At 44.5% G+C, this 69592-nt stretch overlaps 2 protein-coding genes across 3 annotated transcripts; both read right to left on the reverse strand.

The window, feature by feature from the left end:
• Positions 1 to 37821: 37821 nt before the first annotated feature.
• On the reverse strand, positions 37822 to 45468 carry LOC123169365 (altered inheritance of mitochondria protein 21). Of its 2 annotated transcripts, none has more exons than XM_044587201.1 (5): positions 45182 to 45468; positions 39808 to 39972; positions 39238 to 39273; positions 38516 to 38825; positions 37822 to 38236 (listed from the first exon to the last, which is right to left on the reverse strand). In XM_044587201.1, the coding sequence occupies exons 1-4, from the start codon at positions 45296 to 45298 to the stop codon at positions 38544 to 38546; spliced, it is 600 nt and encodes a 199-aa protein (XP_044443136.1). In that variant the 5' UTR covers positions 45299 to 45468; the 3' UTR covers positions 37822 to 38236; positions 38516 to 38543. The 2 variants fall into 2 exon arrangements, with proteins under 2 accessions (XP_044443136.1, XP_044443134.1); XM_044587199.1 differs by having other exon boundaries at positions 38516 to 38828; positions 45182 to 45466.
• Positions 45469 to 47559: 2091 nt separating this feature from the next.
• On the reverse strand, positions 47560 to 48434 carry LOC123166770 (chaperone protein dnaJ 8, chloroplastic). The gene has a single exon (XM_044584568.1). The coding sequence runs from the start codon at positions 48237 to 48239 to the stop codon at positions 47760 to 47762; it is 480 nt and encodes a 159-aa protein (XP_044440503.1). The 5' UTR covers positions 48240 to 48434; the 3' UTR covers positions 47560 to 47759.
• Positions 48435 to 69592: the final 21158 nt, after the last annotated feature.

Here is a 69592-nt window from a genome sequence, read left to right on the forward strand (position 1 = left end):
TGGGCCTTGAACTGCAAGTTTTCTGCGAATCTAGGTTCACACAAAGCCTTGACCGATACTAGGCTACCATGGGTCTTCCCCGCGGGTGGAGCTTATGCGTCATACTCCGTGACCTTTCATGAGTTTACTAGAGAGAAACCTACTCTCATAGATTGCGACGTTTGACAATCAGACTCATATAGGTGTGTTCTTCAAAAGATGTTCTGCAGGACGACATCTCTACTTCAATGAGCCACTTAGAACACATTAAGATATACATCAACCTGCCATGCAGATTAGGAGAGTATTGCATCTTCATGGAGTGGTATTGTTGATAGTAAGGATACTCTCCTCTCTGTTGACCAACAGCTTGTCTTCCACATCTAATTCACGGGATCTCTGTTCACAAAGAATAGGTTACCACTGTGAACAACTCATATTGTGGGTCTCATACCCATCTCCCTCGATGCATTATCTATCACATTACGTGATAGTGTTGGGGAACGTAGTAATTTCAAAAAAATTCTACGCACACGCAAGATCATGGTGATGCATAGCAACGAGAGGGGAGAGTGTATCCACGTACCCTAGTAGACCGAAAGCGGAAGCGTTAGCTCAATGCGGTTGATGTAGTCGTACATCTTCACGATCCGACCGATCCGAGTACCGAACGTACAACACCTCCGAGTTCAGCACACGTTCAGCTCGATGACGTCCCTCGAACTCCGATCCAGCCGAGCTTTGAGGGAGAGTTCCGTCAGCATGACGGTGTGGTCACGGTGATGATGATGCTACCGACGCAGGGTTTCGCCTAAGCACCACTATGATATGATCGAGGTGGTATATGGTGGAGGGGGGCACCGCACACGGCTAAGAGATCAAGAGATCAATTGTTGTGTCTAGAGGTGCCCCCCTGCCCCCGTATATAAAGGACCAGGGGGACGGGGCAGCCGGCCAGGAGGAGGGCGCGCTAGGGAGGAGTCCTACTCCCACCGGGAGTGTGGGAGTAGGACTCCCTCTTTTCCTAGTTGGAGTAGGAGGGGGAAAGGAAGGAAAGGAGAGAGGGGGAAGGAAAGGGGGCGCCGCCCCCCTCCTTGTCCAATTCGGACTAGAGGGGGAGGGGGCGCGCGGCCAGCCCTAGCCGCCCCTCTTCTTCTCCACTAAGGCCCATCTTGGCCCATTAAACTCCCCGGCGAATTCCCGTAACTCTCCGGTACTCCGAAAAATAACCGAATCACTCGAAACCTTTCCGATGTCCGAATATAGTCGTCCAATATATCGATCTTTACGTCTCGACCATTTCGAGACTCCTCGTCATGTCCCCGATCTCATCCGGGACTCCGAACTACCTTCGGTAAATCAAAACACGTAAACTCATAATACAAATCGTCACCGAACGTTAAGCGTGCGGACCCTACGGGTTCGAGAACTATGTAGACATGACCGAGACACGTCTCCGGTCAATAACCAATAGCGGAACCTAGATGCTCAATATTGGCTCCTACATATTCTATGAAGATCTTTATCGGTCAAACCGCATAACAACATACGTTGTTCCCTTTGTCATCGGTATGTTACTTGCCCGAGATTCGATCGTCGGTATCTCAATACCTAGTTCAATCTCGTTACCGGCAAGTCTCTTACTCGTTCCATATTACATCATCCCGCAACTAACTCATTAGTTACAATGCTTGCAAGGCTTATAGTGATATGTATTACCGAGTGGGCCCACAGATACCTCTCCGACGATCGGAGTGACAAATCCTAATCTCGAAATACGCCAACTCAACAAGTACCTTCGGAGACACCTGTAGAGCACCTTTATAATCACCCAGTTACGTTGTGACGTTTGGTAGGACACAAAGTGTTCCTCCGGTAAACGGGAGTTGCATAATCTCATAGTCATAGGAACATGTATAAGTCATGAAGAAAGCAATAGCAACATACTAAACGATCAAGTGCTAAGCTAACGGAATGGGTCATGTCAATCACATCATTCTCTAATGATGTGATCTCGTTAATCAAATGACAACTCATGTCTATGGCTAGGAAACTTAACCATCTTTGATTCAACGAGCTAGTCAATTAGAGGCATACTAGTGACACATTGTTTTGTCTACGTATTCACACATGTATCAAGTTTCCGGTTAATACAATTCTAGCATGAATAATAAACATTTATCATGAAATAAGAAAATAAATAATAACTTTATTATTGCCTGTAGAGCATATTTCCTTCAGTCTCCCACTTACAGTAGAGTCAATAATCTAGTTCACATCGCCATGTGATTTAACAGCAATAGTTCACATCTTTATGTGGTTAACACCCATAGTTCACATCGATATGTGACCAACACCCAAAGGGTTTACTAGAGTCAGTAATCTAGTTCACATCGCTATGTGATTAACACCCAAAGAGTACTAAGGTGTGATCATGTTTTGCTTGTGAGATAATTTTAGTCAACGAGTCTGTCACAATCAGATCCGTAAGTATTTTGCAAATTTCTATGTCTACAATGCTCTGCACGGAGCTACTCTAGCTAATAGCTCCCACTTTCAATATGTATCTAGATCGAGACTTAGAGTCATCCAGATCGGTGTCAAAGCTTGCATCGACGTAGCTCTTTACGACGAACTCTTTATCACCTCCATAACCGAGAAATATTTCCTTATTCCACTAAGGATAATTTTGACCGCTGTCCAGTGATCTACACCTAGATCACTATTGTACTCCCTTGCCAAACTCAGTGGTAGGGTATACAATATATCTGGTACACAACATGGCATACTTTATAGAACCTATGGTTGAGGCATAGGGAATGACTTTCATTCTCTTTCTATCTTCTGCCGTGGTCGGGCTTTGAATCTTACTCAATTTCTCACCTTGTAACACAGGCAAGAACTCTTTCTTTGACTGTTCCCTTTTGAACTGTTTCAAAATCTTGTCAAGGTATGTACTCATTGAAAAAAAACTTATCAAGCGTCTTGATCTATTTCTATAGATGTTGATGCTCAATATGTAAGCAGCTTCACCGAGGTCATTCTTTGAAAAACTCCTTTCAAATACTACATTATTTCCGATCAAAAATATGTCATTCACATATACTTATCAGAAATGCTGTAGTGCTTCCACTCACTTTCTTGTAAATACAGGCTTCACCGCAAGTATGTATAAAACTATATGCTTTGATCAACTCATCAAAGCGTATATTCCAACTCTGAGATGCTTGCACCAATCCATATATGGATCGCTGGAGCTTACACATTTTGTTAGCACCTTTAGGATCGACAAAACCTTCTGGTTGTATCATATACAACTCTTCTTTAAGAAATCCATTAAGGAATGTAGTTTTGACATCCATTTGCCAGATTTCATAAAATGTGGCAATTTGCTAACATGATTCGGACAGACTTAAGCATCGCTACGAGTGAGAAAATCTCATCGTAGTCAACACCTTGAACTTTGTCAAAACCTTTTTCGACAAGTCCAGCTTTGTAGATAGTAACACTACTATCAGCGTCCGTCTTCCTCTTGAAGATCCATTTATTTTCTATGGCTTGCCGATCATCGGGCAAGTCAACGAAAGTCCACACTTTGTTTTTATACATGGATCCCATCTCAGATTTCATGGCCTCAAGCCATTTTGCGGAATCTGGGATCATCATCGCTTCCTCATAGTTTGTAGGTTCGTCATGGTCAAGTAACATGACCTCCAGAACAGGATTACCGTACCATTCTGGTGCGGATCTCACTCTGGTTGACCTACGAGGTTCGGTAGTAATTTGATCTGAAGTTATATGATCATCATCAATAGGTTCGTCACTAATTGGTGTGGGAGTCACAGGAACAGATTTCTGTGATGAACTACTTTCCAATAAGGGAGCAGGTACAGTTACCTCATCAAGTTCTACTTTCCTCCCAATCACTTCTTTCGAGAGAAACTTCTTCTCTAGAAAGGATCCATTCTTAGCAACGAATGTCTTGCCTTCAGATCTGTGATAGAAGGTGTACCCAACTGTCTCTTTTGGGTATCCTATGAAGACACATTTCTCCGATTTTGGGTTTGAGCTTATCAGGATGAAACTTTTTCACATAAGCATCGCAACCCTAAACTTTAAGAAACGACAAATTTGGTTTCTTGCCAAACCACAGTTCATATTGTGTCGTCTCAACGGATTTAGATGGTGCCCTATTTAACGTAAATGCAGCTGTCTCTAATGCATAGCCCCAAAACGATAGTGGTAAATCGGTAAGAGACATCATAGATTGCACCATATCTAATATAGTGCGGTTACGATGTTCGAACACACCATTACACTTTGGTGTTCCAGATGGCATGAGTTGCGAAACTATTCCGCATTGTTTCCAATGAAGACCAAACTCGTAACTCAAATATTCTCCTCCACGGTGAGATCGTAGAAACTTTATTTTCTTGTTACGATGATTTTCCACTTCACTCTGAAATTATATGAACTTTTCAAATGTTTCAGACTTATGTTTCATTAAGTAGATATACCCATATCTGCTCAAATCATCTATGAAGGTCAGAAAATAACGATACCCGCCGCGAGCCTCAACACTCATCGGATCGCATACATCAGTATGTATTATTTCCAATAAGTCAGTTGCTCGCTCCATTGTTCCGGAGAACGGAGTCTTTGTCATCTTGCCCATAAGGCATGGTTCGCAGGCATCAAGTGATTCCAAAATCCCATCAGCATGGAGTTTCTTCATGCGCTTTACACCAATATGACCTAAACGGCAGTGCCACAAATAAGTTGCACAATCATTATTAACTTTGCATCTTTTGGCTTCAATATTATGAATATGTGTATCACTACGATCGAGATCCAACAAATCATTTTCATTGGGTGTATGACCATAGAAGGTTTTATTCATGTAAACAGAACAACAATTATTCTCTAACTTAAATGAATAACCGTATTGCAATTAACATGATCAAATCATATTCATGCTCAATGCAAACACCAAATAACACTTATTTAGGTTCAACACTAATCCCGAAAGTATAGGGAGTGTGCGATGATGATCATATCAATCTTGGAACCACTTCCAACACACATCGCCACTTCACCCATAACTAGTCTCTGTTCATTCTGCAACTCCTGTTTCGAGTTACTAATCTTAGCAACTGAACTACTATCAAATACTGAGGGGTTGCTATAAACACTAGTAAAGTACACATCAATAACATGTATATCAAATATACCTTTGTTCACTTTGCCATCCTTCTTATCCGCCAAATACTTGGGGCAGTTCTGCTTCCAATGACCAGTCCCTTTGCAGTAGAAGCACTTAGTCTCAGGCTTAGGTCCAGACTTGGGCTTCTTCACTTGAGCAGCAACTTGCTTGTCGTTCTTCTTGAAGTTCCCCTTCTTCCCTTTGCTCTTTTCTTGAAACTAGTGGTCTTGTCAACCATCAACACTTGATGCTTTTCTTGATTTCTACCTTCGTCGATTTCAGCATCACGAAGAGCTCGGGAATCATTTTCGTCATCCCTTGCATATAATAGTTCATCGCGAAGTTCCAGTAACTTGGTGATAGTGACTAGAGAACTCTGTCAATCACTATTTTATCTAGAAGATTAACTCCCACTTGATTCAAGCAATTGTAGTACCCAGACAATCTGAGCACATGATCACTGGTTGAGCTATTCTCCTCCATCTTGTAGGCAAAGTACTATCAGAGATATCATACCTCTTGACACGGGCATGAGTGTGAAATACCAATTTCAACTCTTGGAACATCTTATATGCTCTGTGGCGTTCAAAACATTTTTGATGTCCCGGTTCTAAGCCATAAAGCATGGTGCACTAAACTATCAAGTATTCATCATGCCGAGCTTTGTCAAACGTTCATAAGTCTGCATATGCTCCTGCAATAGGTCTGTCACCTAGCGGTGCATCAAGGACATAATTCTTCTGTGCGGCAATGAGGATAATCCTTAGATCATGGAGCTAGTCCGCATCTTTGCTACTAACATCTCTCAACTTATTTTTCTCTAGGAACATATCAAACAATAAACGGGGAACTACATCGCGAGCTATTGATCTACAACATAGATATGCAAATACTATCAGGTACTAAGTTCATGATAAATTTAAGTTCAATTAATCATATTACTTAAGAACTCCCACTTAGATAGACATCCCTCTAATCATCTAAGTGATCACGTGATCCAAATCAACTAAACCATGTCCGATCATCATGTGAGATGGAGTAGTTTTCAATGGTGAACATCACTATGTTGATCATATCTACTATATGATTCACGCTCGACCTTTCGGTCTCAGTGTTCCGAGGCCATATCTGCATATGCTAGGCTCGTCAAGTTTAACTCGAGTATTTTGCGTGTGCAAAACTGGCTTGCACCCGTTGTAGATGAACGTAGAGCTTATCACACCCGATCATCACGTGGTGTCTCGGCACGACGAACTTTGGCAATGGTGCATACTCAGGGAGAACATTTTTATCTTGAAATTTAGTGAGAGATCATCTTATAATGTTACCGTCAACCAAAGAAAAATAAGATGCATAAAGGATAAACATCACATGCAATCAATATAAGTGATATGATATGGCCATCATCATCTTGTGCTTGTGATCTCCATCTCCGAAGCACCATCATGATCACCATCGACACCTTGATCTCCATCGTAGCATCGTTGTCGTCTCACCAACTATTGCTTCTACGACTATCGCTACCGCTTAGTGATAAACTAAAGCAATTACAGGGCGATTGCATTGCATACAATAAAGCGACAACCATATGGCTCCTACCAGTTGCCGATAACTCGGTTACAAAGCATGATCATCTCATACAATAAAATATTGCATCATGCTTTGACCATATCACATCACAACATGCCCTGCAAAAACAAGTTAGACGTCCTCTACTTTGTTGTTGCAAGTTTTACGTGGCTGCTACGGGTTGAGCAAGAACCGTTCTTACCTACGCATCAAAACCACAACGATAGTTCGTCAAGTTAGTGTTGTTTTAACCTTCACAAGGACCGGGCGTAGCCACACTCGGTTCAACTAAAGTTGGAGAAACTGACACCCGCCAGCCACCTGTGTGCAAAGCACGTCGGTAGAACCAGTCTCGTGTAAGCGTACGCGTAATGTCGGTCCGGGCCGCTTCATCCAACAATACCGCCAAACCAAAGTATGACATGCTGGTAAGCAGTATGACTTGTATCGCCCACAACTCACTTGTGTTCTACTCGTGCATATAACATCTACGCATAAACCTGGCTCGGATGCCACTGTTGGGGAACGTAGTAATTTCAAAAAAAATCTACGCACACGCAAGATCATGGTGATGCATAGCAACGAGAGGGGAGAGTGTGTCCACGTACCCTCGTACACCGAAAGCGGAAGCGTTAGCACAACGCGGTTGATGTAGTCGTACGTCTTCACGATCCGACCGATCCGAGTACCGAACGTACGTCACCTCCGAGTTCAGCACACGTTCAGCTTTATGACGTCCCTTGAACTCTGATCCAGCCGAGCTTTGAGGGAGAGTTCTGTCAGCACGACGGCGTGGTGATGGTGAGGATGATGCTACCGACGCAGGGCTTCGCCTAAGCACCGCTACGATATGATCGAGGTGGTATATGGTGGAGGGGGGCACCGCACACGGCTAAGAGATCAAGAGATCAACTGTTGTGTCTAGAGATGCCCCCCTGCCCCCGTATATAAAGGACCAGGGGGAGGGCGCGGCCGGCCAGGAGGAGGGCGCGCCAGGGAGGAGTCCTACTCCCACCGAGAGTAGGACTCCCTCTTTTCCTAGTTGGAGTATGATACGTCTCCATCGTATCTACTTTTCCAAACACTTTTGCCCTTGTTTTGCACTCTAACTTGCATGATTTGAATGGAACTAACCCGGACTGACGCTGTTTTCAGCAGAATTGCCATGATGTTATTTATGTGCAGAAACAAAAGTTCTCGAAATGACCTGAAACTCCATGGAACTTATTTTTGGAAAATATTAAAAATATTGGCAAAAGAATCAAGGCCAGGGGGCCCACCACCTGTCCACGAGGGTGGGGGCGCGCCCCCTGCCTCACGGGCCCCCTGGTGCTCCACCAACCTCAACTCTAACTCCATATATTCGTGTTCGGGGAGAAAAAAATCAGAGAGAAGGATTCATCGCGTTTTATGATACGGAGCCGCCGCCAAGCCCTAAAACCTCTCGGGAGGGCTGATCTGGAGTCTGTTCGGGGCTCCGGAGAGGGGAATCCGTCACCGTCGTCTTCATCAACCATCCTCCATCACCAATTTCATGATGCTCACCGCCGTGCGTGAGTAATTCCATCGTAGGCTTGCTGGACGGTGATGGGTTGGATGAGATTTATCATGTAATCGAGTTAGTTTTGTTAGGGTTTGATCCCTAGTATCCACTATGTTCTGAGATTGATGTTGCTATGACTTTTCTATGCTTAATGCTTGTCACTAGGGCCCGAGTGCCATGATTTCAGATCTGAACCTATTATCTTTTCATGAATATATGTGAGTTCTTGATCCTATCTTGCAAGTCTATAGTCACCTACTATGAGTTATGATCCGGCAACCCCGAAGTGACAATAATCGGGACCACTCCCGGTGATGACCATAGTTTGAGGAGTCATGTATTCACTCTATGTTAATGCTTTGGTCCGGTACTCTATTAAAAGGAGGCCTTAATATCCCTTAGTTTCCATTAGGACCCCGCTGCCACGTGAGGGTAGGACAAAAGATCTCATGCAAGTTCTTTTCCATAAGCATGTGTGACTATATTCGGAATACATGCCTACATTACATTGATGAATTGGAGCTAGTTCTGTGTCACCCTATGTTATGACTGTTACATGATGAACCGCATCCGGCATAATTATCCATCACCGATCCAATGCCTACGAGCTTTTCACATATTGTTTTCCGCTTATTTACTTTCCCGTTGCTACTGTTAGAATTACTATAAAACCCAAAAATATTACTTTTGCTACCGTTACCGTTACTTCCATATTACTTTGCTACTAAATACTTTGTTGCAGATATTAAGTTATCCAGGTGTGGTTGAATTGACAACTCAACTGCTAATACTTGAGAATATTCTTTGGCTCCCCTTGTGTCGAATCAATAAATTTGGGTTGAATACTCTACCCTCGAAAACTGTTGCGACCCCCTATACTTGTGGGTTATCAAGACTATTTCCTGGCGCCGTTGCCGGGGAGCATAGCTCTATTCTTTGAGTCACTTGGGATTTATATCTGCTGGTCCCTATGAAGAACTTGAAAGACGCGAAAACAAAAATTTATCCCTCAACTACGAGGGGAGGTAAGGAACTGCCATCTAGCTCTGCACTTGATTCACCTTCTGTTTTGAGTAAGCTTGCGACACCTAAACCTGCTTCTGCTATTAATTCTGATATGTCGCATGTTATTGATGATGCCACTTCTGCTATGCATGATACTTATGATGAAACTACTTCTATGCTTGATACCACTGTGCCACTTGGTGAATTTCTTGATGAACAACTTGCTAGGGCTAGAGAGAATGAAATTATTAAAACTGATAATATTGATGATAGTGATGATGAAGACTCTCCCCCTAATAAATATGAATTGCCTATTGTGCCTGAGGGCTATGTTATGGATGAAGAAACTAAAAGAAACTTTCTTGCTTGCAATGATAGAAGTGATCTTAAAAAATTATTAGCTAAGCTTAAACAAAAAAACTCTGAATGCTAGAATGAAATATGATCCTGCTTATGCCACTTCACCTATCTTCGTTACTGATAAGGATTATGAATTCTCTATTGATCCTGATATAATTACTTTGGTTGAATCTGATCCTTTCTATGGCTATGAATCTGAAACTGTTGTGGCACATCTTACTAAATTAAATGATATAACCACCCTGTTCACTAACGATGAGAGAACCCGCTACTTTTATATTCTTAAAATATTTCCGTTCTCATTAAAGGGTGATGCTAAGATATGGTTTAATTCTCTTGATCCTGGTTGTGTGCCTAATCCCCAGGATATGATTTATTACTTCTCTGCTAAATATTTCCCTGCTCATAAGAAACAATGCAAGCTGCTTTAAGGGAAATATATAATTTTGTGCAAATTGAAGAAGAGAGTCTCCCACAAGCTTGGGGGAGGCTTCTCCAATTACTTAATGCTTTGCCTGATCATCCTCTGAAGAAACATGAAATACTTGATATCTTTTATAATGGACTAACCGATGCTTCCAGAGATTACCTTGATAGTTGTGATGGTTCTGTTTTCAGGGAAAGAACACCGGATGAAGCTGAAATTCTATTGAATAATATGTTGACCAATGAAAATAATTGGACACTTCCTGAGCCAACTCCTGAGCCTATTCCTAAACCAACTCCGAAGAAGAGGGGTGTTCTATTTCTCGGTCCTGAAGATATGATGGAGGCAAAGAAATCTATGAAAGAAAAGGGTATTAAAGCTGAAGATGTTATGAATTTACCTCCTATTGAAGAAATACATGGTCTTAATTTACCGCCTGTTGAAGAAATATATGATCTTAATCCATTACCTATTGAAGAAACTCATGGTCTTGATAACCCGACACAGGTAGTAAAGGTAAATTCTCTCTATAGATATGATAAAGCTGAAATCCCTCCTACTAAGTTTGCTAGCCAATGTTTGGATGAATTTGATAACTTTATGGTTAAGCAAGAAGATTTTAATGCTTATTTTGGTAAACAATTAAAAAAATGCTTATATGATTGAACACTTGGGTGATTACATGTCTAGAGTTAAAGGTGAACTTAAACTCATTAGTAAACATGCTTCTATGGTTACCACTCAAGTAGAAGAAGTACTTAAAGCTCAGAATGATTTGCTCAATGAATTAAATAATAAGAATAATGACTATGCTATTAGAGTGGCTACTAGAACTGGTAAGATGACTCAGGAACCTTTGTATCCTGAAGGCCATCCTAAGAGAATTGAGCAAGATTCTCAGAGAAATAATATAGATGCACCTAGTCCTTCTAAAAAGAAGAAAAAGAAAAATGATAGGACTTTGCATGCTTCTAGTGAACTGATTGCTGAAACACCTGAGAATCCAAATGATATTTCTATTTCTGATGCTGAAACACAATTTGGTAATGAACATGAACCTAGTGATAATATTAATGATGATGTTCATGTTGATGCTCAACCTAGCAATGACAATGATGTAGAAATTAAACCTGCTGTTGATCTTGATAACCCACAATCAAAGAATCAACGTTATGATAAGAGAGACTTTGTTGCTAGGAAACACGGTAAAGAAAGGGAGCCATGGGTTCAGAAACCCATGCCTTTTCCTCCCAAACCATCCAAGAAAAAGGATGATGAGGACTTTGAGCGCTTTGCTGAAATGATTAGACCTATCTTTTTGCGTATGCGTTTGACTGATATGCTCAAAATGAATCCTTATGCTAAGTATATGAAAGAAATTGTTACTAATAAAAGAAAGATACCGGAAGCTGAAATTTCCACCATTCTTGCTAATTATACTTTTAAGGGTGGAATACCTTAGAAACTTGGAGATCCAGGAGTAACAACTATACCATGCTCCATTAAAAGAAATTATGTTAAAACTGCTTTATGTGATCTTGGAGCCGGTGTTAGTGTTATGCCTCTCTCTTTATATCGTAGAGTTGACTTGAATAAGTTGACACCTACTAAAATATCTTTGAAAATGGCTGATAAATCGACTGCTATACCTGTCGGTATTTGTGAGGATGTGCCTGTTGTGGTTCCAAACGTTACTATTTTAACGGACTTTGTCATTCTTGATATTCCCGAGGACGATAGTATGTCTATTATTCTTGGAAGACCTTTTTGAATACTGCAGGGATTGTATTGAATGCAACAAAGGCAATGTCACTTTTCATGTTAATGGTAATGAGCATACGGTACACTTTCCGAGGAAACAACCTCAAGTTCATAGTATCAATTCTGTTGGAAAAATTCCATCAATTATTTTTGGAGGTTTTGAATTTCCTCTACCTACTGTCAAGAAGAAATATGATATTCTTATTATTGGGGATGTGCATATCGCCGTTGAGGTAACATAGTGTTATTCGAAATTTCTCCGGTTCCATGTTATTCGGAATGAGTTTGTTAACAAGACTTGATCAACCTTGTTAGTGGATTCCTTTTGATGAGCATGAGATGGATGAAGTTAGAAATCACAACCTTCTGTAGCCTCTCTCTACTTTCTGTTATTTAGTTGAAATAAAGTAAAAATAGTATTTTTCTGTCTGTTTTCTGAATTATCCATGCAATATAAAAATACCCCGAAAATAAAAGTTCTCCAGATGCCCTGCCAATTTAATATGTTTTTTTCTGGAATATTTGAGAATATCTGGCACTGAGAACACAGCAGGGGGAGCAAGCACCTGGCCACGAGGGTCCAGGGCGCGCCCCCTGCCTCGTGGGCCCACGGTGGCTCCCCTCCACTTATTCCTGCACCCACACACTTCTTCTTCCTCCCAAAAAAATCACCATCCAGCTCAAGCACGAGTTCTAGCTCATTTTGCTGTGATTTTCGATCTCCTTGCTCAAAGCACCTCTCACAAAACTGCTTTGGGGGAGTGTTCCTTGGTATGTGACTCCTCCATTAGTCCAATTAGTTTTTGTTCTAGTGCTTTATTCATTGCAAATTTGTGCTGCCTAGGAGACCATGTTCTTGAACTTGCATGTCAAATTTATATGGTTCCAAGTAGTTCTAATGCATGATATAGGCCCTAGGCACTTGTAGGAGTAGTTGCTATCAATTTTGTTGAGCTTGGTTCAATTTTATTTGAGGTTACTAAAAATTTCAGAAATTTTTCAGAGGCAGAAATATGCTTCGGAAAATGTACCAAGGTGGTTCTTCAAGGAAGCAAGGACCCAGGCTTGCAATGCGTGATGCGGACGATGAACCACCAAGGGACGCTCCAGTGCGGCCTTGTGAATGGCCTTCAGAAGACTTCATGGATCGAGCAAGAATTAAGGAAGAATTTAACGCATATTTGCGTAACACTGATCTTGTGAACTTCGAGGCAGAAAAGTGCCGTCAGTACCACTATCTCACTAGTTCCTTTGTGAGGAGGTTTGAATTTTCATCTTCACGTAATTCTCAAACTGTCATGTTTGATCTTTATGAAAATTCTTATCCTATGGACTTAGAGGATTTTACCACTGCTTGCAAACTTCCACAATGGGGTAGTCCTAGTGAACCTCGCAAATCTGAATTTAGAGATTTTCTTGCGAGTATAACTGTGGGTGAATCTAGAGATATAACACAAGCTACCATAGGGAGTATTCATTTCCCTACTATACATTATTTTGCTCTCTTCATAGGTAGGTGCATAAATGGTAAGGATGAAGCATGTCACATGTGTGTCCCTGACCTCAGTGTTCTCAGGAGTGCTGTGTTAGGAGACAAACGTTATAATTTAGGAGCCATTGTCGCACGTAGTTTGCATAATAATAAAATTAACGGAGATTTCTTTGGAGGAATTTATGCAACCCATCTAGCTAATTTTCTTGAGTACCTATACGTGAGTGTGATGTTGAGCTGCCTAATGTTTATTTAGATTATAATGCCATGGTTCATCATCGTTTTCTTGAGAGGAACGAGCAGTCCCTCCAGTATCGCTTAATCTTTGACAGACGTCGCGCTGTCCATATTACTCTCTCTGCTCCTGCCTTCCTTGATTATCAGGCGAAAGGAAGACATGTTATTACTAGAGAGGAGGCAGATGAGTACGGGAGGAGGGCGGAGGGTGGAGGCAGCTCGCCGTCACGCTGCAGCTCAGGAGGCAATAGCCGCTGGATCTCAGTACGACCCCGGTTATAACTTTGGATATCCGCCAGGCCATCCGTGGCAATAAACCAACTTAGGCCAAAAGCCTAAACTTGGGGGAGTATGTATTTCTCACCGACATTACATTTATGTTCACACACTCATGCTAGTTGTCGGTGCTCATACTCTTTCATTGTAATATCCATGCTAGCTTATTTTCTTTTTCTTGCTTTCTTCTTGTGTGTTTGATAAACCTTAAGAAAAACCGAAAAATTAGTTGTAGCTTTTAGCTAGTTTACTTTCTTGCTGTAGTAATAATAATTAAAAAGAAAACCCCAAAAATATTTCCCGTTCTTCTTTTGCTTGTTAGGAGCTTTCCCGTGTAAATAGTTTTATTTCCTTTCTTTTCTTTGGGGGTCGATAGGAGAAGACCATGATAAAATTGTTGAAGCGGCTCTTATATGCATTATTGTTGAATTACCCAAGAGCCCATATTGCCTTGTCTTCTCCTGTTTATTGAATGCTTGCAGATTCCAGCTTAGTCCAATGCACGTGCACTCTTATTATTATTCACATCGTTCGGTCATGCAAGTGAAAGGCAATTATGACGATATATGATGGACTGATTGAGATGAGAGAAGCTGGTATGAACTCGACCTCTCTTGTTTTTGTAAATATGATTAGTTCATCGTTCCCGATTCAGCCTATTTTGAATAAACATGTTTGCAATGACAATTAGAGATCATAGTTGCTCGTGCCATGCTTGATTAGCTATGAGTTATAATGGTTTACCTTGCGTGCCAACATGCTATTAAAATGGTTGTGATGTGGTATGATGGGGTGGTATCCTCCTTTGAATGATTTAAGTGACTCGACTTGGCACATGTTGACACATGTAGTTGAGACAAATCAACATAGCCTTCACGATATTTATATTCATGGTGGATTATATCCTACTCATGCTTATACTCAATGTTTATTAATTTTAATGCATGTTCATGAATGTTGTCGCTCTCTAGTTGGTCGCTTCCTAGTCTTTTGCTAGCCTTCACTTGTACTAAGCGGGAATACTGCTTGTGCATCCAATCCCTTAAACCCCAAAGTTATTCCATATGAGTCCACCAATACCTTCCTATATGCGGTATCTACCTGCCGTTCCAAGTAAATTTGTATGTGCCAAACTCCAAACCTTCAAATGAAATTCTGTTTTGTATGCTCAAATAGCTCATGTATCAACTAGGGATATCCGTATCTTCCATGTTAGGCGGGTTATTCTCAAGAGGAGTGGACTCCGCTCCTCACTCACGAGAAAATGGCTGGTCACCGGGATGCCCAGTCCCATGCTTTATGCAAATCAAATCAAAATAATTGCAAATAAAACTCCCCCTGGGACTGTTGTTAGTTGGAGCACTCGTTGTTTCGAGCAAGCCATGGATTGATGCTTGTGGTGGAGGGGGAGTATAAACTTTACCATTCTGTTTGGGAACCGCCTATAATGTGTGTAGCATGGAAGATATCACCATCTCTTGGTTGTTATGTTGACAATGAAAGTATGCCGCTCAAAATATTATTTATCTCTGCTTTAAAATCGAGCTCTGGCACCTCTACAAATCCCTACTTCCCTCTGCGAAGGGCCTGTCTATTTACTTTTATGTTGAGTCATCACCCTCTTATTAAAAAGTACCAGCTGGAGAGCACCGCTGTCATTTGCATCCATTACTATTAATTTATATTGGGTATGACTATGATTGGATCTCTTTTACCATGAATTACAATGTTTAGTCAGTCCTTGATCTTTAAAGGTGCTCTGCATTTATGTTTTGCAGTCTCAGAAAGGGCTAGCGAGATACCATCTTGTTATATCGTATCATGATTGTTTTGAGAAAGTGTTGTCATCCAAGATTTATTATTATTGCTCGCTAGTTGATTATGCCATTGATATGAGTAAACATGAGACCTAAGTGTTATTGTGAATGTGGTTAGTTATAATCTTTGCTGAAAACTTGAATGTTGGCTTTACATATTTACAACAACAAGAGCAAACAGAGTTTGTAAAAGTTTTTCTTTATCACTTTCAGTTTATCAACTGAATTGCTTGAGGACAAGCAAAGGTTTAAGCTTGGGGAGTTGATACGTCTCTGTCGTATCTACTTTTCCAAACACTTTTGCCCTTGTTTTGGACTCTAACTTGCATGATTTGAATGGAACTAACCCGGACAGACGCTGTTTTCAGCAGAATTGTCATGATGTTATTTATGTGCAGAAACAAAAGTTCTCGGAATGACCTGAAACTCCACGGAACTTATTTTTGGAAAATATTAAAAATATTGGCAAAAGAATCATGGCCAGGGGGCCCACCACCTGTCCATGAGGGTGGGGGCGCGCCTGCCCCCCTGGGCGCGCCCCCTGCCTCGTGGGCCCCCTAGTGCTCCACCGACCTCAACTCCAACTCCGTATATTCGTGTTCGGGGAGAAAAAAATCAGAGAGAAGGATTCATCACGTTTTACGATACGGAGCTGCCGCCAAGCCCTAAAACCTCTCGGGAGGGCCGATCTGGAGTCCGTTCGAGGCTCCGGAGAGGGGAATCCGTCGCCGTCGTCATCATCAACCATCCTCCATCACCAATTTCCTGATGCTCACCACCGTGCGTGAGTAATTCCATCGTAGGCTTGCTGGACGGTGATGGGTTGGATGAGATTTATCATGTAATCGAGTTAGTTTTGTTAGGGTTTGATCCCTAGTATCCACTATGTTCTGAGATTGATGTTGCTATGACTTTGCTATGCTTAATGCTTGTCACTAGGGCCCGAGTGCCATGATTTCAGATCTGAACTGTAACATCCCAAATTTTCAATTTGGTATGTTATACATAGATCATCATTGCATATCATATTTTATTGCATTTTGACAAATCCTCGATAAATCCTAAGCAACTCAAGGACCTCGGAGAGAGTTGAGGATTTTCTCGAATTTTCATATTTGATTTTCATCAAATAATAAGACGAGGATTTTGGTTTTAATTATTTTCTCTCCGGAAAAATATTTCATTAAACAAAATATATGAGAGGAGAAAATATGACTTCTCCAAAACTATTGAAATACTGGAGGAAAAATGTTAAAATCATTTATTGGAATTTATTCGGATTTTATTTGCAATTTTTATTGCATTAAAAATATTGCATGTTTTAAAATATTGTTTTGTGTTAAAAAAATGTTCACCCTATTCTACATTTTTTAACAAGATGGGGAAAATTTATTTTATATTTTTCTGACTTTTATTTATTTTTCTACGAATTTTTCCGCGGAACGTATTTTAAAAAAAACGCGCGCGCCCGCCGGGCCGAGCCCAGCCGAGGCCCAGCCGCCCGCGGGATCTCCTTCCCCAGCACGCCGTCGCGCCGCCATGTCCGCCATGGACACCGGAGCCGCCCCGCTCGCCCGCCCCCTTCCCCAAGCCACCGGAGCACCCCCCCCCCTTTATATCCCCCCCTCTCTTCTCTCCTCTCACCTCGCCCGCCGCCGCCGCACTCGCCGAGCCGCCGCCGCCGCACGGGAGCCGCCGCCGCCGCCGTTTGCCGCCGCCCTCGCCCTCCCCCGAGCCCCCGCACCCCCGCGCCCCACCGGAGCCCCGCCGGAGCCGCCCCGACGAGGTACTGCCTGCCCCGTTCGTTGCCGGTTTTTGTTAAAAAAACCCTTCGTTTAAAAAAACCCTAGATCGGTTTTTTCGGTTTTGTTATTTTGCAAGCATTCACTGAACCGTTCGTTTTAACGAACGCGTTCGTCGGTTTTTCTCTGTTAACGAACGTCCGTTCTTTAACCGTTCGTCCGTTTTTCTTTTTCGTCGGATTTTTCCGTTATTTTCTCAGATTCGATTTCTGATCGAATCTTCGTTTCTGTTTAACTTCTCGCTCGTTTATCGGAATCAGGCGATTCAAGCGCCTAGAGTTTCATCTCGAAATTCTCTTTCCGTTTAACCTACTCAAACAAGATTTTGCTACAGTAAAATTTGACCTAGATCCAGATTAGTAAACAAAGCTTCTTTCTTTCGCAGTTTGACTTTCGTTGCTTCTTTCGAGTTGATTCTTTTTGCAAACCGGAGTTCTTAAGTTGAACTTTCTGGTTGGATCTTTCGTTCGAGTTTTACCTGTGCATTAGATGAGTACTGATTGTATGCTTGTTTGTTTGCGATAGAGTACCCGGAGTGTGCCGCTTGTTACTTCGAATCGCTAGGTTTTGCGGATCATCAGCAAGGCAAGTAACACTTTGATCATACCTTCCATACCCAGTTTTATTGCATTAGATCTATTCCTCAAACATTGCATGATTAGGATCTAATTAAATTGTGGGTATCGGGAAGTAGTTGAGGTAGTACCTATTACCTGTTTTCTTATCAAACCCTTGGGAGTTACTTCTACGTTTGCTATTATATTGCCATGCTATGCTCGTAGACGTGGATTGGGTTTGAGAGATATTCATGACAGATGTGAGATTGTTAATTAATGGTTTACTTAAGGTGGCAATTAAAACTCACATCTGGGTGGATTGAGGTACCTGGGTATTCCAGGATTGCCTGTTTTTCTTTTGGACCGCCACCCAGGTTCAAAGGGATCATGAGATTATTCATGCTAGAAACTTCCGTGTGCAGCCGCAAGCTATTATGGGCTCTAGCATAGTTGACTAAGTTGTGTGAACTCTTACAGTGGTAGACTAGCAGATGTAGGGGAAAGTAGGTGTAACTGTCTACCCATACGTAAGGTGCAAACACTTCTGAAAGACTGTGTCTCGGTCATCCGTTACTCAAACACCATGTAGTGCGAGTAATCCAACGGAGGAGATCGAGTCTTGTGGGGAAAAGTGCACAAACCTCTGTAGAGTGTACAAACTAATCATGGTTAGCCGTGTCCCCGGTTATGGACAACTTGAGTATCTAGTACTTGGATTATCATGTGAATCTCATCACTATGTTACTTTTAATTAATTTTGTTGGGTTATTGATGACACTTAATTGGGATTGAGATGTTGTCAACCATCTCAATGTTTCACAACCACCATGATAGTTAAATAAAATTTATTCCTTTGAAGTAGGATAAAATTGGCTTTTCGCAAAATTGTAACCATAGAGCTTTCCACTAGCCATACATGCATGTAGTATAGCATTACTATTGTTCATTATTCTCTATGTCTTACATTGCCAGCATATTCTGTGTGCTGACCCGTTTTCGGGCTGCAACATTTCATGTTGTAGACTTTTCAGACGACGAGTAAGGTGCCTTAGGTCGTGGTCTCATACTCAGTGATGCCGCTGGAGTTGATGGACTCACTTATCTTCCAAGTCTTCCGCTGTTATCGTTATTAGATGGCCTTAAGCCATGTTTATCATACTTATTCTCTTTGGAGATATTCGATGTAATAAGTGTGTGATTGCCACTCTGTTATAAATCCTCCATTTGTACTATGCGTGTCAGCATTACTGATCCAGGGATGACACTGGTGCACAGCAGCACAGACCATTTGAGGTCTGGTCGCTACAAAGTTGGTATCAGAGCACACGCTGACTGTAGGACACGAGCACTAAGCTTAAGCCCTAGAAAGTTTCTCTCTTCTCATTTCTGACCCCTCTCCACTTTCTACTCTTTTAGGAATGGCGAATGCAAGGAGCAAGTTCATGCAACCAGATGAAGACACGCCGTTTGGTCGACACTTGAAGGAAGTCACCAAGTACTTGAACATAGGAATACCAAGCATCACCGGAACATACAATGCCACATTACCCGAAGAGGAGAGCTGGAAGATTCAAGTTCTCATTCCAGGAAGGACGTTTGTGCCAGTTACTGAACCCATAAGATTGGATTTTGAAGCACCAACTTGGACTTTAGGGAAGAGCATGGCCGCACACATCGCCATGGGACGCATTGGAGAAGTCTATCACCAGGAGCTTAAGGATACAATTTACCAAATTTGTGGACGCCGAGACGCGCAATGGGAGATGATCAGAACCAAGAAGGATGGATCAATTGCAGCTTTCATCCAGGAGCAAAATCAACATATTCGTCGCCAGGAGAACCAGATGTGCACGGACAAGGAAGAACTGAAGAAGGCATTAACCAAGATCAAGGAGCTCCAAGAAGAACTCAAAGCTACACGCGAAGATTATTTGGAGGAGATCAACGCACTAGTAGCGAAGAATGACGACCTGGAGAAGAAGATTGGAGTATTCATGGGAAATCCAGTGCCAAAAGCAGAAGTCGACGAATGCACTTGTCCGGACAACTACATCATCATCGACGACACCGACACGGAACCAAGTGAAGATGACTGGGTTGATGAAGCCGGAGCAGACATCATGGAGTCTTCAACGGATTAGAATTATTTTATTAGACCACCATATCAGTAGTAGTTTTCCCCCATTAAATAGTATAGTTCAAGCACTTTGTAACGCTAGTTAGATCGATTGTTTTGCCTTGTTTGGATTGATTGAGTGATATTGATTGTATTTGTCCCATGAGCATATGGGTAGTGTTTTCTCTCTAGACCTCATTCTATTCTTAACTCTCATCTTTTCTAAACCTATCAGATGCCTCCGAGACACGATACCGGATTTGTTTTCCCACCAGAGATCACCCAGTTGATTCAGCAACAGAATGCCCTGATGCAAGTGTTAGTGCAGAACCAAGGCAACAACAACAACAACAACCCACCGCCACCACCACATGTTGATCACTTAGCCCGTTTCTTAAGGCTAAACCCGCCGGTGTTTTCCAGTAGCACCGAGCCGATTGTTGCAGATGATTGGCTCCGCAAAGTTGGAAGGGAGTTGACCACTACAGGATGCACAGATGCGGAAAGAGTGCGTTTTGCCGCACATCAGCTAGATGGACCCGCAGCATCATGGTGGGAGAATTATACAGCCACGCACCCCATTGACACTGTCACATGGGACCAGTTTCAGCAAGCTTTCCGTACAGCACATGTTTCAGAAGGAGCTATGGCTATGAAGAAGCGTGAGTTTCGCAACCTACGCCAAGGAGGACGCACCGTAGGCCAGTATGTTGAGGAATTCAGTAAGTTAGCACGTTATGCACCAGATGACGTTGCTACAGATGCAGCCAAGCAGGAGAAGTTTTTGGAAGGACTGAATGATGAGCTGAGTATGCAGTTGATGGTAGCAACTTTCAACAACTACCGGGAGATGGTAGATAGAGCTCTCATGATTGAAGGAAAGCAACAGCAGATTGAAAACCGTAAGAGGAAGTATGGACAAGGGAAGTATAATTCCGGAGCTCAGCAGAAGCCACGATTTACCCCGAAGCCGGGAGGACAGTTTCAGCATACCCATGGAGGAGGTAGTTCGCACAACCATAATGGCTCTAAAAAAATGGTAATGGGAATGGAGGAAGCAACGGACAGAACCGCACCAACCCATCTACCCCAGCCAAGAGGGACCTGAGCCAAGTCACTTGCTTTAAGTGCCAGAAGAATGGACATTATGCCAATGAATGTCCTGAAGCCCAAAATGGAAATGGCAATGGAAGCTCTGGGAAGAAGCCGAACCCGTTCAACAAAGGGCATGTGAACCACGTGAGCGTGGAGGAGGTTGAAGCTCAGCCTGATGCAGTAATAGGTAAGTTTTTGGTTAAGTCATTTACTGCAACCGTTCTTTTCGATATTGGTGCATCGCATTCATACATATCAAGCAGATTTGTGAATAAGTTTAAGATGTCCACCAAAGTTCTCAGAACCCCTATGTTAGTAACCTCGCCAGGAGCAGAGTATATGGCAACCCAAGGATGTTTTCAGTTACCATTGGCCATTGGTAGGCGTGTTTTCCCCTCAGACCTCATTGTTTTGGAATCGCAAGGTTTGGATGTCATTTTGGGAATGGATTGGCTATCGTTGTATGGAGGAAACATCGATTGTGCCAGCAAGACGATTTTGCTTACAACCCCGGAAGGAAAAAGGATCAAGTATGTATCCCGGCATATGCCGAAGAGGACTCAAGTGAATTCCTTATCAGGAGTTGTACAGGAGGAAGTACCAGTAGTGAAGGATTATCCGGATGTATTTCCAGAAGAGTTGCCAGGCATGCCGCCAGACAGAGACATTGAGTTCTTGATTGAACTTTTGCCAGGCACAGGCCCAATATCTAAGAGACCGTACAGGATGCCCGCAAAGGATTTGGAGGAAATTAAGAAGCAGATCAAGGAGTTACTGGATAAAGGCTATATTCGCCCAAGTTCGTCACCTTGGGGATCACCAGTACTTCTAGTGGAGAAGAAAGATGGATCGCTGAGGATGGTTGTTGATTACCGTGGATTGAATGAAGTGACCATCAAAAACAAGTACCCACTGCCGATGATCAATGATTTGTTTGACCGCCTACAAGGAGCTAAAGTATTTTCCAAGATCGATCTATGATCAGGATACCATCAGTTAAAGATTCGAGAGCAGGATATACCCAAGACGGCATTTACCACCAGATATGGATTGTATGAGTATACCGTTATGTCATTTGGTCTGACTAACGCACCTGCCTATTTCATGAACCTGATGAACAAAGTGTTTATGGAGTTTTTGGATAAGTTCGTAGTGTTGTTCATTGATGATATTATAATCTTTTCCAAGGATGAGGAAGAGCATGAGGAGCATTTACGATTGGTACTTGAGAAGCTCAGAGAACATCAGTTATACGCCAAGTTCAGCAAGTGTGAATTTTGGCTGAAGGAAGTTGGATTCCTTGAACATGTTATTTCCGGAGAAGGAATAGCAGTGGACCCTGCCAAGGTTGACACAGTGACAAGTTGGGAATCACCCAAGACAGTTGGAGAAATCCGGAGTTTTCTTGGACTTGCAGGATACTACCGGAGATTCATCGAGAATTTCTCGAAAATTGCTAAGCCCATGACTGAGCTATTGAAGAAGGACACCAAGTTCAATTGGACTAAGGAATGTGAAGCTAGTTTCCAAGAGTTGAAGGAACGATTGGTTACATCACCAGTGTTGATTCTGCCGGATCAACGCAAGGATTATGAAGTTTATTGCGACGCTTCTCGTCGAGGACTTGGAGCAGTGCTTATGCAGGAAGGAAGAGTTGTGTCATATGCTTCACGACAACTTAAACCCCATGAGAAGAATTATGCTACGCATGATTTGGAGTTACCAGCCGTGGTGCATGCATTGAAGACATGGAGACATTTTCTCATCGGAAACTATTGTGAGGTGTATACGGATCACAAGAGTTTGAAGTATATTTTCACGCAGAAGGAGTTAAATCTCGGACAGAGGAGATGGTTGGAGCTCATTAAAGATTATGATATGAGATTGCATTATCACCCTGGAAAGGCTAACGTAGTAGCAGACGCGTTGAGCCGCAAGATTCATGTCAACACCCTCGTGACAGGAGAGTTACCTCAGGAGTTAGCCGAGGACCTTCGCGAGCTATGTTTGGAGATAGTCCCAAGAGGCTATTTAGCAACATTGGAGATTCAGTCTACCTTGATGGAAAGGATCAGAGAAGCTCAGAAGACAGACAAGGAGATTGAAGAGATAAAGGAGAAGATGAGCAAAGGAAAAGCCAAGGGATTTCGTGAGGATGAGCACGATACCTTATGGTTTGAGGACCGCGTATATGTGCCAAATGATCCGGAGATCAGGAAGTTGATTTTGCAAGAAGCCCACGATTCACCGTACTCGATTCACCCAGGGAATACCAAGATGTATTTGGATTTGAAGAATACTTTCTGGTGGACCGGAATGAAGAAGGATATTGCAGAATATGTAGCAGTTTGTGATGTGTGTCAGAGAGTGAAGGCAGAGCATCAGAAGCCAGCAGGATTGCTACAACCATTGCCGATACCCGAATGGAAGTGGGATAAAATAGGCATGGATTTTATCACAGGATTACCCAGGACTCGTTCAGGCTATGACTCAATATGGGTTGTAGTCGACCGTTTGACGAAAGTGGCTCATTTCATTCCAGTAAAGACCACTTACACCAGTGCTAAGTTGGCAAAGATATACATGACCAGGATCGTATGTTTGCATGGAGTTCCGAGGACCATTGTATCAGACAGAGGAACCCAATTTACGTCGAAGTTTTGGAAGCAGTTACATGAAACATTGGGAACCAGGCTGGAATTTAGTACAGCTTTTCACCCACAGACAGATGGACAGACCGAGAGAGTCAACCAGATTTTGGAGGACATGTTGAGAGCTTGTGCACTAGATTATGGATCTAGTTGGGACGACAATTTGCCATATGCGGAGTTTTCATATAACAACAGTTATCAAACCAGTTTGAAGATGGCCCCTTTCGAAGCCTTGTACGGAAGGAGGTGTAGAACACCGTTGTTATGGGACGAAGTTGGAGACCGTCAGCTGTTTGGACCAGATTTGATTAAGGAGTCTGATCAGAAAGTGAGGTTGATTCGCGATAGGCTCAAGGTAGCCCAGTCCAGGCAGAAGAGTTATGCTGATTCAAAACGAAAGGAGATAGTTCACGAAATTGGAGACCGAGTGTATCTTCGAGTATCACCACTTCGAGGAGTGAAGCGCTTTGGAGTTAAGGGAAAGTTAGCGCCCCGTTTTATCGGACCATACAGAGTTTTGGAACGTATGGGAGAGGTTGCCTACAAGCTGGAATTGCCCGAAGGATTGTCTGGAGTTCATGATGTATTTCACGTTTCGCAGTTGAAGAAGTGCCACGCAGAGATGGCTGAGATACCACTGAGAGATACTGTGCCACTGGAAGCGATTCAGCTGGAAAGTGATTTGACCTATGAGGAGAAACCAGTTAAGATTCTTGAGTATGCCAGCCGAGTTACCCGCAGCAAGGTTATCAAGTTTTGCAAAGTCCAGTGGAGTCACCACACGGAAGATGAAGCCACCTGGGAGCGAGAGGAAGATCTACGGAAGGACCACTCTCACCTGTTTTCTAGCCAACCCGAATCTCGAGGGCGAGATTCATCTTAAGGGGGGTAGGTTTGTAACATCCCAAATTTTCAATTTGGTATGTTATACATAGATCATCATTGCATATCATATTTTATTGCATTTTGACAAATCCTCGATAAATCCTAAGCAACTCAAGGACCTCGGAGAGAGTTGGGGATTTTCTCGAATTTTCATATTTGATTTTCATCAAATAATAAGACGAGGATTTTGGTTTTAATTATTTTCTCTCCGGAAAAATATTTCATTAAACAAAATATATGAGAGGAGAAAATATGACTTCTCCAAAACTATTGAAATACTGGAGGAAAAATGTTAAAATCATTTATTGGAATTTATTCGGATTTTATTTGCAATTTTTATTGCATTAAAAATATTGCATGTTTTAAAATATTTTTTTGTGTTACAAACAATGTTCACCCTATTCTAGATTTTCTAACTAGACGGGAAAATTTATTTTATATTTTTCTGACTTTTATTTATTTTTCTACGAATTTTTCCGCGGAACGTATTTAAAAAAAAACGCGCGCGCCCGCCGGGCCGAGCCCAGCCGAGGCCCAGCCGCCCGCGGGATCTCCTTCCCCAGCACGCCGTCGCGCTGCCGTGTCCGCCATGGACACGGGAGCCGCCCCGCTCGCCCGCCCCCTTCCCCAAGCCAGCGGAGCACCCCCCCCCCCCCTCTCTTCTCTCCTCTCACCTCGCCCGCCGCCGCCGCACTCGCCGAGCTGCTGCCGCCGCACTTGCCGAGCCGCCGCCGCACGGGAGCCGCCGCCGCCGCCGTTTGCCGCCGCCCTCGCCCTCCCCCGAGCCCCCGCACCCCCGCGCCCCACCGGAGCCCCGCCGGAGCCGCCCCGACGAGGTACTGCCTGCCCCGTTCGTTGCCGGTTTTTGTTAAAAAAAACCCTTCGTTTTAAAAAAAACCCTAGATCGGTTTTTTTGGTTTTGTTATTTTGCGAGCGTTCACCGAACCGTTCGTTTTAACGAACGCGTTCGTCGGTTTTTCTCTGTTAACGAACGTCCGTTCTTTAACCGTTCGTCCGTTTTTCTTTTTCGTCGGATTTTTCCGTTATTTTCTCAGATTCGATTTTTGATCGAATCTTCGTTTCTGTTTAACTTCTCGCTCGTTTATCGGAATCAGGCGATTCAATAGCCTAGAGTTTCATCTCGAAATTCTCTTTCCGTTTAACCTACTCAAACAAGATTTTGCTACAGTAAAATTTGACCTAGATCCATATTAGTAAACAAAGCTTCTTTCTTTCGCAGTTTGACTTTCGTTGCTTCTTTCGAGTTGATTCTTTTTGCAAACCGGAGTTCTTAAGTTGAACTTTCTGGTTGGATCTTTCGTTCGAGTTTTACCTGTGCATTAGATGAGTACTGATTGTATGCTTGTTTGTTTGCGATAGAGTACCCGGAGTGTGCCGCTTGTTACTTCGAATCGCTAGGTTTTGCGGATCATCAGCAAGGCAAGTAACACTTTGATCATACCTTCCATACCCAGTTTTATTGCATTAGATCTATTCCTCAAACATTGCATGATTAGGATCTAATTAAATTGTGGGTATCGGGAAGTAGTTGAGGTAGTACCTATTACCTGTTTTCTTATCAAACCCTTGGGAGTTACTTCTACGTTTGCTATTATATTGCCATGCTATGCTCGTAGACGTGGATTGGGTTTGAGAGATATTCATGACAGATGTGAGATTGTTAATTAATGGTTTACTTAAGGTGGCAACTAAAACTCACATCTGGGTGGATTGAGGTACCTGGGTATTCCAGGATTGCCTGTTTTTCTTTTGGACCGCCACCCAGGTTCAAAGGGATCATGAGATTATTCATGCTAGAAACTTCCGTGTGCAGCCGCAAGCTATTATGGGCTCTAGCATAGTTGACTAAGTTGTGTGAACTCTTACAGTGGTAGACTAGCAGATGTAGGGGAAAGTAGGTGTAACTGTCTACCCATACGTAAGGTGCAAACACTTCTGAAAGACTGTGTCTCGGTCATCCGTTACTCAAACACCATGTAGTGCGAGTAATCCAACGGAGGAGATCGAGTCTTGTGGGGAAAAGTGCACAAACCTCTGTAGAGTGTACAAACTAATCATGGTTAGCCGTGTCCCCGGTTATGGACAACTTGAGTATCTAGTACTTGGATTATCATGTGAATCTCATCACTATGTTACTTTTAATTAATTTTGTTGGGTTATTGATGACATTTAATTGGGATTGAGATGCTGTCAACCATCTCAATGTTTCACAACCACCATGATAGTTAAATAAAATTTATTCCTTTGAAGTAGGATAAAATTGGCTTTTCGCAAAATTGTAACCATAGAGCTTTCCACCAGCCATACATGCATGTAGTATAGCATTACTATTGTTCATTATTCTCTATGTGTTACATTGCCAGCATATTCTATGTGCTGACCCGTTTTTGGGCTGCAACGTTTCATGTTGCAGACTTTTCAGACGACGAGTAAGGTGCCTTAGGTCGTGGTCTTATACTCAGTGATGCCGCTGGAGTTGATGGACTCACTTATCTTCCAAGTCTTCCGCTGTTATCGTTATTAGATGGCCTTAAGCCATGTTTATCATACTTATTCTCTTTGGAGATATTCGATGTAATAAGTGTGTGATTGCTACTCTGTTATAAATCCTCCATTTGTACTGTGCGTGTCAACATTACTGATCCAGGGATGACACTGGTGCACAGCAGCACAGACCATTTGAGGTCTGGTCGCTACATGAACCTATTATGTTTTCATGAATATATGTAAGTTCTTGATCCTATCTTGCAAGTCTACAGTCACCTACTATGAGTTATGATCCGGCAACCCCGAAGTGACAATAATCGGGACCACTCCCGGTGATGACCATAGTTTGAGGAGTTCATGTATTCACTATGTGTTAATGCTTTGGTCCAGTACTCTATTAAAAGGAGGCCTTAATATCCCTTAGTTTCCATTAGGACCCCGCTGCCACGGGAGGGTAGGACAAAAGATCTCATGCAAGTTCTTTTCCATAAGCATGTGTGACTATATTCGGAATACATGCCTACATTACATTGATGAATTGGAGCTAGTTCTGTGTCACCCTATGTTATGACTGTTACATGATGAACCACATCCGGCATAATTCTCCATCATCGATCCAATGCCTACGAGCTTTTCACATATTGTTTTCCGCTTATTTACTTTTCCGTTGCTACTGTTACAATTACTACAAAACCCAAAAATATTACTTTTTCTACCGTTACCGTTACTTCCATATTACTTTGCTACTAAATACTTTGTTGCAGATATTAAGTTATCCAGGTGTGGTTGAATTGACAACTCAACTACTAATACTTGAGAATATTCTTTGGCTCCCCTTGTGTCGAATCAATAAATTTGGGTTGAATACTCTACCCTCGAAAACTGTTGCGATCCCCTATACTTGTGGGTTATCAGAGTAGGAGGGGGAAAGGAAGGGAAGGAGAGAGGGGGAAGGAAAGGGGGCGCCCCCCCCCTCCTTGTCCAATTCGGACTAGAGGGGGATGGGCGCGCGGCCAGCCCTAGACGCCCCTCCTCTTCTCCACTAAGGCCCATCTTGGCCCATTAAACTCCCCGGCGAATTCTCGTAACTCTCCGGTACTCCGAAAAATACCCGAATCACTCGGAACCTTTCCGATGTCCGAATATAGTCGTCCAATATATCGATCTTTATGTCTTGACCATTTCAAGACTCCTCGTCATGTCCCCGATCTCATCCGGGACACTGAACTACCTTCGGTACATCAAAACACATAAAGTCATAATACAAATCGTCACCGAACGTTAAGCATGCGGACCCTACGGGTTCGAGAACTATGTAGACATGACCGAGACACGTCTCCGCTCAATAACCAATAGCGGAACCTGGATGCTCATATTGGCTCCTACATATTCTACGAAGATCTTTATTGGTCAAACCGCATAACAACATACGTTGTTCCCTTTGTGATCGGTATGTTACTTGCCCGAGATTCGATCGTCGGTATCTCAATACCTAGTTCAATCTCGTTACCGGCAAGTCTCTTTACTCGTTCCGTAATACATCATCCCGCAACTAACTCATTAGTTACAATGCTTGCAAGGCTTATAGTGATGTGTATTACCGAGTGGGCCCAGAGACACCTCTCCGACGATCGGAGTGACAAATCCTAATCTCGAAATACGCCAACTCAACAAGTACCTTCGGAGACACCTGTAGAGCACCTTTATAATCACCCAGTTATGTTGTGACGTTTGGTAGCACACAAAGTGTTCCTCCGGTAAACGGGAGTTGCATAATCGCATAGTCATAGGAACATGTATAAGTCATGAAGAAAGCAATAGCAACATACTAAACGATCAAGAGCTAAGCTAACGGAATGGGTCAAGTCAATCACATCATTCTCTAATGATGTGATCCCGTTAATCAAATGACAACTCATGTCTATGGCTAGGAAACTTAACCATCTTTGATTCAACGAGCTAGTCAAGTAGAGGCATACTAGTGACACATTATTTTGTCTATGTATTCACACATGTATTAAGTTTACGGTTAATACAATTCTAGCATGAATAATAAACATTTATCATGAAATAATGAAATAAATAGTAACTTTATTATTGCATCTAGGGCATATTTCCTTCAGATAGACCCTTAGTAAAAGGATCTGCCAGATTCTTAGACGTTTGGATATAATCCAATGCAATAACTCTGGAGTTTTTCATTTTCCTGACAGACTTTAACCTTCTCTAAACGTGTCTTGATGACTTCATGTTATCCTTTGAGCTGCTCACTTTCGTGATCACAGTTTGATTGTCACAGTTCATAAGGATACTCGGTACAGGTTTCTCAACAACCGGCAAGTCATTCAAGAGCCGACGAAGCCAATCTGCTTCGACCGTAGCTGTATCTAGTGATGTAAGTTCTCCTTCCATTGTTGACCTCGTTAAGATGGTCTGCTTGCAAGACTTCCAAGAAACAGCGCCACCTCCATGAGTGAATACATATCCGCTTGTGGCCTTTATCTCATCAGCATCTGAGATCCAGATTGAGTCACTATACCCTTCAAGCACCTTTGGGTGCCCAGTGTAGTGAATTCCATAGTTTGCAGTGCCTTTCAAATAACGCAAAACTCTCTCTAGAGCTTTCCAATGCACATCTCCTGGTTTTGAGACAAATCGACTCAGTTTGCTAACAGCAAAAGAGATGTCAGGTCTTGTAGCACTGGCTAAGTACATAAGCGAGCCAATAATCTGAGAATACTTCAATTGGTCTCTAGCAATTCTTTGATTCTTTCAAAGTAACACACCCGCATCATATGGTGTTGGAGAGGGCTTGCAGTCACTATAGCCAAAGCGACTCAAGATCTTTTCCACATGGTGAGATTGAAGCAATGTCCCACCATCATCGTCTCTCAACAACTTGATGTTCAGAATGACATCAGCCACTCCTAAAGCCTTCATCTCAAAACACCGAGATAGGAAATCCTTGACCTCCTTAATAACATTCAGATTTGTTCCGAAAATCAGAATGTCATCAACATACAAGCAAAGGATAACTCCCTCGCCCCCACCATGTCGATAGTACACACATTTGTCAGCTTCGTTTACAACAAAGCCTGCAGCTGTTAAAGTTCTTTCAAACTTCTCATGCCCCTGTTTGGGTGCTTTCTTGAGTCCATACAAAGACTTCAGCAACTGGCGCACTTTTCCTTCCTGACCATCTAGTACAAACCCATCTGGTTGTTCCATATAAATTTCCTCGTCCAACTCTCCATTTAGGAAAGCAGTCTTAACATCCATTTGATGAACGAGAAGACCATGTGAGGCAGCTAGTGAAAGAAAAACTCGAATAGTGGTCAGTCGAGCCACAGGTGAGTAAGTATCAAAGAAGTCTTCACCTTCCTTTTGGGTATAACCCTTAGCCACGAGCCGAGCCTTGTACTTTTCAATAGTACCATCAGGCCTAAGCTTCTTCTTGAATACCCATTTGCATCCTATAGGTTTGCACCCATAAGGACGATCAGTTATCTCCCAAGTTTCATTCGCCAAGATGGAATCCATCTCGCTACGAACCGCTTCCTTCCAGTAGTCAGCATCTTCAGATGCATAGGCCTCTGAAATAGAACTGGGAGTGTCATCTATGAGATACACAAGAAAATCATCACCAAAGGACTTTGCAGTCCTCTGTCTCTTGCTCCTAGTAGGAACTTCATTGTTCTCCTCCACAGGACTTTCAAAGTGTTCCATCGAAATGGCAGGTTCGGTAATTGTAACTGGTTCCTGATTCGATGAACTAGGCATCTCCTGATTAGATGAGGTAGCCATATCCTTCATGGGAAAGATATCTTCAAAGAAAGTCGCATCATTCGACTCCATGATCGTACCGACATGCATATCAGGTACCTCAGATTTTACAACCAAGAATCTATAACCAATGCTATGAAAAGCATATCCCAGGAAAACACAATCCACAGTTTTTGGTCCAAGCTTGCGCTTCTTTGGAATTGGCACATTGACTTTCGCCAAACAACCCCAGGTTCGTAGATAAGAGAGTTTCAATCTTTTCTTCTCCCATTCCTCGAATGGAGTTATCTCTTTATTCTTTGTGGGAACTCGGTTTAGGACATGACATGCAGTCAATATCGCCTCCCCCCACCATGCCTTGGAGAGAACCGATGTGTCTAACATGGCGTTAACCAAATCAGTTAGAGTACGGTTCTTTCTTTCGGCCACCCCATTTGACTGAGGTGAATAGGGAGGCGTCCACTCATGGATTATACCATGTTCCGCACAAAAAGCATCAAATTCATTGGAAAAATACTCTCCACCACGATCGAACCTAAGCCTCTTGATTTTCCGATCAAGTTGGTTTTCCACTTCAGCTTTATAGATCTTGAAAAAGTCCAAAGCCTCATCCTTAGATTTCAGAAGATACACACGGCAGTATCTAGTGGAGTCATCAATTAACGTCATGAAATATTCCTTTCCACCTTTTGTCAAAACATCATTCATTTCACATAAATCTGAATGTATGAGCTCTAGTGGTGCAAGATTTCTTGTTTCCGCAGTCGTGTGAGACTTACGAGGTTGCTTAGCTTGCACACAAACTTGACACTTAGATCCCTTGACAGTGGTGAAACTAGGGATTAAGTTCAATTTCGCTAGTCGCGACATGCAACCAAAGTTAACATGACAAAGACGTGAATGCCACACATTTGATTCACTATTGTTGCAAACATGATTAACAACTTTATTGCAAACGTCTGATAAGGATAAACGAAACAGGCCTCCTGACTCATAGCCTTTACCGACAAAGGTTCCACACTTGGATATTACAAATTTAGTCGACTCAAAGACAAGCTTATAGCCATCTCTACACAGAAGAGATCCGCTAACAAGATTTTTATTGACGGAGGGGACATAATGCATGTTCTTCAGCCGCACGATCTTCCCCGAAGTAAACTTTAGATCGACCGTGCCAACACCACGAACAGAAGCACTTGAACCGTTGCCCATCAGCACGGTTGAAGTCCCTGCGGTCTGATAAGACGAAAACATGGAAATATCACCGCATACATGCACATTAGCACCCGTGTCAATCAACCAATCAGGAGAATGATATACTGAAAGAATAGTGGGAAATATACCATACCCAGCATCCTTCACGTCAGTGTCTCCAATGACAACATTAGCGGTCTTGCCGCCTTTCCCAGGATGACGCTTGTCATAGCGATTAGGGCAACTAGGAGCCCAATGATCAGGATCCCCACACACATGACAAACACCTTTCTTCTTGTCATTCTTCTTCTTGAAGTTCGTGTGTTGCACAGCCTTGTTCTTCTCATCAAACTTTGCTTTACCATCAAATTTGCCCTTGTTCTTGAACTTGTGGGGCTGGAAGTTCTTCTTCTGTACCAGATTGGCACTGATCCTCCCTCAATACCTCGAGCACGTGTGTCCTTTGCTCTCGCCTTTTCTTCCACATCAAGAGTGCCAATGAGATCCGGGTCGGAAAACTCATGTCTCTTATGTTTCAGTAAGGTAGCAAAGTTCCTCCACGAAAGAGGAAGCTTAGTGATGATACCTCCGGCAACAAACTTGTCCGGTGGCATACAACTGAAGTGCTCAAGTTCTCTAGCAAATGACTGTATCTCATGAGCTTGCTCAACCACGGAGCGCTCTTCAGTCATCCTGTAATCATAGAATTGCTCCATGATGTACAGCTCAGTGCTAGCATCCGAGACCCCAACCTTGGCCTCGAGTGCATCCCATATATCTTTTCCATTATCAATTGACGCATAAGCATCAACTATGTTCTCACCAAGAACACTCAAGAGAGCAGCCTTAAACAGAGTATCCATTTTCTGAAAAGCTTGTGCTTGTTGAGCATCAAGCTCTCCTTCAGGTTTGCCAAGAGTGGCGTCATAGCAACTCATGGTTTGAAACCATAAGACTGCTCTCACGCGCCACCTCTTATAGTGGATACCCTCAAACATAGGAGGTCTCATGGAAGCAGCAGGGTAAATTGCCTATAATAAGGTTTTTGGATTGTTGGAAGTATGAGCAATTTACGGAATGATTTTATTGACAGAAATAGGTAAATAGCATTTGCATATATGAACTGTAGCCTAGCATATGTAGAGCAGACAGTAGAGGTAGTTGCATATATGGAGTAGAACCTAACACATCTAGGGCAAGTACTAGTACGAGAAACTGTGCAGCGCAGTGCTCAGGAACTTTGTGGCGAGAGGAAGAGGATCTTCTGGTGTGTCTCTCTGGAGAGGAGCGACCTCTCTTCGTATACCCGTCGTGCGGCGCGGCGTCGTGCGCCGCGCCGGGCGGCGGAGGAGGAGCGCGCGTGGATGTCCCTCTTGTTCTCATGCTCATACACGTGGGGAAAGAACCTCCCTTATAAAGAGGTCCAACTCCCTCTAAACTAGCAATGTGAGACTAAACTTTAGTAGTGCCCCTTGCCTTGCACGAATGGGCTAAGTGGGCCTCTAGGATTTATTAGGAATTTCTGAAATAGTTATTGGGCTGTCCCAAAATAGACTAAATTCCAGCATCCAGTTCACACGATGATGTTCTCCATCAATTGTGCTTCACCTCATATGGCAACACAACACGCGATCTCAGTTTAGAAGTTTAAGACATAGTGGCTCAGCACCGTCCTATTATCATCCCGATGCATGCATGGTGATGGAGGATGGAGTTTTGGCTGGCTGGACAACAATTTATCCACTATTCAAGGAAGTCTGGAATCATTCCGAGTCTTCATTCGATTTTGCTACGGAATTTTCCCTAAGAAAATTTGGAAACAAAATCAAAGGAATGTTTCTTGATCTAATTAAAATGGGATTTTTATGTTGCCATGGAATTGTGCCTGAAAGTTACCATTGTTGTGGGTGTTTGCCAAACTCTTATACACATATGGTATTGTATTTGCATGATCAAAAAATATGGAATTGAGCCTGAAAATTACCATGTTGTGGGTGTTTGCATAATAGAACGAAGGCTCAAGAGGAGCCCGGCTTTGAATTAACAAAGCCATCAACCGGCCAGAGATTACACAAGGCCACCATTACAACCAACACGGAACAGAAAGGAAATGCTACAGCCGATACAAAGTGTTGCCCAGCAGCTTACAAGCACCAAAGACTACAAGCCCTACACGAGAATCCAAAATAAGCTCTAGCTTGTAGTCGACGGAGTCCTCCGAGTGAACTTGTCCCAGAAGAGCGAACAGAGAGGAACATCAGACGGCGCCAGTGCCCAACGACAAAGGACCGCGCCCTCATCTACCCAGGAAGGTGGACACCGAAATCATGCCGCGGTACTCCAACTCCGGAGGGGGCCCCTGCCCCTCACCTTGGCTCGAAAGGCGCCGTACCGCCGGAAGATGGAATTGCTCACCCTAGAGCAAAGAACGGACAAGGTTCCGACCACCAAGGGAGATACTCAGCCTGACCTGTCGCTGCACGAAGGAAACTCGAAGGATATCCACACCGAGGCTCTCTGATACAAGCACAGAGAGGAAAAACGGCACCATGGAGCTGTCACTGAACAAACATACAGAGAGAAGAGATGGAGCACCATAATTGGAATTAGCACAGGCCCGCAAAAATCAGCCATGTTCGTGCCACTGCATTGAGCAGTTGCTAGTGAGGACCCCTATCCCCTCCCTGCCCAAGGCAATGACGCCAATCAAGCAGAAGCTGACCGGCAACCGAACATATCATAAGGAATGCCGAGTTGCACTAATTCAGAAACAAAGCACCATGTTCCATCTCCCTCACCGGAGACGCAGCCACCACGATGCCCCACTGCACGCTCCCACCTTGCCCAAGATGACACCTTCAGGAAGGAGGCGACGCACGCCGCGCCGTTGCCGTCAAGTCTATGCAAGACAAGGGATTTCTCCCGGGAAAGAAGCGGGAGGGAGAGGAACTGAACCTCGACGATGCCTCTGAGGAGGGGAACGGCACATGCCGGTGTCGCCGCCGTCGTGCCCAGAGAACCAGCCAAGGGTTTCTCCCGTTCCAAGTTCGCGACTCCTGGCAGTCCACCTTCACCAGCGCCCGTGACCAAAGGCCACCGACGACCAGATCCGGTGTGAGCAGCGTTGCGGGGGGGGGGGGGGGGGGGAGGCCGCCTTCAGATCCGGACGCACCACCCGCTACGACCGGCGACAATCGCCGCCCACGCGGCCGAGGAGACACAGGGGCAACACCTGCGACGCCACTCGTTGTAGAAGAACGGCCCCGCCTCACCGCCCGAGGCCGCCGCATGTAAAAGCCAATTATGATGTATAACGATCCAGACAAGTTTTGTGATTCTGAGACCCAAAGCACCCTGTATTCTCCAGTTGGACGGTGCATGTAAAAGCCAATTATGATGTTGCGGACGCCTAGCCCAAATCGAGGCTGCGGCGGGAGAGCATGCTTGCGGATGACTGGATTGCAAATGTAGAATTAACTTCCGCAAGAGAAGATGATGAAACCATCACAAGCGCATTGGAGACAAACCTCGTTACGGTGTTCGAAACCAGGAGGGCACGGACGACAACGTGACTGGCAGGCCACCCGTCCCCATCGACGATGTGGAGCGACGGCTGGCGGCCGTGGTGTTCGAGCATAAATTTAGGCGTGGACGTGACGCTAGCCACAACGCGCAGACGACGCGGCAGCGGCCGATGTCCCGGGGCGGCAACCGGATGAGTATCATATGTCGATGATCTCCTCGGGAAGGTGCTCGAGCAGGGCCGCGGCTCTCTTGCCCGGCATGGCGCTCCCTAAAGTCCGGTAATCTAAAAAGAAGAGGCACACTTAGTGAAATGCTTCAGCTATGGAAAACGCACGGTCCTTTTTACTCTGTTTGAAGTCAAACTTCGTAAAGTTTGATCATATTTATATGAAAAAATATAAATATCTACAATGCTAAAGTTATACAATATGAAAATTTAAGCCACGACGCATCTAATGATAATGATTTCACATTGTGAATATTTGTATTTTTTCTATAAAATTGGTCAAACTTTACAAGGTTAGGCTTCAGACAAATCTTATGGGGTCTGTATTATCTCACATCTAACTCTCTCACCCTTGATTGTTTTTTTTTTTGAAAAACTCTTTCATGAATTTGTTTTGTCCCTAAGGGTGAGGGAGTTAGATGTGAGATAATATCTCACATCTAGATGTGAAATAGCAAACCTGAAATCTTATATGCGAACTGAAAAGGACCGGAGGAAGTATTTCGGTCCGTGTCGGACTGGGCTCGATCGAATTTTTAAGGATGGGCCAAGCCACGTAGGACCGGCCATCTAATTCAAAGATCAGGATGGCTCAACTAAAAAGGAAGAGATCAGGATTGCTCAAAAGAAAATAAATCAAAGATCAGGAGAAAATGCATTACTGCTGCTCAAGGTCATCTTCAACCTTCAACCTCACGCCATCCACACAGCCCTCCCCTCATCCCCGTGTTGCCACCGCCCCCAACCAACCCTCTAAACCTCCCCAGTGAAAATATTTTCCGACGACCTACACCCCCGACCCACACCCATCAAATTTCAGACTCGCTCCCGGCTCAGCCATGCCGTAGCCGGCCCTCCTCACACCGTTCCCACCTTCAGCCTCGTCTAAAAAAGCAACCGATGGTTCCAAAAATTTAAGGTACTTCTAGCAAAAAGTATTTATTACTCCTTCCGTCCCATAGTGTAAAAACGCTCCTATATTATGGGATGGAGGGAGTATGATGGAAGCATACCAAGGAAATGGTATAGGAGCCCATGAGAAAGTGTCTTATGTACCAGGCCAGACAAAGTAAGGAATTAACATACTGTAGGCAGAAATCAACTTTTAGGCCTAGTTTGGCAGCGCTGTATTTAAAATACCATAGTATCTCAAAACTTCGGTATTGCAACGCGTGGGTGATGAATACTGCGGTTTTAAAGAAACTGCAATTTTTTTTCTCAGTTTTAGAAAAACTACCGATACATTTGGCTGATGTTGTTTTACTGTGTAGTTTTGACCGATAGTCACACAACTTAATCTAACTTATACTACACGTACGGAGCTACACGACCGGATGCATGCAACGCTGTATGGTCTTCTGATCGCTGAGCTAGGAAGTTGCAGACGTGATCGGCCGTAGCTAATTACAAAGAATAGGAATCGATATCCTATTTTAACTAGTGTGGTGCAAGCCATTGAAAGGATACTGCCGTGTGGTTAATTATGCTTACAAACCAAGCTGCACGACAGTCAACCAGCGGATAACACGAGCAACTTTTCCCCAGTTTCAGAAAAAAGAGGTCCAGACCTCTTTTTTAATACTCCAAGAAAACCACAGTATCAACAATACCACTGTTTATAAAACTGCAGTTTTTGGTATAGCCAAACGCCTCAAAGTATTCAAAACTATAGTTTTTCAAAAAACTGTGATATTCTAGTAATACTTTAAAAATACTTTGCATCCAAACGGGGCCTTAGAGAACACCAGCAAAAACAACAGATATGCCCCCAAAATCCCACCGCATTGGAAACATTGAACCACATGAAAAATAATAGCTAGCGTTTTCAAGCATAGATAAACCATAAACCACATTGCATTGATTCAGACACATTCACCCAGGCCAATCCAAGAAGGCCACGATTTATAGTGGTCAAAAGCCAAGCCACCCTAGCACACATTACTACCTAATTACAGTCAGAAGCATCCATATATGCTGCTCTTACATGCTCCATGGGAGCAGCACCTGCCATTCAAAGCGTCTGCTCCAGAGTCCATGGTTTACTTATATATATATATATATATATATATATATATATATATATATATATATATATATATACACAAACTAGAGCCACGGTGCCATTGCAACTCCATAGTCCATACTAGCAATATAGAGTACTAGCCTTATACTAATTCTGCAGGTTAGGCCGGTTCCCCTGCTTTCGCCTTGCATCAGCCCCCTCTCTGTCACAACGAGAGAACAATGGTTAGCTAGCATTTCCAACAAGGGCAATCTTCAACTCCTGTCAGTGTCATAAAAGTTTTGCTTTCACCTTTTAACGTATGTTATGATAGGTTTGTGTTCTTAACCAAGCAAGTGTAAATCCTAGAGTATCTTCATTTGATCAAAAGCATGAGAGCAGTAACAACAGTATGAACTTACTGACTATTGATAGAAATTTGGCTACTAACAAATACTCACTTTAAAGATAGCAAACGAAGACCGGATAACAGAAACAGCACCTGTTAAGTGTCTTCACTTACAGCCCGTCTACTTGGCCGGGACCTGCACCCGCTGCTGTCGACGTGCGACATATTCCTCATATTCCGAGTCACTCTCGGACTCGGAGATCCATCCGTAGCAGGGGGGCCTTTTGCGCCTAGTTCTTGTAGCTAACGGATCTGGCGACGCAGCTCTGGGAGAAGGTGGGTCGATGAGCGGGGGTTCCGCTTCCTCTGTCTGCCCAACTGCTAGCACTGCCTCAGATGGTGGTACAACCATCGCAATGGGAATGAACTCTTCTGACGGTTCCTCCTTTATTGCTACTTCTTGCTGCTGCATTACCAACCAAAGCCCCACGTAAGAATTGGACAGTATGCATAGGATTTGTTGCTGGAGGGAATAAGTAACCACAACTAGACATTCTTAACAAGGTCTTGTTTTAAAGGTAAATCTAATTTTTCATAAGTAACAGCAGCTTGTGCACCATAAATGTTTCCTTATTGCAGAAGTACTGATGGCCAACATGTTGAAGTTGTATTACAAAACCAACTGAGAAAATACTACATAGTGCAATGCTAAAATGTATGATGCCAATTCATCAGTCGACTATGTCAGCCCAAAGGAATGATGGAAGACATCAACCAGACCACTTCTTTCATCTGGCATTGTTGTCATTTTTATGAATAAACCAGCTTTTAGGTGAAAAAACAAACACAGGAAAGTAAATGGAGAGGGAGCTTACCGGAGCCTCCTCCTCCACGTCCTCCTGCTGCGGCTCCTGCAAATATTTCATAAATAGTGAAAATAAGAACGTTTTACTTTGTACCCACTTCAATCTGTGCAAACACAAACTAAGGCATGTTAAGAGTAATATAACATGGGCATGCTTGATGTAAGGGAGAGTCTCAATCCTAGGATGGCCGTTCCATCAACTTACTCCTCAATATCTATTCATATTTTAGTCATTTGAAATAGTATAATGCTGAGGCAACTCAGTTATAATCATAGAAACAGGATGAGGAATTATAACAGTGGAAATAACCTCGTAATATTATCATCCATGTACTAGGACCAACCTTTTTCTCAAACTAAATGCCTTAAAGCAAACAAAGATGAGGAATTAGTACATATGACAGGTATTATTGAGCAAGATATTACATTTTTTTTGGCGTGGGATGACAGTTACCAATTAAAGAAACACTGCCTTGAATATATTAGTCTGTAGGTAGCAGAGTGGTATAAATTGGTACCAATGGCACACACAGAAATTAACATGGATAAACACAAGAGAGTATGTGGAGAGCGTCCTCACCGGATGAGCTTCCTCCCCCTCATCATCACCATCATCATCCTCATTCTGCTGCTGCTGCTGCTGCTGCTGCAACTTCTCCTGCTCCTCCATCTCAAAGAGCGCTTCTTGCACTACGGAGTAACAACTGCCCTCCAGCAACGGCCACCCATCCTTCCCATACACATCCTAAACAGAAAGGCCGAATTAATCAGGACCATGGTTTTCAATTTCAATGAAATTTCGGAAATTTCATTAATTTCAGAAAGTACTGAAATATAGCATTTTTGTTAAATTATTTCAACGATTTCGGCCTCCAAAGTCATTTCCCGCCAGGGCCACCTTTGGCGGCAAAAAATTGGGCCAAAGCCCAAAACTAGCTCCCCCATGGCCCGTGAATGACTAACATGTCTCTCGTGCCCTCACATCTATACCTAAATCGCCAATGGAAAATCTCCTTTCGTGCCGGCGGCGCCAACACTGGAGGCTTGGGCTCCAATTGCTACTTGATGCAAAATCTGACACTGTCAGAAATAGAATCCTTTTGATTCTTTGGCAGTCCTGGCACCTGAGAAACAATGTTATACATGGTGATGGAAAGGACACGGTTTTGAGTGCTGTGCATTTCTTAGTCAGGTACGAGGAGGACGTAAATGATTCGCTGTACAGTGATGCGACTGACAAAGATAAATGTCGCTGGTCGCTGTATCCCCATAGGCCCAGCAATCCGACAGCGCCTGCTAGCGATCATTGGTCTGCACAGCGAAAGGGATGTTAAACTAAACACAGATGCATCTTACATTTCCAAGACAGGGGAAAGCTGGATTGGTGCAGTTGCTAGAGACCACCGTGGTCAAGTCTTTGTTGCAGTGTGCCAGAAATTAAACAAATGCTCGTCTGTAGAAGAAGCAGAAGCGGAGGCAGCATTAATTGGTCCGAAGGAATTGGCAAACTGTATAGGGGGGTGGTCACTTTGGAAATCGACTGCGCTACTGTCGGCAAGGAACTGCATTGTAAAGGACAGAACCGAGCGAAGTGTTTCTCTCTGGTGGCAGACATTAATCAAGCCTCTGCCTTCGCTACTCACTGCGTCATAGTGTTTACAAGAACATGCAATGCTCTTGCACAAGAATTGGCGGCCACGGCGAGAAGTGTCGGAGACCAAATCATAGTAGCAACTGTCCCTGAATATCGATGCTAGCTGAATGTAATCACACCATTGAGTAACTATAACTCGTGGTCCTAAAAAAAATGATTGTCATGTATTTACATTACCTATGATGAAACATCTAAGATGGTTTGTGCAGAGATGTCTTGTGATTCTTTGGCACTTTTGTGTATTTACCTATGCCATTGATTAGCTTGTGTTCTTTGTTGTTTTCTATGGTCAATTGTTATTCTGATCACATTCCAAGCCTTTGCGGTGTTGTATGCTAGCATGTGGTTTATGCCGATGATGCATATTATTGTGGAGCACAATGCGTATGTTGTTCATGCAAGACATTATATATTCTTTGTGATAAATTAACTTGCTGTCTTTTGTAAAATGTGAAATTCGTGCAATGGCTCTATTGACGATGTGATGAAAATGCATGGTATATTTTCACTGGGGATATTACTGATACCTGGAGCCATGCTGCGAATTATGGAAGGCAAGGATTTTCATGTCACTATTGTGGCCTGAAGAGGCGGGGTGGAGGCTCAACCCGCCTAATGGGACATCTAGGTGGGTTGGGAGGATCAGTGGTTGCCTGCTATAATGTGCCCTCCGAGGTACAAGCTGCAATGAGGAAGGATTGGCTGGTTTACAAACAGAAAAAGTCAAAGGTACAAGCCGGCAAACTAAGATTGGAACTTGAGCTTCTATAGGAAATGGGTGGAAGTCCAATAATTGATCTTGATCCTGCTAGTGATGAAGAGGACCATGTAAGGTTGGAAAGGGAGAAATCAATATGGGTAGTAGATTTGAGGTCGGGTCCAGGAGTGGCAGCAGCAACGGCGAGTCTTGTGTCTAGTCCTACAACTCCTGCCACTGGAAAGATAACTCAATATCTTCAGTGTAAGAGCTCTCTTAGTCCTGCAGATGGTAGTACTAGGACTCCTCCTAGTGGAAAGAAAACCAAGGGATGCCAGCCAAGGATTTACTTCTCAAATCGAAAGCTAAATGCAGCAAAACTTGGTCGAGCTTGGGCCAAATGGTTCCACGCTAATGATATTCCTGGACGGAAAATCAATTGTGCTTCATTTCGAGCAGCGCTGATGTTGAGACAAGAGCTACATGCAGTAAAGCACTTGCCTACAGCATATGAAGTTGATGGGATATATTTGGATGCCAACTACATGGAAATAAGGGTTTTTGTTGAGAACATGAAGCAAGATTGGGATCGTTTTGGTGTGACTATCATGAGCGACTCATGGACAGGACCTACCGGCATGAGCATCATCAACTTCATGGTTTATTGCAATGGGGCCATGTTCTTTCACAAGACTGTCAATGCAACTGGTCCGATCCAGAACTCAGGTAAAGAAAATGCTTCGTGTTGCAGTCATATTTATGCTCTATTCCTTGTCATGCAATATTTAACATCAGTATTCATGCATAATTCATATTCAAGGAAATTAAGAAAGGTTGTTGTCGATGAAATTGGCCCGAAGGTGGTTGTCCAAATTGTCACGGACAATGGTTTGAACTACAAAAAGGCATGCAAAGATCTCGTCAAAGAGCACCCTGAGATATATTGGCAGCCTTGTGCAGCTCATACAATCAACCTTATGTTAAAGGACATTGGTAAATTTCATGAGGTTGCTCGAGTTCTCAAAAGTGCGAAAAAGATTAGTAGCTTCTTCTACAATCACAACCGGCTGCATGCTGATATGGGAGACAAGATTGGTGGAGAGTTGATCCATCCTAATACCACCCAACTGTTTTATTTCCCTGCAAAGGATACATGATAAGAAAGACAAGTTTCGGCAATGGATGGTGTCAGAGGAGTGGGAAAATAGTGACTGGAAAACTGAGGAAGAATTTGACTATATAGAAGCATGTCTGACAAGTAGTGAATGGTGGAACGACCTCAAGAGGGTCCCAGATACAGTGCAGCCACATATAGTCTACTACGGTATGCTGATCAACAGAAGGATGTGACCGTTTCTGGTCTTAAAGCAAGGATGATGACCGCTGTTCAGGAATTGACAGCTCAACTCGGCGAGGATACATATGAATTTGAAAATTACATGAGTAAGGTGGGCCCGAGGATTCAGCATAAGTACGGCGACACGTTGATGCTTGCAGGTACCCCCTTTGTGATGAAACTCTTAGTTGACAAATATGTAGCTCTTCTTCTTCATTTATCATGTAGCTTCTATTCCAATATGTACATTTTTGCATTTGTAGCTGCTGTCCTTGATCCTGAATCACACTATTCATTTGCATTTGACCAAGATCCAGCCTATATCAATAAACTCCTAGATGTAATAGCAAAGATGGCGGCTACACCACAGTCCGGAGCAAAGGCTATGGATGAACTTGTGTTTTATAATGCCAATACAGGAAAGTTCGGCGGAGTGATGGCACAGCTCGCAGCACGCACATCTAGCCCAGGTTAAGTGAGCTACAGAATTTTGGGGAATTGGTGTAGTGTCTTCTCTTTTGCTGACTTATGGTGTTTCTATCTTGCAGACACTTGGTGATCTCAATATGGTGGAGAAGTGCCCATGCTGCTGAAGTATGCGATGCGCATTGTGTCTCATTGTGTGTCATCGAATGGTGTGAGCGCAATTGGAATACTTTCGGGTTGATCCATAGCAAAGTGAGAAATATGCAAAGTTACATTAAGCTGACAAAGCTGGTGCACACACGTTACAACTTGCAGCCCCGCCTTCAGCAAAATGAGACTTAGCGAGAAGATAAGGAGGTCGATCCATGTGCTCACATGATGGATCTTACTTAATATGATGAAGCAGACCCAACCATGGATTGGATGAACAACTCGAGGAGTGAATCAGAATCACTTCTAGATGAGGGAGGTCGCCCATCTCAGTTTATTCGTGACATAGTTTGCGATGTGCGCTCAAAGAGGAAGATGGTCAACATTTCAAGTCTTGCAAGGAGGAAAAGAGTGAAGAAAGGGAAGATGGCTGATCTGGATGAAAAGGGGTAAGCTTCAGCAAGTGACGATGACGAGGAAGAAGACAAAGAAAGTGGTGATGAAGAAGATTTCAATGATGAGGAGGGGCAAATACTTGAGATGCCTTCACCTGAAAGACGCATTCAAGGGGTTGAACCAGGAGAAGAGGCTGACTGAAGAAGCGAGGGAGACCCGGAAGTCAAAACGATCAGCTGGGAAGGACATAGATAGTATCTACTATTAGCAATGGTCAGTTCTTCTGCTGAAGTTATTAGCTAAATGACAAAGCTTCAGTTTGCAATTTGATTGGTTTAAACCTGATTCTAGCTTTACTTTTATTTCACTAACGGCATCTGTGTAGTGTAGATGACTTGCTGAACATGCTAAGTATGTGCATATGTGCCTCCGCCACTGTTCTATATTACTAATTCCACATGTACATAATAATAACTGAAAGGTGGCCTTGTCTTTCAGCGAACTGACTTACTGAAATCTCTGATGTAACCACAACAGCTGTCATTACTTATATCAAATAAATGTTAAATTGGCATGTTCTGGAAAATCCACTCGTGCATCCTTGGGACCACTTTGCGCTTTTTGACGTCTCTAACTTTTGTGCAGGTATTCCTTGAGGTGTGGGAACAGCATTGCTGCGACAAAACCAAGTCCAGGATGAACAGAACAGAGGTACTCATTTGCGCCAATCCACCAACTTGGCTAGCATTGTTGAGATTGGTGATGGGCAAGTTCCACAGATTTCCAGAAAAAAAGAACTTGTACACAATTGTATTTCAGGTAACCTTGCATATGTTAGCTTGCTGATGAAAAATGTATGCTGACTTGTTTGTCCATTGAAGTTGAACCAGTAAGAAATAATACTGTGGCAGCATTCTCGACCAATTTTGAGGAAGGGGGATTGGTTCTGGGGAACCAAACGAGAATGTGGAGAGGGGATCTGGCCTGGGTGGGGATTTGGTGACATGTAGGGGATCAATCCAATCCCTGGGCGGTTTAGTTCCGTTATATCAGGGGAACCAGACAATGCCGAGATAATCGCAAGAATCGGCATTGACTCCGAATCGGCTGACAAAATTAACCGCGGGAAATTAGGCGCCACCTCTGCTCCGCGACATTCACGCACGAGCAAAGCGCCGATCTTTGAGAGGATTCCGCCGGTCGACGGACCCAAAAGACAGCCCTTTCTCGCGTTCGTCTCCGTTTCTCTCGGCGGCGAAGCGGGTAAATGGGGGGATGGGAGGGGGGGCGCAGACCTTGAGGAGCTTGTTGACGACGCGGCGGACGTCGGCTTTGCGGTATCCCATCTCGGCGAAGTGGTCGATCGCGGCGTCCATCCGCTTCTCCCCGGCCCTCGGCCGCCGCCGGGGCATTGCTGGACCCCGATTGAGGGGGCGGACGGAGGCCGCGCCGCTCGTGCGTGGGAGGGGAGGGAGGGAGTGGCGGCCGCCGGAGCTCGCGGGCTAGGGCTTTTGCCTCGCTTGATTGGGGAGCTGGAGCTGAGCAGAGTGACGGCGTTTGGGTCCGTCCGTGACCGTGAGGTCAGGTGAGGCGCATTTACTCCCTCGTCGGTGCTCACAGCACGGCCGGGCCGTCCTCTCCTCTCCCCCCGCTCGTTCTTTTTTTCTTGAGCTGCCCCGCTCGTTCTTGGCCCTCGTAGGTGAGATTGTTGATGGTCTCTTGCTAGTTAGTCGCAATTAAAAAGTGCGAAAATGATCAGATCTATTATAAAAATTGGCTGGAAGTATAAAGTATCTCAACTATAATAAGAATTACTACATCAAGATTCCGGGACCACCAAACGACCATTACCACCGTCAGAACGAGTCGCTGACGCGTCCCTGTCGTTGTTCCCATACCGAAGCTGGCTTGACTTTGTTGATAAAAATCAGAAAGTCTTCGTGCACGTGCCCATAAGGATCAGCGTCCTGAAGTTGTAGTCGTTGCCATTCAACCCTTGAAAAGATCTGAAGCACCTGACAACAAATCTCGCCACGTGACGAGAAACCCTAACCTCGCCGGCCCGAGGAGACGGCAGGATTTTACGTGGGAGCTCCGTCGAACTCGACGAGGATCAGAGCCTGTAAGACAAACTCGAAGAAGAAGTGTTGCCATCTGCCATAGCGCCGCACTTGCAGCGACTAAAAAAACCTAACCTAAACCACTAACCGAAGCAGAGGCATTGGGATTCCCCTCCCGCCACCAGCGCCACAGTGGCAGGTAAATGGAAGGCGAATCCACGGGGTCGCTAGCGAAACCTGAAGGGAAGAGTCCATGGCCCGTCGTTGTGCCTCATCGAGACTCCAGGTCGTGTTGCATCGCCATGCCTCATGCCTCAACCTCACTCTGAAGGACACATGGTTAGGGTATCTCAAAAGCATCCTTCAATTTTTTCGACCTTAGAGTTCTTTTAAGGAATGCCATCATGACTTATTTTATTTAATTAAATCACGCTTACATCGTCAATCAACAGCGGCATAATAAAACTAGGTGGATCTTCAGCCCACACACAACTATCTAGATCACATTCACGAGCAAGTGTATGCGCTACCCGATTTGCTTCCCTTGAACGGTGCATAAATAAGATTCTCGGCCTTAGAGAAATACCAAGCTAACAAAATGATCTCCCGCATTAGAATTAATCAACCTTTAATTATCTCCATCAGTTCCCAGTAATAGACCGCTAGATCTACCATAGGGATCCAAAAGCTTCGAAAAGTTTTTTTGGCTAGAAAAGTTTTTAGACCAACTTTTGTTGAAGTCACTAATCATGGTTTTAGTCAATCCAATGAATTGGACACCAAAGTCAAAAAAATCATTTATCTAAGGAACCTTTGCTTTTCAGGGGGTCCCAAACCCCTACAATTCCAAAAGATTTTTGACATTTAAAATTTCATATTTTTATGGGGTCTACCCCTTTCCTTTTAGCCAGCTCAACCCTAGAAGCAGGGGAGCATGGCTTGAGGATTTTACCTCCTGATTTAATTCGCTTAGCTTGTTCCAAGCTAGCATAGAAATTAAAGTTTTAAATTCCTCCTTGCTCGATCCCTCGGACGCGATATAGTAACAGAATATACTCATGCGACAACACTCTCTTCGCTCAACTCCTCAGACGAGATATACTAAGGGAAAATTATATATGAAAGCATAAACCCTTAGATTCGATATACTAATGATTGATGAAAACAAAGATAGATAATGTACTCATGCGACAAATATTGTCTTCGCTCGACGCGGCATACCAACGGGAAATGAGTTAAAAATGTTGGTCACTTTATAAAATTACATCACCATGGCTAAACATATGTCTGCTCTCACATCCATATTGAACCGTATGGATCAAAGGTTTTGCACGTCATAGGCATTAGCCATTGATTGATGTGAACTTAGATGGACGGCGGGAATTTATTACTAATTGGCATGAATCATCAGTGAGTCACAACTACAGTTAACACATCATGGCTAATCAATATGGATATAGTGCTGGAAATGGGTGACAGTTTACAGCAAATATCTGGATCCATTTCAGCTGCATGCATTCCACTTGTCAGTGCCACTATCATTGAAAACGAAAGAGGCGTACGTCCCCGTGTTCGAAATCCAAACAGAAAGAGGCGTTAGTCGTGAGCCACAATTTAGATCAATTCCTGCTATGTTTTATTGTATTGATTGACAAGGAAATTGAAAATGTTCCAATTACACTTGTTTGAACCCTGACTTTCAATCTACGTCTCTTCCCTCCACAATAAAACAGGGGAGAGAAGCAGAGAGCGACGTTTCACAAATTATTTACAGCGCTGCCGCCTCTGCCATGGCAACGCGGCCCTTGAGGTTTCAGAAGTCGGCGAACCAGTCGTCCTCCTCGTCGGCGGCGAGGTAGTGGCGGTAGCGGTCGAGGTCCTCGTCGGCGAGGCCGTAGCGGCGCCGCCAGTACTCGAGCGTCGCCTCCGCCTCCTGCATGTTGCGCATCACCCTCTGGTACGCCGCGTTGATCCGCTCGAAGTCGATGGCGTTTTCTTGGCCCTCGCCGCCGCCGTGCTGCCGGCGCGCGACGTCCGGGTGGTACTGCAGCGCGAGGCGGTGGAAGGCCTTCTTGACCTCGCCCCTGGAGGCGCCCGGCCTCAGCCTCAGCGTCCGGTAGTGGTCCTCCTCCAGCACCCCGTACGGGGCCGCCGCCGGCCACCTTTCCCGCGTCGCCCCGCACCTCACCGCCGGCGACGACGACACCCTACGCAGCCGCCCCACCGCCGGCGACGCCGAAGACGACGGGCCGCGCAGGCTCAGCACCACCCCTCCTCCGGCGGCGACGGCCATGGATGTGATGTGCTGTGCGCGCACTCGCGGCAAGAAACGGAATCGATCGCAAGGTCGATCGACGGGGATGAGCCGCGACGGAGCAGTGGGAGGCTGGGAGATTTCGGATCCGGATGTGTTGCTTCCTCGGTTGACCGCGTGGTGGAGCTGGAGCTGGAATGGTGTGTGGTTGGAAACTTGGAATGGATGAGGCTGCCGCGTGGTGGCGCGCGGGGTTAAATAGGGACGGAGGAGGAGGCGGTTGCGGTTGGGTGGGGGGTGCCGGCTCGCCGGAAGGAGCGCCACGTTTGGCTGGCTCGCCGGTGTTTCCCACGTTGCCATTGCTCGCACGTTTCGGTAGGGACAAAAAACTTGGGAGAGGGAGGGGGACACCGCGGCGTCCATATCCGTCGTTGCCTTGCCTTGCAGCACGCGGCGTGTGTACTATTCCTTCCGTCTGGAAAAATACAAAGCTTTCACGTGATGTAAAAAATGTGTTGTCCAATATTTCAGCACTCAACAATTGACCGGGTACATATTGCAAACCGGATAAATACATCCATTCTACCCTCTCGGTATCTGGTGCACACGTTTCCGGTTTGTACTTTATAAACTAAAAGGTTTTAGAAAATCTGGATGCATTTAAAAATAATTATATGTGCTATCCACACTAGGACGACTGGAACAAATCCTCACAAAACAAAAAACAGGGACAGCGGTGTTTACATATACAAACTATATGGTTTGCACATTTTTATTTTGCGGGAAATCTATTCTAAGCTATCTTTTCCCCCCTTGAAACAAGGCAAAAGATTTATCATTTTAATTGATTATGAAAGGAGGTTTTAGACAAATTTCCACGAAGCAGGATACACATGACTACTCTCGCGGCATTACATTACTCAGGTGTGTGGCACCGGGAAGGGCCCATAGCCGAGACTCCTCCTTAATCCTTGCGAAGACAATCACCGTTGTAACCAGTGGCGGAGGTAGAGGGTGGATAGGATGGGCCGTGGGCCACCCTGAGATTGGGAACTGGGCTTTATGCCATAGCAAACAAAAAGGATATTTTTTAAAGGAAACCTAAATTTACATGCACAATTGCACTGTTGGGCCACCATGGTCCAGTGGGCTAGGTTCGCTACTGGTTGTAACATCGGTGTTACAAAATGACCCTAGCATTGCACTCTTTTCAAATCTCTCGTGATACAAACATGAACAAGGAGGCGAGGGCCCTTGTCTGGTTTCCACGATCAATCACATATTTAGTCCATCAGTCTAGAACGGAAGCCTCAATTCACCAGCTCCTCACCACATCAGCGCGTAGACTGATCCATACAACAACCTCAGTCCAGACCCACTGGGAGAACCAACACTGGAAGAAAATGTTCGCCGCGGTCTCCTAAACTTGCTTGCAAAATGGGCAAAGGTTATAGTTCTGCCACCAACGGCGTTGTAAATGACCAGCCGTCCACAACTTGTTTTGAATTACCAACCAAGCAAAACATTTGCATTTCGGTGGCGCCCACCCCTCCAAACAGCAGCAGGCATGATGCTCTTCGTCTGCCCCGCAAACTGCGCCATATAGGCAGTAGATGTCAAGTATTCTCCATGGGAGGTGAACTTCCAAAGTATGGTATCTAACACTGCGTTGTTGAGAGTAGCAGAGGAGACCTTCTCCCAAAGCATGGCAAACTCCTGTATATGTTCCATTGTTATTCCAGTGTGGGTGTCAATCTGGTTAATCCAATAATTGTTGAGGAGAGCTTTCTGGACCATGGAATATTTCTTTTTTGATGAGTCAAAAATGCTTGGGGCAATTTCTTTGCGTCTCATACCATCCAACCCAGATTATTCACATAACTTGGCTTTGCAACCTTCCACAAGGTGAAACATGGTGGACGTCACGAAGATGTCACTATCATAGTCGTTACACAACGTTACCGTTCCTGACCAAGTCTTGGGGGATCGTGTTGGAAATATGCCCTAGAGGCAATAATAAAATGGTTATTATTATATTTCCTTGTTCATAATAATTGTCTATTGTTCATGCTATAATTGTATTAACCGGAGACCGTAATATATGTGTGAATACGTAGACCACAATATGTCCCTAGTAAGCCTCTAGTTGACTAGCTCGTTGATCAATAGATGGTTACGGTTTCCTGACCATGGACATTGGATGTCGTTGATAACGGGATCACATCATTAGGAGAATGATGTGATGGACAAGACCCAATCCTAAGCATAGCACAAGATCGTGTAGTTCGTCTGCTAAAGCTTTTCTAATGGCAAGTATCATTTCCTTAGACCATGAGATTGTGCAACTCCCGGATACCGTAGGAATGCTTTGGGTGTGCCAAACGTCACAACTTAACTGGGTGGCTATAAAGGCACACTATGGGTATCTCCGAAAGTGTCTGTTGGGTTGGCACGAATCGAGACTGGGATTTGTCACTCCGTGTGACGGAGAGGTATCTCTGGGCCCACTCGGTAGGACATCATCATAATAAGCTCAATGTGACCAAAGAGTTGATCATGGGATGATGTGTTACGGAACGAGTAAAAGTGACTTGCCGGTAACGAGATTGAACGAGGTATTGGGATACCGACGATCGAATCTCGGGCAAGTAACGTACCGATTGACAAAGGGAATTGTATGCAGGATTGATTGAATCCCTGACATCGTGGTTCATCCGATGAGATCATCGTGGAACATGTGGGAGCCAACATGGGTATCCAGATCCCGCTGTTGGTTATTGGCTAGAGAGCTGTCTCGGTCATGTCTGCATGATTCCCGAACCCGTAGGGTCTACACACTTAAGGTTCGGTGACGCTAGAGTTGTTATGGGAATTAGTGTGCAGTTACCGAATGTTGTTCGGAGTCCCGGATGAGATCCCGGACGTCACGAGGAGTTCCAGAATGGTCCAGAGGTAAAGATTTATATATGGGAAGTCCTATTTTGGCCACCGGAAAATGTTCGGGATTTTTCGGTATTGTACCGGGAAGGTTCTAGAAGGTTCCGGAGTGGGGCCCACCTGCATGGGGGACCCACATGAACGTGGGTAGTGGGGGCAAGGCCCCACACCCCTGGTCAAGGCGCACCAAGATCCCCCCATAGAAGGAATAAGATCATATCCCGAAGGGATAAGATCAAGATCCCTAAAAAAGGGGGATAACAATCCGCGGGGAAGGGAAATGATGGGATTTCTCCCCCCCCCCACCTTTGCCAATGCCCCAATGGACTTGGAGGGCAAAAAACCAGCCCCCTCCACCCCTATATATAGTGGGGAGGCACATGGGAGCCACACCCCTTCCCCTGGCACAGCCCTCTCCCTCCCCAACACCTCCTCCATAGTACTAGTGCTTGGCGAAGCCCTGCCGGAGAACTGCAAGCTCCACCACCACGCCGTCGTGCTGCCGGAGCTCTCCCTCAACTTCTCCTCTCCCCTTGCTGGATCAAGAAGGAGGAGACGTCCCCGGGCTGTACGTGTGTTGAACGCGGAGGCGCCGTTGTTCGGCGCTTAGATCGGAATCAACCGCAATCTGAATCGCTGCGAGTACGACTCCTTCATCCGCGTTCTTGTAACGCTTCCGCATCGCGATCTTCAAGGGTATGAAGATGCACTCCCCTCTCTCTCGTTGCTAGTCTCTCCATTGATTAATCTTGGTGATGCGTAGAAATTTTTTAATTTCTGCAACGATCCCCAACAGTGGCATCATGAGGTAGGTCTATGCGTAGTTTCTATGCACGAGTAGAACACAAGTTGTTGTGGGCATCGATTTTGTCAATTTACTTGCCGTTACTAGTCTTATCTTGATTCGGCGGCATCATGGGATGAAGCGGCCTGGACCGACCTTACACGTACGCTTACGTGAGACAGGTTCCACCGACTGACATGCACTAGTTGCATAAGGTGGCTAGCGGGTGTCTGTCTCTCCCACTTTAGTCGGATCGGATTCAATGAAAAAGGTCCTTATGAAGGGTAAATAGAAATTGGCATATCACGTTGTGGTTTTGGCGTAGGTAAGAAACGTTCTTGCTAGAAACCTATAGCAGCCACGTAAAAACTTGCAACAACAATTAGAGGACGTCTAACTTGTTCTTGCAGCATATGCCGTGTGATGTGATATGGCCAAAAGGATGTGATGAATGATATATGTGATGTATGAGATTGATCATGTTCTTGTAAAAGGAATCACGACTTGCATGTCGATGAGTATGACAACCGGCAGGAGCCATAGGAGTTGTCTTAATTTGTTATATGACCTGCGTGTCAATGAAAACACCATGTAATTACTTTACTTTATTGCCAACCATTAGCCATAGTAGTAGAAGTAATAGTTGGCGAGACAACTTCATGAAGACACGATGATGGAGATCATGATGATGGAGATCATGGTGTCATGCCGGTGACGATGATGATCATGGCGCCCCGAAGATGGAGATCAAAAGGAGCAAAATGATATTGGCCATATCATGTCACTATTTGATTGCATGTGATGTTTATCATGTTTTTACATCTTATTTGCTTAGAACGACGGTAGCATAAATAAGATGATCCCTCATAAAATTTCAAGAAAGTGTTCCCCCTAACTGTGCACCGTTGCGAAAGTTCGTTGTTTCGAAGCACCACGTGATGATCGGGTGTGATAGATTCTAACGTTCGCATATAACGGGTGTAAGCCAGATTTACACATGCAAAACACTTAGGTTGACTTGACGAGCCTAGCATGTACACACATGGCCTCGGAACACAAGAGACCGAAAGGTCGAACATGAGTAGTATAGTGGATACGATCAACATGAAGATGTTCACCGATGATGACTAGGCCGTCTCACGTGATGATCCGACACGGCCTAGTTGACTCGGATCATGTATCACTTAGATGATTAGAGGGATGTCTATCTGAGTGGGAGTTCATTAAATAATTTGATTAGATGAACTTAATTATCATGAACATAGTCAAAAGGTCTTTGCAAATTATGTCGTAGCTCACGCTTTGGTTCTACTGTGTTAGATTTGTTCCTAGAGAAATTTAGTTGAGAGTTGACAGTAGCAATTATGCGGACTGGGTCCGTAAACTGAGGATTGTCCTCATTGCTGCGCAAAAGGATTATGTCCTTAATGCACCGCTCAGTGTGCTGAACCTCGAGCGTCGGTTGTGGATGCTGCGAACATCTGACATACACGTTTTGATGACTAGATGATAGTTCAGTGCGTAATGCTAAATGGTTTAGAATTGAGGCACCAAAGACGTTTTTGAAACATCGCAGAACATATGAGATGTTCCAAGGACTGAAATTGGGATTTCAGGCTAGTGCCCATGTCAAGAGGTATGAGACCTCTGACAAGTTTCTTAAGCCTACAAACTAAGGAGAAAAGCTCAATCGTTGAGCATGTGCTCAGATTGTATGAGTACTACAATCGCTTGAATCAAGTGGGAGTTAATCTTCCAGATGAGATAGTGATGGTTCTCCAAAGTCACTGCCACCAAGCTACTAGAGCTTCGTGATGAACTATAACATATCAGGGATAGATATGATGATCCTTGAGCTATTCGCGACACCGCAAAAGTAGAAATCTAATAGGAGCATCAATTGTTGATGGTTAGTGATGTCTACTACACAACCTTCTTCTTGTAGACGTTGTTGGGCCTCCAAGTGTAGAGGTTTGTAGGACAGTAGCAAATTTCCCTCAAGTGGATGACCTAATGTTTATCAATCCGTGGGAGGCGTAGGATGAAGATGGTCTCTCTCAAGCAACCCTGCAACCAAATAACAAAGAGTCTCTTGTGTCCCCAACACACCCAATACAATGGTAAATTGTATAGGTGCACTAGTTCGGCGAAGAGATGGTGATACAAGTGCAATATGGATGGTAGATATAGGTTTTTGTAATCTGAAAAATATAAAAACAGCAAGGTAACTAATGATAAAAGTGAGCGTAAACGGTATTGCAATGCTAGGTAACAAGGCATAGGGTTCATACTTTCACCAGTGCAAGTTCTCTCAACAATAATAACATAATTGGATCATATAACTATCCCTCAACATGCAACAAAGAGTCACTCCAAAGTCACTAATAGCGGGGAACAAACGAAGAGATTATGGTAGGGTACGAAACCACCTCAAAGTTATTCTTTCCAATCAATCCATTGGGCTATTCCTATAAGTGTCACAAACAGCCCTAGAGTTCGTACTAGAATAACACCTTAAGATACAAATCAACCAAAACCCTAATGTCACCTAGATACTCCAATGTCACCTCAAGTATCCGTGGGTATGATTATACGATATGCATCACACAATCTCAGATTCATCTATTCAACCAACACATAGAACCTCAAAGAGTGCCCCAAAGTTTCTACCGGAGAATCACGACGAAAACGTGTGCCAACCCCTATGCATAGGTTCATGGGCGGAACCCGCAAGTTGATCACCAAAACATACATCAAGTGAATCACGTGATATCCCATTGTCACCACAGATACGCACGGCAAGACATACATCAAGTGTTCTCAAATCTTTAAAGACTCAATCCGATAAGATAACTTCAAAGGGAAAACTCAATCCATTACAAGAGAGTAGAGGGGGAGGAGCATCATAAGATCCAACTAAAATAGCAAAGCTCGCGATACATCAAGATCGTGGCAAATCAAGAACACGAGAGAGAGAGAGATCAAACACATAGCTACTGGTACATACCCTCAGCCCCGAGGGTGAACTACTCCCTCCTTGTCATGGAGAGCGCTGGGATGATGAAGATGGCCACCGGTGAGGGATCCCCCTTCCGGCAGGGTGCCGGAACAGGGTCCCGATTTGTTTTTGGTGGCTACAGAGGCTTGCGGCGGCGGAACTCCCGATCTATTCTGTTCCCCGAAGGTTTTAGGGTATATTGGTATATATAGGAGGAAGAAGTACGTCAGGGGAGCCACGAGGGGCCCACGAGGGTGGAGGGCGCGCCCAGGGGGGTGGGCGCGCCCCCCTGCCTCGTGCCTTCCTCGTTGCTTTCTTGATGTGGACTCCAAGTCTCCCGGGTTGCTTTATTTCCAAAAATAACTTCTCCAGAAGGTTTCATTCCGTTTCGACTCCGTTTGATATTCCTTTTCTTCGAAACACTGAAACAAGGGAAAAAACAAAAACTGGCACTTGGCTCTGGGTCAATAGGTTAGTCCCAAAAGTAATATAAAAGTGCATAGTAAAGCCCTTAAACATCCAAGATGGATAATATAATAGCATGAATACTTCATAAATTATAGATACGTTGGAGACGTATCAGTTAGTAAAACCACTAGTTTCAAGAAGGGCAAGGGCAAGAAAGGGATACTTCATGAAACGGCAAATCAGTTGCTGCTCTAGTGAAGAAACCCAAGGTTGAACCCAAACCCGAGACTAAGTGCTTCTGAAATGAGGGGAACAGTCACTGAAGCAGAACTACCCTAGATACTTGGTAGATGAGAAGGCTGGCAAGGCCGATAGAAGTATATTGGATATACATTATAATGTGTACTTTACTAGTACTCCTAGTATCACCAGGGTATTAAATACCGGTTCGGTTGCTAAGTGGTAGTAACTCGAAATAAAAAGCTACGGAATAAACGGAGACTAGCTGAAGGTGAGATGACGATATGTGTTGGAAGTGTTTCCAAGGTTGATGTGATCAAGCATCGCATGCTCCCTCTACCATCGAGATTGGTGTTAAACCTAAATAATTGTTATTTGGTGTTTGCCTTGAGCATAGACATGATTCGATTATGTTTATCGCAATACGGTTATTCATTTAAGGAGAATAATGGTTACTCTGTTTATTTGAATAATACCTTCAATGGTCTTGCACCTAAAATGAATGGTTCATTGAATCTCGATCGTAGTGATACACATGTTCATGCCAAAAGATATAAGATAGTAATGATAGTACCACATACTTGTGGCACTGCCATTTGAGTCATATTGGTATAAAACGCATGAAGAAGCTCCATGTTGATGGATCTTTGGACTCACTCATTTTTTGAAAAGTTTGAGACATGCGAACCATGTCTATTGGTTTATACGCATGAAGAAACTCCATGCAGATGGATCGTTTGGACTCACTTGATTTTGAATCACTTGAGACATGCAAATCATACCACATGGGCAAGATGATTGAAAGGCCTCGTTTTCAGTGAGATGAAACAAGAGAGCAACTTGTTGGAAGTAATACATTTGATGTGTGCAATCCAATGAGTGCTGAGGCACGCAGTGAATATCGTTATGCTCTTACTTCACAGATGATTTGAGTAGATTCTAAGTATATTTACTTGATGAAACACAAGTCTGAATTATTGAAAGGTTCAAATAATTTCAGAGTGAAGTTGAAGATCGTCGTGACAAGAGGATAGAATGTCTATGATATGATCATAGAGATGAATATCTGAGTTACATGTTTGGTACACAACTAAGACATTGTGGAAATTGTTTCACAACTAATGCCGCCTGGAACACCATAGTGTGATGGTGTGTCCGAACATCATAGCTGCACCCTATTGGATGTGGTGCAAACCATGATGTCTCTTATCGAATTACCACTATCGTTTATGGGTTAGGTATTAGAGACAACCGCATTCACTTTAAATAGGGCACCACGTAATTCCGTTGAGATGACACCGTATGAACTATGGTTTAGAGAAACCTAAGCTGTCATTTCTTAAAAGTTTGGGGCTGCGACGCTTATGTGAAAAGGGTTTAGCCTTATAAGCTCGAACCCAAAGCGGATAAATGCATCTTCATAGGACACCCAAAACAGTTGGGTATACCTCCTATTTCGGATCCGGAAGCAAAAGTGATTGTTTCTAGAAACGGGTCCTTTCTCGAGGAAAAGTTTCTCTCGAAAGAATTGGGCGGGAGGATGGTGGAGACTTGATGAGGTTATTGAACCGTCACTTCAACCACTATGTAGCAGGGCACAGGAAGTTGTTCCTGTAGCGCCTACACCAATTGAAGTGGAAGCTGATGATAGTGATCATGAAACTTCGGATCAAGTCACTACCAAACCTCGTAGGTCGACAAGGATGCGTACTATTTTAGAGTGGTACGTAATCCTGTCTTGGAAGTCATGTTGCTAGACAATAATGAACCTACGAGCTATGGAGAAATGATGGTGGGCCCGGATTCCGACAAATGGCTCGAGGCCATAAAATCCGAGAGGATCCATGTGTGAAAACAAAGTATAGACTTTGGAAGAACTACTTGATGGTCGTAAGGCTATTGGGTACAGATGGATTTTAAGAGGAAGACGGACAATGATGGTAAGTATCACCATTAAGAAAGCTCGACTTGTCGTTAAGACGTTTTCCGACAAGTTCAAGGAGTTGACTGCGGTGAGACTTTCTCACTCGTAGCGATGCTAAGAGTCTGTTGGAATTGTATTAACAGTTACTGCATTATTTATGAAATCTTGTAGATAGGATGTCAAAACATTGTTTCCTCGACAATTTTCTCGAGGAAAGGTTGTATGTGATACAACCAGAAGGTTTTTGTCAATCCTAAAAGATACTAACAAGTATGCAAAGCTCCATCAATCCTTGTAAGGACTGGAGTAAGCATCTCGGAGTTGGAATATACGCTTTGATGAGATGATCAAAGATTTTGGGTTTATACAAAGTTTATGAGAAACTTGTTCCAAAGAAGTGAGTGGGAGCACTATAGAATTTCTGATGAGTATATGTTGTTGACATATTGTTGATCAGAAATGATGTAGAATTTTTGGAAAGCATATAGGGTTATTTGAAAAGTGTTTTTCAATGAAAAATCTGGATTAAGCTACTTGAACATTGAGCATCAAGATCTATAAGGATAGATCAAAAAACGCTTAATAGTACTTTCAAATAAATACATACCGTGACAAGATTTTGAAGGAGTTCAAATAAGATCAGCAAAGAAGAAGTTCTTGGCTGTGTTATAAGGTGTGAGCATTGAGTGAGACTCAAGATCTGACCACGGCAGAAGAGAGAGAAAGGACGAAGGTCGTCCCCTATGCTTTAGACGTAGGCTCTACAGTATGCTATGATGTATACCGCACCTGAAGTGTGCCTTGCCATGAGTCAATCAAGGGGTACAAGAGTGATCCAGGAATGGATCACATGGCAGCGGTCAAACTTATCCTTAGTAACTAGTGGACTAAGGAATTTTCTCGATTATAGAGGTGGTAAAAGAGTTCGTCGTAAAGGGTTACGTCGATGCAAACTTTGACACTAATCCGGATGACTCTGAGTAGTAAACCGGATTCGTATAGTAGAGCAGTTATTTGGAATAGCTCCAAGTAGCGCATGGTAGCTGCATCTACAAGATGACATAGAGATTTGTAAAGCACACACGGATCTGAAAGGTTCAGACCCACTGACTAATAACCTCTCTCACAAGCGAGATATGATCAAACCCCATGGGTGTTGGAATCATTACAATCACATAGTGATGTGAACTAGATTATTGACTCTAGTGCAAGTGGGAGACTGTTGGAAATATGCCCTAGAGGCAATAATAAAATGGTTATTATTATATTTCCTTGTTCATGATAATTGTCTATTGTTCATGCTATAGTTGTATTAACCGGAGACCGTAATACATGTGTGAATACGTAGACCACAATATGTCCCTAGTAAGCCTCTAGTTGACTAGCTTGTTGATCAATAGATGGTTACGATTTCCTGACCATGGACATTGGATGTCGTTGATAACGGGATCACATCATTAGGAGAACGATGTGATGGACAAGACACAATCCTAAGCATAGCACAAGATCGTGTAGTTCGTCTGCTAAAGCTTTTCTAATGTCAAGTATCATTTCCTTAGACCATGAGATTGTGCAACTCCCGGATACCGTAGGAATGCTTTGGGTGTGCCTGTTGGGAATCGTAGCATAATTTAAAATTTTCCTACGCTCACCAAGATGCATCTATGGAGTCTACTAGCAACGAGGGGAAAGGAGTGGATCTACATACCCTTGTAGATCGCGAGCGGAAGCGTTCCAATGAACGTGGATGACGGAGTCGTACTCGCCGTGATCCAAATCACCGATGACCGAGTGCCGAACGGACGGCACCTCCGCGTTCAACACACGTACGGTGCAGCGACGTCTCCTCCTTTCTTGATCCAGCAAGGGGGGAGGAGAGGTTGATGGAGATCCAACAGCACGACGGCGTGGTGGTGGATGTAGCGGCTCTCCGGCAGGCCTTCGCCGAGCTTCTGCGCGCGAGAGAGAGGTGTTGCAGGGGAGGAGGGAGGCGCCAAAGGCTGTAGTGTGCTGCCCTCCCTCCCCCCCCTTTATATAGGCCCCCAAGGGGGGGTGCGCAGCCCTTGGAGATGGGATCTCCAAGGGGGGGGGGGCGGCGGCCAAGGGGGGGAAGGGGTTGCCTTGCCCCCCAAGGCAAGGGGGAACTCCCCCCCTAGGGTTCCCAACCCTAGCCGCATGGGGGGAGGCCCAAAGTGGCGCCCCAGCCCATTAGGGGCTGGTTCCCCTCCACTTTCAGCCCACGGGGCCCTCCGGGACAGGTGGCCCCACCCGGTGGACCCCCGGGACCCTTCCGATGGTCCCGGTACAATACCGATAACCCCCGAAACTTTCCCGGTGGCCAAAACTGGACTTCCTATATATAATTCTTCACCTCCGGACCATTCCGGAACCTCTCGTGACGTCCGGGATCTCATCCGGGACTCCGAACAACTTTCGGGTTTCCGCATACATATATCTCTACAACCCTAGCGTCACCGGACCTTAAGTGTGTAGACCCTACGGGTTCGGGAGACATGCAGACATGACCGAGACGCCTCTCCGGTCAATAACCAACAGCGGGATCTGGATACCCATGTTGGCTCCCACATGTTCCACGATGATATCATCGGGTGAACCACGGTGTCGAGGATTCAATCAATCCGTATGCAATTCCCTTTGTCAATCGGTATGTTACTTGCCCGAGATTCGATCGTCGGTATCCCAATACCTAGTTCAATCTCGTTACCGGCAAGTCTCTTTACTCGTACCGCAATGCATGATCCCGTGACTAACGCCTTAGTCACATTGAGCTCATTATGATGATGCATTACCGAGTGGGCCCAGAGATACCTCTCCGTTTACACGGAGTGACAAATCCCAGTCTCGATCCGTGCCAACCCAACAGACACTTTCGGAGATACCCGTAATGCACCTTTATAGTCACCCAGTTACGTTGTGACGTTTGGCACACCCAAAGCACTCCTACGGTATCCGGGAGTTGCACGATCTCATGGTCTAAGGAAAAGATACTTGACATTGGAAAAGCTCTAGCAAACGAAACTACACGATCTTTTATGCTATGCTTAAGTTGGGTCTTGTCCATCACATCATTCTCCTAATGATGTGATCCCGTTATCAATGACATCCTATGTCCATAGTCAGGAAACCATGACTATCTGTTGATCAACGAGCTAGTCAACTAGAGGCTTACTAGGGACAGGTTGTGGTCTATGTATTCACACATGTATTACGATTTCCGGACAATACAATTATAGCATGAATAAAAGACTATTATCATGAACACAGAAATATAATAATAACCATTTATTATTGCCTCTAGGGCATATTTCCAACAGTCTCCCACTTGCACTAGAGTCAATAATCTAGTTACATTGTGATGAATCGAACACCCATTGCGTCCTGGTGTTGATCATGTTTTGCCCTAGGGAGAGGTTTAGTCAACGGATCTGCTACATTTAGGTCCGTGTGTACTTTACAAATATCTATGTCTCCATTTTGAACACTTTCACGAATGGAGTTGAAGCGAAGCTTGATATGCCTGGTCTTCCTGTGAAACCTGGGCTCCTTCGCAAGGGCAATAGCTCCAGTGTTGTCACAGAAGAGAGTCATTGGGCCCGACGCATCGGGAATCACCCCTAGGTCGGTAATGAACTCCTTCATCCAGACTGCTTCCTGTGCTGCCTCCGAGGCTGCCATGTATTCCGCTTCACATGTAGATCCCGCCACGACGCTTTGCTTGCAACTGCACCAGCTTACTGCTCCTCTATTCAAAATATACACGTATCCGGTCTGTGACTTTGAGTCATCCGGATCTATGTCGAAGCTAGCGTCGACGTAACCCTTTACGACGAGCTCTTCGTCACCTCCATAGACGAGAAACATATCCTTAGTCCTCTTCAGGTACTTCAGGATATTCTTGACCGCTGTCCAGTGTTCCTTGCCGGGATTACTTTGGTACCTTCCTACCAAACTTACGGCAAGGTTTACATCAGGTCTGGTACACAGCATGGCATACATAATAGACCCTATGGCCGAGGCATAGGGGATGACACTCATCTCTTCTATATCTTCTGCCGTGGTCGGGCATTGAGCCGTGCTCAATTGCACACCTTGCAATACAGGCAAGAACCCCTTCTTGGACTGATCCATACTGAACTTCTTCAATATCTTGTCAAGGTATGTACTCTGTGAAAGACCAATGAGGCGTCTTGATCTATCTCTATAGATCTTGATGCCTAATATATAAGCAGCTTCTCCAAGGTCCTTCATTGAAAACATTTATTCAAATAGGCCTTTATACTTTCCAAGAATTCTATATCATTTCCCATCAATAATATGTCATCCACATATAATATGAGAAATGCTACAGAGCTCCCACTCACTTTCTTGTAAACACAGGCTTCTCCATAAGTCTGTGTAAACCCAAACGCTTTGATCATCTCATCAAAGCGAATGTTCCAACTCCGAGATGCTTGCACCAGCCCATAGATTGAGCGCTGGAGCTTGCATACTTTGTTAGCATTCTTAGGATCGACAAAACCTTCCGGCTGCATCATATACAACTCTTCCTTAAGGAAGCCGTTAAGGAATGCCGTTTTGACGTCCATCTGCCATATCTCATAATCATAGTATGCGGCAATTGCTAACATGATTCGGACGGACTTCAGCTTCGCTACGGGTGAGAAAGTCTCATCGTAGTCAACCCCTTGAACTTGTCAATAACCCTTAGCGACAAGTCGAGCTTTGTAGATGGTCACATTACCATCTGCGTCCGTCTTCTTCTTAAAGATCCATTTGTTTTCTATGGCTCGCCGCTCATCGGGCAAGTCAGTCAAAGTCCATACTTTGTTTTCATACATGGATTCTATCTCGGATTTCATGGCTTCTAGCCATTTGTCGGAATCCGGGCCCGCCATCGCTTCTTCATAGTTCGAAGGTTCACCGTTGTCTAACAACATGATTTCCAGGACAGGGTTGCCGTACCACTCTGGTGCGGAACGTGTCCTTGTGGACCTACGAAGTTCAGTGGCAACTTGATCCGAAGCTTCATGATCATCATCATTAACTTCCTGCCCCGTCGGTGTAGGCACCACAGGAACATTTTCCCGCGCTGCGCTATTTTCCGACTCGGAAGGGGTGACTATCACCTCATCAAGTTCCACTTTCCCCCCACTCAATTCTTTCGAGAGAAACTCCTTCTCTAGAAAGGACCCGTTCTTGGCAACGAAGATCTTGCCTTCGGATCTGAGGTAGAAGGTGTACCCAATAGTTTCCTTAGGGTATCCTATGAAGACGCATTTTTCCGATTTGGGTTCGAGCTTTTCAGGTTGAAGTTTCTTGACATAAGCATCGCATCCCCAAACTTTTAGAAACGACAGCTTAGGTTTCTTCCCAAACCATAATTCATACGGTGTCGTCTCAACGGATTTAGACGGTGCCCTATTTAAAGTGAATGCGGCAGTCTCTAAAGCATAACCCCAAAATGAGAGCGGTAAGTCGGTAAGAGACATCATAGATCGCACCATATCCAATAGAGTGCGATTACGACGTTCGGACACACCATTTCTCTGAGGTGTTCCAGGCGGCGTGAGTTGTGAAACTATTCCACATTTCCTTAAGTGTGTACCAAATTCGTGACTTAAATATTCTCCACCACGATCTGATCGTAAGAATTTTATTTTCCTGTCACGTTGATTCTCGACTTCACTCTGAAATTCCTTGAACTTTTCAAAGGTTTCAGACTTATGTTTCATTAGGTAGACATACCCATATCTACTTAAATCATCAGTGAGAGTGAGAACATAACGATATCCTCCGCGAGCCTCAACACTCATTGGACCGCACACATCGGTATGTATGATTTCCAATAAGTTGGTTGCTCGCTCCATTGTTCCGGAGAACGGAGTCTTGGTCATCTTACCCATGAGGCATGGTTCGCACGTGTCAAATGATTCGTAATCAAGAGATTCCAAAAGTCCATCTGCATGGAGCTTCTTCATGCGCTTGACACCAATGTGACCAAGGCGGCAGTGCCACAAGTATGTGGGACTATCGTTATCAACTTTACATCTTTTGGTATTCACACTATGAACATGTGTAGCATCACGTTCGAGATTCATCAAGAATAAACCATTGACCAGCGGGGCATGACCATAAAACATATCTCTCAAATAAATAGAACAACCATTATTCTCAGATTTAAATGAGTAGCCATCTCGAATTAAACGAGATCCAGATACAATGTTCATGCTCAAAGCTGGCACTAAATAACAATTATTGAGGTTTATAACTAATCCCGTGGGTAGATGCAGAGGTAGCGTGCCGACGGCGATCACATCGACCTTGGAACCATTCCCGACGCGCATCGTCACCTCGTCTTTTGCCAGTCTCCGTTTATTCCGTAGTTCCTGATTTGAGTTACAAATATGAGCAACCGCACTGGTATCAAATACCCAGGAGCTACTACGAGTACTGGTAAGGTACACATCAATTACTTGTATATCACATATACCTTGGGTGTTGCCGGCCTTCTTCTTGTCCGCTAAATATTTGGGGCAGTTCCGCTTCCAGTGACCACTTCCCTTGCAATAAAAGCACTCAGTCTCGGGCTTGGGTCCATTCTTTGACTTCTTCCCGGTAACTGGCTTACCGGGCGCGGCAACTCCCTTGCCGTCCTTCTTGAAGTTCTTCTTACCCTTGCCCTTCTTGAACTTAGTGGTTTTATTCACCATCAACACTTGATGTTCTTTTCTGATCTCTACCTCAGCTGATTTCAGCATTGAATACACCTCGGGAATGGTCTTTTCCATCCCCTGCATATTGTAGTTCATCACAAAGCTCTTGTAGCTTGGTGGAAGCGACTGGAGGATTCTGTCAATGACCGCGTCATCTGGGAGATTAACTCCCAGCTGAGACAAGCGGTTGTGCAACCCAGACATTCTGAGTATGTGCTCACTAACAGAACTGTTCTCCTCCATTTTACAGCTGAAGAACTTGTCGGAGACATCATATCTCTCGACCCGGGCATGAGCTTGAAAAACCAGTTTCAGCTCCTCGAACATCTCATATGCTCCATGTTTCTCAAAACGCTTTTGGAGACCCGGTTCTAAGCTGTAAAGCATGCCGCACTGAACGAGGGAGTAATCATCAGCATGCTGCTGCCAAGCGTTCATAACGTCTTGGTTCTCAGGGATTGGTGCTTCACCTAGCGGTGCTTCTAAGACATAATCTTTCTTGGCAACTATGAGGATGAGCCTCAGGTTCCGGACCCAGTCTGTATAGTTGCTGCCATCATCTTTCAGCTTGGTTTTCTCTAGGAACGCGTTGAAATTGAGGACAACGTGGGCCATTTGATCTACAATACATAGTGTAAAGATTTTTTAGACTAAGTTCATGATAATTAAGTTCATATAATCAAATTATTTAATGAACTCCCACTCAGATAGACATCCCTCTAGTTATCTAAGTGAAACATGATCCGAACTCAACTAGGCCGTGTCCGATCATCACGTGAGACGGACTAGTCAAGATCGGTGAACATCTCCATGTTGATCGTATCTTCTATACGACTCATGCTCGACCTTTCGGTCCTCCGTGTTCCGAGGCCATGTCTGTACATGCTAGGCTCGTCAAGTCAACCTAAGTGTATTGCATGTGTTCCGAGGCCATGTCTGTACATGCTAGGCTCGTCAACACCCGTTGTATGCGAACGTAAGAATCTATCACACCCGATCATCACGTGGTGCTTCGAGACGACGAACCTTCGCAACGGTGCACAGTTAGGGTGAACACTTTCTTGAAATTATTATAAGGGATCATCCTACTTGCTACCGTCGTACTAAGCAAATAAGATGCAAAAACATGATAAACATCACATGCAATCAAATAGTGACATGATATGGCCAATATCATCATGCTCCTTTGATCTCCATCTTCGGGGCACCATGATCATTTTCGTCACCGGCATGACACCATGATCTCCATCATCATGATCTCCATCATTGTGTCTTCATGAAGTTGTCACGCCAACGATTACTTCTACTTCTATGGCTAACCGTTTAGCAACAAAGTAAAGTAAATTACATGGCGTTATTCAATGACACGCAGGTCATGCAAAATAATAAAGACAACTCCTATGGCTCCTGCCGGTTGTCATACTCATCGACATGCAAGTCGTGATTCCTATTACAAGAATATGATCAATCTCATACATCACATATATCATTCATCACATCTTCTGGCTATATCATATCACATATATGACTTGCTGCAAAAACAAGTTAGACGTCCTCTAATTGTTGTTGCAAGTTTTTACGTGGTTTGTAGGTTTCTAGCAAGAACGATTTCTTACCTACGTATGACCACAACGTGATTTGCCAATTTCTATTTACCCTTCATAAGGACCCTTTTCATCGAATCCGTTCCGACTAAAGTAGGAGAGACAGACACCCGCTAGCCACCTTATGCAACTAGTGCATGTCAGTCGGTGGAACCTGTCTCACGTAAGCGTACGTGTAAGGTCGGTCCGGGCCGCTTCATCCTACAATGCCGCCGAAACAAGAAACGACTAGTAGCGGCAAGAAGAATTGGCAACATCAACGCCCACAACTTCTTTGTGTTCTACTCGTGCATAGTAACTACGCATAGGCCTGGCTCATGATGCCACTGTTGGGAATCGTAGCATAATTTAAAATTTTCCTATGCTCACCAAGATGCATCTATGGAGTCTACTAGCAACGAGGGGAAAGGAGTGGATCTACATACCCTTGTAGATCGCGAGCGGAAGCGTTCCAATGAACGTGGATGACGGAGTCGTACTCGCCGTGATCCAAATCACCGATGACCGAGTGCCGAACGGACGGCACCTCCGCGTTCAACACACGTACGGTGCAGCGACGTCTCCTCCTTCTTGATCCAGCAAGGGGGAAGGAGAGGTTGATGGAGATCCAACAGCACGACGGCGTGGTGGTGGATGTAGCGGGTCTCCGGCAGGGCTTCGCCGAGCTTCTGCGAGAGAGAGAGAGAGGTGTTGCAGGGGAGGAGGGAGGCGCCCAAGGCTTAGATTTTGCTGCCCTCCCTTCCCCCCACTATATATAGGGCCAAGGGAGAGGGGGGGCGCAGCCTTGCCCCTTCCTTCAAGGAAGGGTGCGGCCAGGGGGGAGTCCTTCCCCCCCAAGGCACCTCGGAGGTGCCTTCCCCCTTTAGGACTCTCCCTTCTTTCTTATCTCTTGCGCATGGGCCTCTTGGGGCTGGTGCCCTTGGCCCATATAGGCCAAGGCGCACCCCTTACAGCCCATGTGGCCCCCCGGGGCTGGTGGACCCCTTTGGTGGACCCCCGGACCCCTTTTGGCACTCCCGGTACAATACCGATAAAGCGCGAAACTTTTCCGGCGACCAAAATAAGACTTCCCATATATAAATCTTTACCTCCGGACCATTCCGGAACCTCTCGTGACGTCCGGGATCTCATCCGGGACTCCGAACAACTTTCGGGTTTCCGCATACATATATCTCTACAACCCTAGCGTCACCGGACCTTAAGTGTGTAGACCCTACGGGTTCGGGAGACATGCAGACATGACCGAGACGCCTCTCCGGTCAATAACCAACAGCGGGATCTGGATACCCATGTTGGCTCCCACATGTTCCACGATGATATCATCGGATGAACCACGGTGTCGAGGATTCAATCAATCCGTATGCAATTCCCTTTGTCAATCGGTATGTTACTTGCCCGAGATTCGATCGTCGGTATCCCAATACCTTGTTCAATCTCGTTACCGGCAAGTCTCTTTACTCGTACCGCAATGCATGATCCCGTGACTAACGCCTTAGTCACATTGAGCTCATTATGATGATGCATTACCAAGTGGGCCCAGAGATACCTCTCCGTTTACACGGAGTGACAAATCCCAGTCTCGATCCGTGCCAACCCAACAGACACTTTCGGAGATACCCGTAATGCACCTTTATAGTCACCCAGTTACGTTGTGACGTTTGGCACACCCAAAGCACTCCTACGGTATCCGGGAGTTGCACGATCTCATGGTCTAAGGAAAAGATACTTGACATTGGAAAAGCTCTAGCAAACGAAACTACACGATCTTTTATGCTATGCTTAAGTTGGGTCTTGTCCATCACATCATTCTCCTAATGATGTGATCCCGTTATCAATGACATCCTATGTCCATAGTCAGGAAACCATGACTATCTGTTGATCAACGAGCTAGTCAACTAGAGGCTTACTAGGGACAGGTTGTGGTCTATGTATTCACACATGTATTACGATTTCCGGACAATACAATTATAGCATGAATAAAAGACTATTATCATGAACACAGAAATATAATAATAACCATTTATTATTGCCTCTAGGGCATATTTCCAACAGTGCCAAACGTCACAACGTAACTGGGTGGCTATAAAGGCACACTATGGGTATCTCCAAAAGTGTCTGTTGGGTTGGCACGAAACGAGACTGGGATTTGTCACTCCGTGTGACGGAGAGGTATCTATGGGCCCACTCGGTAGGACATCATCATAATGAGCTCAATGTGACCAAAGAGTTGATCACGGGATGATTTGTTACGGAACGAGTAAAAGTGACTTGCCGGTAACGAGATTGAACGAGGTATTGAGATACCGCCGATCGAATCTCGGGCAAGTAACGTACCGATTGACAAAGGGAACTGTATACAAGATTGATTGAATCCCTGACATCGTGGTTCATCCGATGAGATCATCGTGGAACATGTGGGAGCCAACATGGGTATCCAGATCCCGCTGTTGGTTATTGGCCAGAGAGCTGTCTCGGTCATGTCTGCATGATTTCCGAACCCGTAGGGTCTACACACTTAAGGTTCGGTGACGCTAGAGTTGTTATGGGAATTAGTGTGCAGTTACCGAATGTTGTTCGGAGTCCCGGATGAGATCCCGGACGTCACAAGGAGTTCCAGAATGGTCCGGAGGTAAAGATTTATATATGGAAAGTCCTATTTTGGCCACCGGAAAATGTTCTGGATTTTTCGGTATTGTACCGGGAAGGCTCTAGAAGGTTCCGGAGTGGGGCCCACCTGCATGGGGGGACCCACATGAACGTGGGTAGTGGGGGCAAGGCTCCACACCCCTGGTCAAGGCGCACCAAGATCCCCCTTAGAAGGAATAAGATCATATCCCGAAGGGATAAGATCAAGATCCCTAAAAAAGGGGATAACAATCGGTGGGGAAGGGAAATGATGGGATTTCTTTCCCCCACCTTTGCCAACGCCCCAATGGACTTGGAGGGCAAGAAACCAGCCCCCTCCACCCCTATATATAGTGGAGAGGCGCATGCGAGCCGCACCCCTTCCCCTGGCGCAGCCCTCTCCCTCCCCAACACCTCCTCCTCCGTAGTGCTTGGCGAAGCCCTGCCGCAGAACTGCAAGCTCCACCACCACGCCGTCGTGCTTCCGGAGCTCTCCCTCAACTTCTCCTCTCCCCTTGCTGGATCAAGAAGGAGGAGACGTCCCAGGGCTGTACGTGTGTTGAACGCGGAGGCGCCGTTGTTCGGCGCTTAGATCGGAATCAACCGCGATCTGAATCGCTGCGAGTACGACTCCTTCATCCGCGTTCTTGTAACGCTTCCGCATCGCGATCTTCAAGGGTATGAAGATGCATTCCCCTCTCTCTCGTTGCTAGTCTCTCCATAGATTAATCTTGGTGATGCATATAATTTTTTTAATTTCTGCAACGATCCCCAACAGATCGGCCCAGTCATACCACAACCATCGCAGCGAGAAGTAGCAAACTTCTCGAGATTGAGTACACCATAGCTCCAAAGATCTTGGGTTTGTAGACTAGCTCCCAATTGACCTTGCACTTGCCATCGGTCACCTTGTCGCAGTGATTGTACCATTTATGTGATTCATGGGAAGATTTAAATATATATTGCAGATTTATGTAGTATCAATGATACAAAGACAGGTTTTACATCATTCAAGACACCCCCCACTCTCAAAAAATAGCTAGGGTAGTTGTACGGGGTACAATGAGGAAAATATGGCCTATACCCCCGAAAAAGCAGATTATGGAATTAGGAAAAGAATGGTGACCGCACCTTTTGG

The sequence above is a fragment of the Triticum aestivum genome, chromosome 7D (assembly GCF_018294505.1).
Source record: "Triticum aestivum cultivar Chinese Spring chromosome 7D, IWGSC CS RefSeq v2.1, whole genome shotgun sequence".
In the NCBI taxonomy this organism is placed as follows: domain Eukaryota; kingdom Viridiplantae; phylum Streptophyta; class Magnoliopsida; order Poales; family Poaceae; genus Triticum; species Triticum aestivum.

What these genes read in the sequence shown, in the direction of transcription:
- LOC123169365 (XM_044587199.1), bottom strand. Translation starts at nt 45,298, where the DNA reads ATGCCCCGGCGGCGGCCGAGGGCCGGGGAGAAGCGGATGGACGCCGCG. An exon ending in TCGTCAACAAGCTCCTCAAG is followed by an intron (nt 39,973 to 45,181) that starts GTCTGCGCCCCC and finishes CTTTCTGTTTAG; the next exon opens with GATGTGTATGGGAAGGATGG. An exon ending in AGGGGGAGGAAGCTCATCCG is followed by an intron (nt 39,274 to 39,807) that starts GTGAGGACGCTC and finishes AAATATTTGCAG; the next exon opens with GAGCCGCAGCAGGAGGACGT.
- LOC123166770 (XM_044584568.1), bottom strand. Translation starts at nt 48,239, where the DNA reads ATGGCCGTCGCCGCCGGAGGAGGGGTGGTGCTGAGCCTGCGCGGCCCG.